General features: G+C 40.1%; 5 protein-coding genes across 9 annotated transcripts in view; 3 read left to right on the plus strand and 2 right to left on the minus strand.

Moving 5' to 3' along the window:
- LOC102232730 (kelch-like protein 9) overlaps positions 1–5,668 on the plus strand; it is an 18,061-nt gene extending 12,393 nt beyond the window's left edge. Inside the window, exon 11 of the mRNA XM_014471492.2 lies at positions 3,962–5,668. Coding sequence (XP_014326978.1) covers positions 3,962–4,461 — 500 coding nt within the window. The 3' untranslated portion in view covers positions 4,462–5,668. The remainder of the gene's footprint in view (positions 1–3,961) is intronic.
- Positions 5,669–10,136: 4,468 nt separating this feature from the next.
- Positions 10,137–20,484, plus strand: LOC102228303 (3 beta-hydroxysteroid dehydrogenase/Delta 5-->4-isomerase-like). Its single transcript, XM_005806238.3, has 3 exons — positions 10,137–11,221; positions 15,186–15,350; positions 18,533–20,484. Exons 1-3 carry the CDS (start codon positions 11,071–11,073, stop codon positions 19,339–19,341), a joined length of 1,125 nt encoding a protein of 374 aa, XP_005806295.1. The 5' UTR covers positions 10,137–11,070; the 3' UTR covers positions 19,342–20,484.
- A 773-nt stretch (positions 20,485–21,257) lies between these two features.
- Positions 21,258–41,108, plus strand: pla1a (phospholipase A1 member A). 4 transcript variants are annotated; one of them, XM_023337214.1, is made up of 11 exons: positions 21,258–21,657; positions 24,162–24,372; positions 25,716–25,893; positions 29,573–29,681; positions 32,075–32,176; positions 32,531–32,623; positions 32,789–32,971; positions 35,472–35,561; positions 35,652–35,757; positions 39,474–39,629; positions 40,657–41,108. In XM_023337214.1, exons 1-11 carry the CDS (start codon positions 21,591–21,593, stop codon positions 40,745–40,747), a joined length of 1,386 nt encoding a protein of 461 aa, XP_023192982.1. In that variant the 5' UTR covers positions 21,258–21,590; the 3' UTR covers positions 40,748–41,108. The 4 variants fall into 4 exon arrangements, with proteins under 4 accessions (XP_023192982.1, XP_023192981.1, XP_023192984.1 ...); XM_023337213.1 differs by having other exon boundaries at positions 21,259–21,657; positions 29,570–29,681; XM_023337216.1 differs by having other exon boundaries at positions 21,259–21,657; positions 32,807–32,971.
- On the minus strand, positions 40,833–54,493 carry popdc2 (popeye domain containing 2). 2 transcript variants are annotated; one of them, XM_023337218.1, is made up of 5 exons: positions 54,305–54,489; positions 53,239–54,074; positions 48,147–48,255; positions 47,606–48,020; positions 40,833–44,045 (listed from the first exon to the last, which is right to left on the minus strand). In XM_023337218.1, exons 2-5 carry the CDS (start codon positions 53,730–53,732, stop codon positions 43,963–43,965), a joined length of 1,101 nt encoding a protein of 366 aa, XP_023192986.1. In that variant the 5' UTR covers positions 53,733–54,074; positions 54,305–54,489; the 3' UTR covers positions 40,833–43,962. The 2 variants fall into 2 exon arrangements, with proteins under 2 accessions (XP_023192986.1, XP_005806310.1); XM_005806253.2 differs by having other exon boundaries at positions 43,956–44,045; positions 47,465–48,020; positions 54,305–54,493.
- Positions 54,494–56,045: 1,552 nt separating this feature from the next.
- LOC102228052 (cytochrome c oxidase copper chaperone) lies at positions 56,046–59,925 on the minus strand. The gene is made up of 4 exons (XM_005806237.2): positions 59,839–59,925; positions 58,573–58,701; positions 58,384–58,492; positions 56,046–56,257 (listed from the first exon to the last, which is right to left on the minus strand). The coding sequence occupies exons 2-3, from the start codon at positions 58,692–58,694 to the stop codon at positions 58,408–58,410; spliced, it is 207 nt and encodes a 68-aa protein (XP_005806294.1). The 5' UTR covers positions 58,695–58,701; positions 59,839–59,925; the 3' UTR covers positions 56,046–56,257; positions 58,384–58,407.
- Between the last annotated feature and the right edge of the window lie 1,023 nt (positions 59,926–60,948).

Consider the following 60,948-nt stretch of genomic DNA (forward strand, 5'->3'; position numbering starts at 1 on the left):
GTATGTGTAAAGCGTACAATGTGGAAAGTACCAGGCAAGCTCTGAACAGGGGTATTACTTATTTATTCACCATTTTTTTGGATTGAAGTTAAAAGAAATTAATCAAATTGTTATCACCTTCTGTAATAATGCAACCACAAATGTTAATGTATTTTTGGGGGGAGGAATTTAAAGGGGACCTATTATGCAAAATTAACTTTTTGCATGTTTTTATACTTCCCTTTGGGTCTCAACTGCTATTGTAGCAATAATTTATTTATTTTTTGGTGTCTGGAAAATGAATGGTTTCAAAAACCTCATGATTGTTGAGTCACGATTGAGGGGCACTGCGCCGTTGCCTAGCAACCCCAACCGAGTCAATCCATCTCCTAGCAACCCACCCGGTTTTACCGCTGTACGCACTGTACAAAAGGCTGCCGGAGAAGACAAGTGATTTTTTTGTTGCTGCATTCTTGTTGGTTGTGCAGAAGGCTCCACTTCTTCTTTTCAAAGATAAACGGTTATATAATTGAGCATCTGTTTGCAGCCATTTTCACGTACAATTGTTAACGTTGAGTAGGGTGTGAGTGGGCGTGGCCATCAGCAGCTTATAAAGTGACAGGAGGCCCTAAAACTTCTCATTCTGAAAGGAGCTCAAAGTAGGCAGAACTGACTAAAATCTTCTTGTCTAAGAATGATTTTGTGGAAAAAAATATATAACGAACAGGTTTTTTTTCAGCCTATAGGCCTGTCCTAACGTGTTCAAGGAAGCATAATAGGTCTCCTTTAATGCAATTGATAAACACGGATCAATGTGAAAACTTTTTGGGCTTTTTTACAAGTTTTACAGTTTCTCTACAAGTTAAAAAATCTGAGATGCTTCACAACACTATTATACTCAGCACCCTGATACTTCATAGAACCAGTTTACGCTGCAGCTCTTTTGGCTGTGTCTGCAAACTAGAAGCACATTTGGAGGCTTAATTATTTTGACCCAATATGTTTTGCAGGATTGCTCGCTGTTGTATAAAATCAGTAATCGTGCCTTTGAATGGACTCTAGTATGGTTTCTTCCTGTACTTGCTGATGTACTTTCTTTCCATCTTCACATAAACTCTGATAAGACTCCTAAAGAAAAGCATCCCCACAGCATCAGGCTTCCACCACCGTGTGTCGGAGCGGATGTGGCGTGTTCGACAAGTGTTAGTTTTCATCCGTGCAACATTTTTCATTTTGGCCTAAAATTTCAATGTTGGCCTCATAAAACCAGAACGCCCTGTTCCACAAGTTCTCTGTTTCCCTTTAATGGTTTGTGGCAGAGTGGCCTTCTTTTGTCTTTGTGTCAACAATGGCTTTTCTTCAAGCGGATTATCTCACCATAACTGTGGACCTTGGCGAGGCTATTGCACCTCCCCGCAGCAAACACACTTATTTTGACTAGCTTATCACAGTGTTAACATATAAGGAGCTTTCAAAAAGCTCCTTACACACTTCAGACGTACTACAACTGCACTGATACTGAAAATAGAAAGAACATAACAACTTTTGTATTATTGAGCTTTTCTGCTACCGTGCTGGAAACAACCTATTTTCGAGTCCCTGACTGACCAGTCGACGATTAAGACGGCAGAAATCTCCCGTCTAGCAGTTAGCCGGAGTCTCTAATCTAAATTTGAGGTCGTGTTTGAGTAATGCGAATAATAATAGTAATGCGAAAACACATCCTCGAAAGTCGATAAACGTTCAATTCTGAAGAAGATTCAAACACCGGAACTGGGAGACATTTTAACTGTCCAGAATAAATAAACCAAACAACAGAAACGACAAACAAAATGAATTATTGGAGTCTTTGTAAACAAAAAGAGGATAGCCGAGATCAAAAGCACCAGAATAAAGAGCAATTTTTGGTAGAACGAGAGAAAATAGAGCATAACGATAAACTGTTAAATGAATAACTGATCATTGTTAGCGCCGTCTGCCGTAAGCAAACCTGACATTAAAAAAATCTGAGCTTTCTCTTCAAAGAAACTAACTCCAATACAACCGAACATAGAAATTAAACTTTATTGCGGTAATAGAATAGAATAGAATTACTTTATTCATCCCAGCAGGGAAATTATTTCGCAGTTACAGCAGCATAGAGACAAGACACACAACAACCACCACTGAGTAGCAATTGTAGACAAGATAAAATAAAAATAAAATATAACATGCTGTCAATATAAAACGCAGCTTAGAGCAGTCCTTGCAAGGATTCAAAAATGCAGAAACAGTATGTATGCTAATGCTATCAGAATAAAAATTTTTAATAGTCAAATTAGTCAATGTGATTTGTTTTGTTTTTTTTGGCTCTACAAAAAATAAGAAATTGGGCAAATGATTTGTTTATCTTGTATCTAATTGCTAATCTGTTCATTGTCATGTCGTAGTGCAGTAGATGACAGCTTAGGAGAAGCAATCCGAGGAAATGCCGGCGGAGCTCGGTCACTGCGCCTTCACAGTCCAAACAGAAGCGATACGGCGGCCCGCTATCTGGTGTCTGGAAAGCACCAAATGATTAGCGCAAGCTGTCACCCCGCACAAATATTTTCAACTTCATTACAAACACACATTTTGGCACAATGTCAAAAGCGGTAACAATGGCGTCTACTCTTCAGGGAATTATTAGCCCAATTGATGCTGAAGGCTGATTTCAGCTCCTGCATAATCCTGTTTTTTTTTTTTGCTGTTTTGTAAGCAAATATTGTGGATGTAAAGTTTTCATCATCTGACACAGTAAATACATTGTCACTGTCTGATCCGTCCCTGAACCTGGTGCACTTTTAATCCAAACTAACTGGGGATGCACCCATCTACTTTTTTCACTTCCGATATCGATACCGATATCTGAGGTTTAGCATCGGCCAATGCCGATACAGAAAAACATGCTATGTTAACTAAAAATGTTTTTTTTTTAAAAAAAAAAAAAAAAGCAGGTATAAATTTACTGAATTACAAATTTATTTGATAACTCTGCACCAGTACAGCAAATTTAAATACACTAATAGCGTCAAAAGCTTGATCAAATATGGAAAAACTTTAATTTGTTCAGTCTTTGCAATTAGGAGCCAATGTAAAATAAATAATAAAGACACTGGCAAACACAACAGGCTGACTGCTTTCGTCAAAAAATAAACAAACCGTCTTTGAAATGGTTCAGAAATTATAGTAATTATTAAATTATAGCATTTTGAATATAATGTAAAATAAGTAATAAAGCATGAAGCCCCTCAGAGCACAAAGAGTAGACTTAGACTGATTAGATCTCCCCTTGTGAATTGGGCACATATACCCGAGCTGGGATTGCTTTCAATATCGGGATCGATACAGATATCAATATCAGATCAATATCAGAGGAAAGTCTTTCCTCTGCCTACATCTCCCAGAATGCTGTACGCTTCTGGGTCGGAGATCAGTGAAATGATTGAACATCAGACGTATCAGCTATTGGTATTGATCATGTTTATCGCAATAACTGTTGTTATTTATTTATTGCTCAGCCTTATTCTTACTTAAAATATTTTCTGCCATAAAGTGCTACAGCAAAAATAAATACCGCACCTCACTTGGCAGGAAGGTCATTCATCCAGCGGCCTGCCGTGTTTTTGAGATAACATTTTTTAAAAGTTGATGGGAAATTTTAAAATATCATTTGACAATCGTGTTGTTGTAAGATTAAAACCTGAACACCAACTATAAAGTCTTAAAATGCTAATATTTTAAAAAGACTTTAAAAAAATATGCAATGCTCAGCCTGGTGGGACACAAGTTAAGCCTGGTGGCCCGCCAGGCTTATAATACTCTGGGGGGGAAAACTGATTTCTTAGTTTACAACATTCCACTGGAAAAAAAACATATTTTCATTTTGAGTATTTAGAGCCTTTGGTAGGCTTTTGGCTACTTTTGCAGTGGTCACATGAATCTTATTCTTTCGGTCTCGCAGGTGGCATCACCCGTGACACCTTCCAGAAGGAGCTGTGGTGCTACGACCCGGTCTCTGACTCGTGGAGCCGCCGGGCCGACATGATGGAGCTCCGCGGCCTGCACTGCATGTGCACGGTGGGGGACCGGCTCTACGTGATGGGTGGCAACCACTTCCGGGGCAGCAGCGACTACGACGACGTTCTGGGCTGCGAGTACTACAGCCCGGACACGGACCAGTGGACGGTGGTGGCGCCGATGCCCCGCGGCCAGAGCGACGTCGGCGTCACGGTCTTCAACGGCCAGATCTACGTGGTCGGGGGTTACTCCTGGAACAGCAGGTGCATGGTGGACATCGTCCAGCGCTACGACCCGGAGCAGGACGCGTGGGACCGAGTGTTCAACGTGCTGGAGCCCCTGGGAGGGATCCGGGCCTGCACGATGACCGTCCACGTGCCGGAGGGGTCGGTGGACGAGGCCGAGATACAAGATTGCCCGTTACCCACGGCTAAGAGCTGCTAGCCACATACATCAGGCTGCTTTTGGGGGGTTTCCAGCTTACGCCACAGCAGTAAGAACCCAAAACAGGAAGCAGTGTGGGTTGTAACACGAAGGTTTCATGTGCAAGCAAAGCCAGCGAGTGCAGCTTGACACACATGTCGTATTTCAGTTATTTTCTGTCCTTTCCACAAGCTGTTAGCCACGTAGCATCTGCTTGTGCTCTCTCTGAAGACTCTGAATAAAAACATGGAGCTGCTTCGCCAGACACTCTCGACCTCTGCTTCGCAGGTGAACCTTCAGTCGAACCGATTCATCTATTTCCCGGCACAAAACCGTCAGATTAAAGATTAATAAATCGAGGGAGAGCTGTCTTTGTGGAACGCGGCTCTGTTTCTCTCTTCAAGCCGAGCTCGAAGGACTGTACGGAACTGCCAGACTTAAAATAGAGACGACTGTGTATGAGTGCGTGTGCTTAAATGCTGAAGAAAAAAGAAAAGCCACAGAGAGGTTCGCTTGTGTTTTTTTGTGAGTGGAACGTTTGTAGCTCAGTCATGAGACATCAGTCCCTGCCATGGCTACAAAGACCACACATCGTTATCATGTCGTAGCGTTGGAACTTCCTGTCCCCTCATTAATTAGGCCTGTGTGCAAAATCCCTGCTTTCACACTTTGGACCTGTTGAACCGCCAGCTTTTGGCAAACAATGTTCAGCTAAGAATGTGAGAAAATCCTGACTTGCCGTTGCTTGATGTGAACATGAGGAGAAGCGAACAAAGGGCTCAGCGGTCCTGCTGCATTAATCCCAGTAGATTACGCTCGGAGAGCGAGTCTTTCTATCTACTGTCAAAGGCGACGAGTTGAACTTAATGACGTGTGACGACACGAGATCGTCCTTATCTAAAACCATGCTAACACACACACACAAACACGCCGACACTCCTGGCTGTCTGACGACTCAAACTACCCTTGAATCTTTGTCCTTCACTTCCAGATGAGACAGCAGACAGCTGTGATTGTGGCTGCTATGCCAAGGCCTTCTAGCTGCAGTGTTGAAATCCAGACTTTCTACCTTGGAGCCGGAAATCCAAAAAAGAAAATGAAAAACAAAAGGGGTTGATTGCCATGGCAGAAGAAATGGCCAAGGCTAATTTGATGGAGAGAGAGAGAAAGGAAGGAATGAAAGAGTGAAAGTGCAGAAAGAAAGAAGGGAAGAAAGAATGGATGACATTAAAACAGAAAGGAAAGAAAGAATGGAAGAGGACAGAAAGAATAGAAATAAAGAGGGAAGGAAAAAAACAAACGAAAGAATGAAAGAAAGCTAAAATATGATCAATTTGAAAGAGCAGTTTATTTCTGTGACATGAAAAGTATGAAAAAATACAGGAATCAAAATGTTTCTTACTTCTAATCAAATAAATGAAAACTGTAACGTCGTTTCCTCGTGTCACTTAAAGCAGGAAAACAAATGTTTCATTGACGAGGCCGCGCCGTAAAACGTGACGTCATGCTCTTCACCTTTTCTACTTCCGTTCATTTGGCCTCATAAACAGCCACATCTCAACAAACTATAACCCTGAAATGAAAGTGAATTTATCTCAGCGATTCATTACAAACATGTATTCACATTAGAACGTGTTCCCACGAGACTCTCTTGCCAAACTGAAAGGACTTTTTCAAACTAACAACCTTCAGTGATAAACAAACTTTGCCATAAACCAATATTTATGTAATATAAATGGTTTTTTTATGAATTTGGTGAGATATTCTAATCTTAAATGTACATAGCAGAAATAAAGGCTGGAAAACATCCATCTGTGTGTAAATGATCTATGTAATGTGTTACAGTTGGTGATTTAAGCTGCGGAAATGAAGTTTTCAATAATTTATTGAATAGGATTATGTTTGTATATCATGGCTTAAAGCTGAAAAGATTAAAAATTCAGTTTGTATATTACATAAGACAAATATTTTTTTTAGAAAATCAGATCCTGTTATGGAGTTGGGCACGTTATCCAAGTGTTTTAATGGAAAGTTAAGTAGAAGGAAGACATGGTTAAAAAAAAAAAAAAGGTTGCCAAAACTGAAAGGATGACCAAAAGCCTTCAGAAAATTAGAAAGCACAACTCATCCCAAAAAACAAATGGGGGAGAGGAGAAGCACAACTGTGGCTGGAGTCGGTTCTTAAAGCGCCACAAAACACAGACTTATCTAAAGTATGTTTTGCATTTTATTTGTACGTCAGCAATCCAAAATCTGAAAAAGAAGAAGATTCACTATTAAGATGCTAATTTTATTTTCCTTTTTAGGGTTTCCCCCAGTTTTTTATAAGCCTGGCGGGCCACCAGGCTTTACTTGTGCCCCCACTAGTCTAAGCATTGCTTATTTAGGTCTTTTTAAAATGCTTTCATTTTTTAAGACTTTATAGTTGGTATTCAGGTGTTAATCTTCCGATCTTTTAATAACACACAATTATCAAGTGATATTTTCAAATATCCTGTCAACTTTAAACATTTTTTAACTCAAACACACGACGGGCTGCTGGATGAATGACTGCTCTAACACCCAACCACCAGGGTTGGCAAGTTTTCTGGGGGAAACCTTGTCCTTTAATCACCATGATGTATCAAGTAGCTTTTCCGTGATGTTCTAATTCACTGGGACACACCTGAGAACCACACAGGATTGGAATCTGAGGTCGAGGTTTGACCAGTAAAGGCTCACATCCTGCAAGATAACAAAAAAAGAAAAAGGCCCATAAACATTCTGACATCTTAAAGGTTTCAGCTTGTCCAAAACACAGGAAGTTGTGGGAGGATTAGTCTGTAAAAAGCCCAGCGGCTGTTAATTTATTGTAATTAACTGATATGTCCAGTAAAACAGTGCATCTATGTTTGGTAATAGTGGTCGGGAAAGGTAAAACCTGCCACGATGCTCACAGTTTCCATCAGTCAGCCACTCGACCTCCGAACTATAGTTTACAGAGCAAACAAGGGGCTAGCTACAACTAATCATGTGGTATAATAAAAATACGTCTGACCATGCGTCAGACGGATCTTACCTTGAGATAAATCTTTCATTAGGCTGATATAACCTTGCCCCTCGCCTCCCACACACACACACACACACACACACACACGCACCACAACACGCATACACAGACACACCAAGAGGAAATGAATTAGTTTCCTAATATAGTTCAGTAAAGATTGAATCAACTTGTATTTCCTCACCAAGGTTGCTAGTAAATTTGCCCTTATGAGGAAAGCAGAAAAAAAAGTTAACTTAACTATAAACTGAAAGAGAGGGAGAGAAAGTAATCACTTTGGCTAAGAAAAGAAGCTTAAAGGTATTAGGTTGTCTAGGCACATAGTGGCATTTTCATAGCACAATTAAGGAACTATATTACCTTCAGTTGTTATAAAAATGCTATATATATATATATATATATAAAATATGACTTAAAAGAAATTTTACTTTGTAATTTAATGCCTTGAAATTGGGTCCCTGTCTCTTTAAGAAGCTCTTCCTCTTTCTGAAACACCACCTTCAGAAAGTCATCACAGCATGGCTCCTCTTTAACAACGTTTTTACCAGTGTTGCTCTGAGAAGTAGCTCCTATAAAGAGCTCAGGAGACAGTTCCAGCAGGTGCTTGCTAATTGCTGCTGGCTAGTCTGAAGGAGTTGAGTGGGGGAGTTGTGTGGGAGCCTTGCTCTGTAACTTGGAAGCTCGGAAACTGCAGCTCCAAGGAGGACCTTCATCCTCGAAGGCGGAGCTAGGTCCAACCAGGTGCTTTGCACAGCTGAATGGTTGCCATGGAGATTAAAGGACTTGTCAAAAAATGCATGAAAGAATCAAAGCAATACTCCAGATATGTTTTTGATATAATATAATAATAAAACATGACGTTTTTTTAAAGCTAAAAAAAAAAAAGTTGATTTTACATAATACTGCCCCTCTAAAAATACACACAGGAGTTACATTTAATACATTTTATGCAGCAAAAAAGAACATTTCCAGAGATTGAAACCCAAACGTTAATAAGGGAGGAACAAAAGCATCTGAGCTTAAAAAGTCATATCTTTACCAGAAAAAAAAAAAAAAAAAGACTCAGCATGTCACAATTTCTGAAAGAAACAAATCACAGCCAGGCCCGGTGGCATGGGCAGGCATTGCCTGCCCACGGAGTCAGCCGTCCCCTCCCCACCCCCCTGTTCTGGAAGCTGTTTGTTGCTTTTACCTAGAAGTGGCCACCTCTCTGTTATTCCTATATCGATTTGATACAGTAAGGGCTTCTGCACTTCTCATATCGGTGCCCTCTGTCAAATTTTTAGCAGTTAAAACAGTTTAATCCGTTGTTAACACGTTGTAACCTGTTTTTCCGAGCCGCCTTTAAACGCAACATGAGCGCTAAGACGCTCGAGCTGGGCTTGCCTGTCCGGCAGCGAAGGAGACCTGCTGCTGCACACACACACACGCACACACACCCCCCCCCCCCCCCACACACACACACACACACAGGTGTGTGTTAGAATCATAGCAGCAAACCAGCAAAACGCAAAAACCTTTAGACAGCATTTTCCCCCAAACCAACCGGCAGAGTTGAGTAAAGCTGTTGGATGCAGGTAATGTTAGCTAAAAGATGGCTAGCTAAAACCAACACGGCACTTTAAGCTCGTTATCAGTAGCATATAAGCTACTGGTGTTGTGTATGTTCAGCTACCTAGATTGAAAGTAAGCCGATGTCCCCCCCTCTTAAACTCGTCTGGAGCCGGGGCTGGTTATAATGTAAACACCTGTGAATTAAATTGTGAAAATAAATCATTATTGGAGGCAGAGCGGCGACCTGCCGTCGATTCCTGATGTTCTCTGCGCGACTTCCGCCCGCTTCCAAAGCCGCCTTCAATTAGGTAAAAACTCACAATACTTTACAACCCCTGTACCACGCTTATAGCTGCCTATTTTAATACTTAAGACATCAGATACAAGTTAATTTGCGTTAATACAGACAGCAGCAGAAATCCTAGCACTATAGCAGCAGAAGTTATGAAGAGCGCTCCTCGTTTGTGAGCGGCAGCTAAAAGCGAGCTAAGTAGCATTGTGCTACTAATATTTCCTGTAGGTATGTCACTCGCTGCATTTTATTTCAAGTATTTTAGGGGGAAGATATTGGAAACTTTTCAGCAAATAGATCAGAGTTAAGCTCTACAAAACAAAAAGCCCAAGAATTGGTGAATTGCGAATATTAACCCTTTCATGCATAGTGGTCACTACAGTGGACAGCTATCTAAAAGCCATTTTCTTGTGCTTCCTGTGGATTTTTATGTTATAAATGCACACAGACCACTGAAGTGGACACTAATGCATCATAAAATATACCATCAACTACTGGCCATCAGCTGCAAATGCAAGAAATTATTTTTGTTAAATACAATATGGCCGACAGACAAAAAAGCATGAGAACCGACCCGGTCCCTCCTTCTACTGTAGACGAGTCTTGAAAGTAAAAAAAATATTGTGACATCAGATAACCCCTAAGGAACAACACTACTGATGTATTTTTCAAATAACAACATTGTATTTGGACAAAATTACAATTGATCACATAAAAAAAAAATTATTTTTACAAAAACATTTTTCTACCTTTTTTTATGCCTTAAGAAAAAAAAATTTAAATGGAAAAAAAATTCTGACACAAAGGATCATAATTCATGCATGAAAGGGTTAAAGTAGGAATACATTGAGATCCACTGTACTGTTAATAAAGAAGAAGTATGTGTATGCATGTGTTTACATGTATGGCTTTATGTATGTAAATACATGTATACACGTGTTTAGAATAGAAAAGACTGGTAAATGACCATCATTGTCTGACAAGACAAAATATTTGCAAATTTTTTTAAAGTGAGCCAGAAAATAGCAGAAATAGATGAAAAAACCCAGTACATATAGTTTATTTTGTTACTTCAGTTCTCCTACTTTAGTGAATTGAGAACATCAATAACATTTTTGGAGTATAAAGAAGTATAAATAACCTAAAATGCTAATATATTAATTGACTATTCAGAATGTTTATTCAAAAATACTTTCACTTTTTTCTCGCCACCTTATTTCACAGCTCAAGATGTTACGCGCAGCAGGTGTGTGTGTGTGTGTTGTGCACACACACATGTTGTCGGCCCATTTACCTTTTCCACAACTTCCTCCGGGCCTCGTTTTGCTCAGCACCAGAAAACATCACGTTCTACTCCTGGAGTAGCAGAGCCCATCCCCTTTTTTCCCACACTCCCTCGGAGCAAATAATACTTCTCTCTTTCTTTTTTTTTTTTTTTTTCTAGTAACTTTTCTTACAAAAAGTGGAGCACCGAGGCTGAGACAGCAGAAGGTGCTGCTGTTCTCCCACTGACAGAACACCAAAAAAAAAAAAGAAAAGAAAGAAAACCCCAAGAAGCCCTAAAAAATGTACACTCCTCTGCGGTCCAATTCCAGTGTCTCGTTTTGAGGAGGGTCCTCGGAAAGGAGAGACGGGAGAAAGAAAGAATATTGCCTTTTTTTTTCTTCTTCTTCTTTTTTTTTTTTTTTTAAATCATCATTGTTATCGTTTGTTTGCACTTTTCTGAGACTTTCCAGCGATGTCTCTGAGAGGTGATGTTTGCGTGGTGACGGGAGCCTGCGGATTCCTGGGGAAGAGGCTCGTCCGGCTGCTTCTGGAGGAGGAGAAAGCGTCCGAGATCCGGCTGCTGGACAGAGACGTGCAGGCGCAGGTTTTGGAGAGTCTGGAGGGTAAAAAGAAAAAGTTTCTCTTTTTTTTTTTTTTTTCCCCCCCAAATCACATACAGAATAACGGAAAAAGGTAGCTGCGGGATTACGACGCTGTTCAGTCAAGTGTTTGCAATTAAACCCAGCGAGAAAATGCTTGCTTAATTAGACAGATAATTCATTCAAATCAGGTACGTTTGAGCGTAAAGCAAGTCAAGTGGACCCGAGAGGGTGAAAAATAGAATGCAGCGATGGCGGATAAAGTTGTCAGATCGGTTTGAGTCCGGTGGGGGGGGATAGAATCGAAATAAAATATCAGAAAATCAGTCGAGCTGTAAAAGCCAACACAACAACAAACTCCCGACATGCAGTAAAAAAAGGTGCTAAGAGGCGACTCCACAGCGCTCGGAAAGAGCAAGGACTCCAAAAGAGAACCAGATTTGATGGGACTTTATTTCCCGCGGCGCGGTATCAATAACGGGGTTTTATAGAAAGTGGGGACAGATCACGTATGCAGGAATGAAGGAAGCAAAGGATTGAATGCTTGCAAACTTGAGGCTTTCAGACAGTTTTCTGGATTAACATCAGACATAATCCTAGCAGGATTTTCAGAATCACACCATAAATCCCCTGTAAAAGACTACAGTTACAGGCTCAACCAAACAGTGCGGCAGAACTGACAAATTAAGCATGAAAGGGTTTGTTTTGTTTTTTTCTCCCTTTCTCCTTTTTGGCACCCACAGCTGCTGTATCCTAGAATCCAAAGAGAGTCGGTACCATCCGGGTCATTGTCACTGCGCTCGTTTAAAACCGAGTCACGAATCATATGTTCGGAGGCCCTTTGAGCCGCATGCGCACTTTTGGCAGCGTCTGATAACATTTTTGATTTGTTTGTTTGTTTTTTCAAAGCGTCCTCGGTCGTCTTCGCTCCATTAAATTCAGAATTTGGTGTAAAAGCCGACCCCTATGTCCTCCTGGTGTGGAAAAAAAAACCCCAAAAAAACCCCCAAAAAACAAGTGCAGATACTTCATTAATTGAAAACACGCCTTGATTTATATACCGAAGCACATTCCAGCAAGAGGAGGCCCAGATTTACGAACCACCAAGTGGACAAGCCTCGCTGTATTTCTCAGAGATAAAACCACGGTTACGTAACAAGGATTTATACGTAATCAACATATCGAGCAGGTGCGGCTTCCTCCTCCACATTCAGTCCGGTAGGTTTAGTTCTGAGTTAGCCATACCTTAAAAGTAGATTTAAAAAGCAAATAAATGCTCACATTGGTTAAAGAGCACTAGAATAATTACTTTTAAAAGTTTTCTCCAAATTTTTAGGGCTGATTATGTCCGTGTTGTGAAGTTCACATTTACTACATGTAACTGTAAACCTCACCTTGCAAAAGTATTCATACCTCTTCAGTTTTGTTTTGTTATTTTTGCTCAAAGTTCACCCACAAACTTCAGGATGTTCTTCAAGGGTCAAAGTAGCACATCATAGTGATGTGGAAGGGAAATAGCAGAGTTAATTTTTATAAATATCTAAAAAAGAAAAAAGTAAAAGTGACATCCTTCTCTAGAAGTAAAAAAAAAAACAAATATGAATATGCCGTCATCTGATTAAGCTCCTTTCTTCTCCTAGCGAACTGTTTCTGGCTTGCCTGTTCTTGCCAAGGAAAGTAATTCCCACAGCATAATGTTTCTACCACTATGTTTCACAGTGAGGTTGTAGTTTTGCACTTTGACCAAAAGTTCTATTTCTTTCTTGTATCTTTTCCCACATCTTCAATACTTTTTGCTATATTAAAGGTGCAGAATTATGCGAAATTTACTTTTTTAAAGCTTTGCATCATGTTAGAATGTTATTCCTTCATCGAAAAACACACCTGGAGTGTTGCCTTGATTCTTTGATGCATGTTTGAGAAATCTTTTAATCTCCCGTGGCAACCATTCAGCTATAAAATATGCCTGGGTGGACCTGGCTCCGCCTTCTGGGATGGAGCTCCTCCCCTGAGCTGCATTTTCTAAGCCGGATCACAGAGCAGTCCTCCCCTGAGATTCCCCCACTCGGCTCCTTCAGACTAGCCAGCAGCAATTGGCAAACACCTGTTGGAGCTTCGCACTAGCTGATTATAGGAGCTACTTCTTAGAGAAATGCTGGTAAAAACGATGTTAAAGGGTTAATAGAGGAGCCATGTTGTAATGACTTCCTGAAGGCGGAGTTTCAGAAAGAGGAGGAGTTTCTTAAAGTGACAGAGGCCCAATTTCAAGCCATTAAGTATCAAAGTCAAATTTCTCTTAAGACATATTTGATATACTGTATGTAGCATTTTTATGGCAAATACAGCTAACGTTGCTACTTGACTGTGCTAAAAAATTTACCTGGAAAACACTAAATACTGTCTCTTTAAAAACAAAAGGGCTAGACCAGATCATTCCAACCGCACCCTGATTGCCTGACTACAAACACTGGTTCCCAAAACCAGATTGCTAATCCCAAATTAGCTGCCTTGCAGTCACCGACTGTTTCATGAAAGCTCTCTGCACAGAGGGAGAAACCACACACACCAGAGCGCCCGCAAAATCTCTCCTTTATTTACAGAAATCACAGCATATAGAGGCAAAACGTCCCTCCCTTTCCCAATGGGGAATCAGTTTGCAATCTGTTGGCAAATCACGAGCTTTCGTTCCGGGAAGATTCCACACGGCGTCACATGGGAGAGTCACATTTATTTAGGGAAACATATAAGACATAAGAAGACTTTTGCAAGGCATTTGCACATAAATAAGGTGAACAATGTTTAGATAAACCAAACCTTCAGAATGACACCATCGACGTTGCCTTCATCATCACTGCTGCATCTGTTCACTTCACGACTTTTAAACGCAGCTTACACTGAATAAGACAGACAATTAATGTTTAGAGTTCCCAACTTGAAGATTTTGCATCACATTAAACAAAAAAAGCAACACGTTTTCCCTGAATGTCTTTCTTTCTTCTAGGCCAAAGGCTCAAATTTGTCAATTGAAAATTAGCGATGCACCGATCTGCCTTTTTTTTTCCGATAACGATATTTGAGGCCAATACCGATCTGATACAGAAAAACAGCGTTGAATTGACTTGAAATGTTTCCTTTTTTAAAACACAGACATAAATGTACTAAATTACAAATTTGTTTGATAACTCTCCACCAGTACAGCACACTAACATACACCAATTGCTTCACAAGCCTGGTCAAACATGGAAAAACAACTTTAATTTGTTAAGTTGGTGCAATCCGCAAAATAACTAGTAAATTAACTGAAGCTGGCAAAAACAACAGGTTGACTACTTTGGTCAAACCTAAAAAAAATCATCTGCAACAAACCTTTCAAATCATTCAGAAAGTGCAATTAGGAATTCTGAATATAATGTATAATAAATAAAACATGACGTCGCTCAGAGCACGAAGCATAGAGTTAGACTGAATAGATCTGCCCTTTTGGATCGGGCACATTATCGCCGATATCTGATCTAGGATTTTTCAATACCTCGACCGATACTGATATTAAAATCATATTGATGCATCTCTGTTAAAAATGAAAACCATGTTCATTTCAAAGCACACAGAAAATATCAGCCGCAATCATAAATGTGTTGACTAAAACGAAAAATTGTGAAATCAATACCCTTCTAATAGTCTCTTGAGAGTTGATCAACCTATGTTCCTTCATCTGATAGAAAGAACATTTCTTGTCTTGTGGCATCTGGTAGTTGCATTGTGCAACCTCACCTTACAGTGTTAATAAATTGTACATGTTGCCCCTCTTAAAGTACTTAATTTTAAATAATTAAAGTGATTAAATTAAGAAAAACCTAAAGGAATCGATTAGATTAGACATTTGCTTTTAAGGGTTTTCAAGTCGTATTTTGTTTTCATGTTTGACTAAGAGGTCCAAGCTTCCATCTCAAGTTTGTGGAAAATGTCAACCTGAATGATTCCCTTTCAGACTGCAGAGGCGAGACAACACTGAGCGTCTTCGAGGGGGACATCAGAGACGGGGACTTCTTGAGAAAAGCCTTGCGTGGCGCATCGACCGTCTTCCACATCGCTTCCCTCATCGACGTTACCGAGTCCATGGAGTACAGCGAGATGTACGGAGTCAACGTCAAAGGTGAGACGTTCCAAACCGAGTGAAAGCTGACTTTATAAGTTAGCAATAAGTGAGAAAGCGTTGACCCCAAACGGATTTATTTTGTTTTTGATTCAAATCACTACACTAATTTAAAATTGAAGCTAAGACAACCTTGATGAAATTCAAATGGCAGCTTTAAAAGGTTGATATAATGACTTATTATCCCCTAGATGTAACATCAACTTGTGCCACCCTAGTGTCACTGACATCCGATTGATGAAAATTCAAAGCAGTCCAAAGTCGTCACGTTACCGCCACCATGTTACGACTTTTGATAAAACTATTCCTTTACTGAAATGCTTGTTGTTTTCCTCCCAAAATGGTCGACTTTGTCTGGCCAGTCCACTGAATATTTTACCCAAAGTCCTGAGGATCACCAAGATATTTGTTGGCTAACTTTGAGATGGATCTTTGTGTTTTTGGGAGAGTTTTGGCCTTGAAACTCATATTCATACAGTGGATCCGGAAAGAATTCGCAGCGCTTCACTTTTTCCACCCCATTCCACACGTTCCAATCTCTTTTCTCAAATTTTACTCACAAATACTCCATCATCATGATAACGTGGAAAAAAAAAATTATGTTTTGCAAATCAATTAAAATAGAAAAACCAAGAAATCACATTTATGCCGGTATTCTTTGTTTAGTACCTTGTTGATCCACCTTTGGCAGCAATTACAGCCTGAAGTCGACGATGCCACCGGCTCGCTTCACCCATCTTTGGTCACTATTGCCCATTCTTCTTGGCAGTTCCACTCAATCTTCATTGGATGAGAAATGTCTGTTCACTGCCATTTTCAGGTCTTTTTAGAGATGTTCAATTAGATTCAAGTCTGGACTCTGGCTTGGCCACCCCTGGACGTCCACAGAGCGGTTCAGTACTTTGGGTCGCTGTCCTGCCACCACCACGCTTCACCTTAGGGAGAGTATTGATCTGGTGATAAGCCATACCGATTTTCCTCCAAACATGAAGCCTGGCATTCACACCAAAGAGTTCAATCTTTGTCTCATCAGACCAGAGAATCTTGTTTCTCCTGATCCGAGTGTCCAGGTGTGTTTTGGACAGGCTGTTCCTTTCAGTAAAGAGTGGCTTTCGTTTGACCGCTCTACCAAGCAGACCTGATTGGTGAATTGTAGCAGAGATGGTTGTCCTTCTGGAAGGTTCTCCTCTCTCCACAGACGAATGCTGGAGCTCTGACAGAGTGAACCCATCAGGTTTTTGGTCACTTCCTTGACTAAAGCCCTTTCCAACCAATTGCTCGATTTAGCCGTCCAGCTCTAGGAAGAGTCCTGCTGGTTCCAAGCTTCTTCCATGGACCAATGATGGAGGCCGCTGAGCTCACTGGGAACTTCAATGCAGCAGAAATGTTTATGGATCTTTCTCCAAATGTGTGTTATGAGACAATCCTGTCTAAGAGGTCTGCTGACTTTGACTTCATGTTTGATGCAGGACCTCATATAAACCTGTGTGCTCCTTCCCCAATCAAGTACAATCAACTGAACTGACCGCAGACGGAGGCCATTTAAGCTGAAGAAACATCTCAAAGAGAATCAGTGTTTAACAGCTCAAATTTGAGGTTCCAGGCAAGGGCTGAGAATAGTTATGTAAATGTGATTTATTAGTTTTCTATTTTTAATCAATTTGAATAATCTTTTTTTTAAATATCGCATTGTCCTAATGGGGTATATAGAATTTTAAGGAAAGAGATTCATTTAACACAATTTGGAATAAGGCTGTAACATAAAATGTGGAAAAAGTGAAGCGTTGTTAATGCTGCACCACATGCCATTTTTGCTCAATCTTTTTTTTTTAATTGTTACATCTGGAACACTGAAGCCTGCACTATGTAAGGTGTTTTTCTTGGTTCTCTCGCGACATCCTGGATGATTTTCTTGAAATAATTTGGTAGGCCGGTCACTTCTGGGAAGATTTGCCATGGCTTCACGTATTCCTCTCCCTCTGTGGATAATTGCTCTGACTGTGGTTCACCAGAGACCCAGCTTGGTGAAAGCCAGTTCTACGCATCGTTCAAAGGGTCTGAGGCGTGGACTCTGCTGAAATTTTAATTTTAATTTTACCCAATCGCTAACATTTGTCCGGGAAGAATGTAACACACAAGTTTGACGCTATAATGTTTACCGAAAGTTGCCTGCGCTGTTAACAACCGTCCTCCACTGCGAAGAGAGAAGTGCCAATCGGAACAAGATGGCTGTTAATGTTAATTCAATATTTGGAACGTGGCCAACACCGACTGAACGTCTTTGTTCACATCCTCCGTTCTTTTTCTGACCAGTCAGTGACTTTTATTATCAGACTTGACTCTACCAGACTGGCAGAAATCAAGCCTGGATATATAGCTGGTAGTGCAGAAACAAAAAGATGTAAATAATCACAGATAGCTCATTATTTAATCGGGGGAAATTATATTTTGATATTGTGGCAGATTGGTTTGCATAGAGCCAGCCATCACCTTCCTACACAATTCTGCTCGATTCTCATCTGACTTCACTGCTCTGTCTGGGATTTCTCCCAATGACTTGTATTTCTCCGGCAGAATTTCGCCAATTCACACAGCAGAAGATTTTTTCAGCAGAAGATCAATTTTCTGTGCTGTTTTAGAATCGTAGTTTGCCTTTAGTTTTAGCAATGGCAGCAGAGGAAGTGAACGAAGCGTTCAGTCCGAGTTGGCCACACCTCCAAATATTGAATTAACATCAACAGCCGCCTCGTTCGGCTTGGCTCTTCTCTTTTCAGAGTGGAGGATGGCTGTTTATAGCGCAGGCAATTTCCAGTAAGCTTTGTAAGTAATTGGGTGAAGATTAAAACGTCCAACACAGTCCACGCCTCCAGAAAGCAATCGCTTCTCAACAACCGAGAGTCCAGACCTTCTGAATGAAGCGAAGCGTAGAACAAGGATCTGGTTTTTACCAGGCTAGCTTGTTTGGATGAAATCATAATTGAAAACTGTTTCTTTAGGATTGTTTTGACTAAGAATCAATTGACTCCTTAAGAGTAGTTTGTACAAGTCACCATGTATGTTCCCTTTTTTCAACAGCAACAAGAAAATTTGCAAATGAAGAAAGGGGGAGTCTGTCCTCTCAGATTAAACTAATTAGTCAGTGATATAGTTACCAGCTTAACTTGTGATCTTTTGCGTTGCAGGAACTCAGCTGCTTTTGGAGGCGTGTATCCAAGAGAACGTGGCCTCTTTCATCTACACCAGCACGATGGAAGTGATGGGCCCGAACCCCCGAGGAGAGCCAATAATCAACGGCACCGAGGACACGGTTTACGACACCACCCTGAAGTTCAACTACAGCAAGACCAAAAAGGAGGCGGAGGACAGAACCCTTCAGGCCAACGGCGAGACGCTCCAGAACGGAGGCCGCCTCTCCACCTGCGCCCTCAGGCCCACGTACATCTACGGGGACGGCTGCCGCTTCCTGCTGTACCACATGGGCGACGGCATACGAAACAAGAATGTTCTCTTTCGCATGTCCGTGCCGGAGGCTCACGTGAACCCGGTCTACGTGGGCAACGCGGCCTTCGCTCACCTCCAGGCAGCCCGTAGCCTTAAAGATCCACAAAAAAGAAACGCGGTCGGAGGGAGGTTTTACTACCTCTCCGACGACACCCCGCCTATGAGTTACTCGGACTTCAATCATGTTTTGATGTCTCCCCTCGGCTTCGGCATTCAGGACAAACTCGTGCTGCCGCTCCGCCTCTTCTACATCCTGTGTTTTCTCCTGGAAGCGCTCTGCACGATCCTGCGACCGTTTGTCCGCATCGTGCCGCCGATGAACCGGCAGCTGCTCACCTTGTTGAACACTTCGTTTACCTTCTCCTACGAGAAAGCCAAGAAGGACCTGGGCTACGTCCCCAGGTACAGCTGGGTGGAAGCGCGCAGACGCACCACCGAATGGCTCGCCTCGCAGCTGCCAGCGGAGAGGGAAAAAATCATGTCCGGTTAATAAATTACAGTCTTAAAACTGGGAAATACGTTCCATAATAACACACATTTCATTCAGTGGCTGAAGCCGCAGTGTGAAGGAGCTGCTCAGAAATAAATGAATGACATCTGGCTCATTTTAAAGACGCAGTCACTCAAATTAACTCACGCAAGGTCCTTCGCCGTTATTGGTACCCCTTGCAAAGGGGAAACCGAAAGCTTTAAAATAGATTGTGAAGGAGATTTGCTGACCCTAAAAAGCCACACGCTTGATTTCTTTTCTTCTCTTCGCTCTTTCTTTTGGTTCCTCTCTTTAGTACTTTCTCTAAAATAAATCAGTTCCATTTGTTTTAGCCATTAGATTGGTACCAATCATTGTGAAAAAGCAATTAATGTATTTTTGCTGTTAAATAATGCTAGCTTCAGTTAAATCTAATTTACAGTAATAGTTTTGAGGAGATTCATCACCAATTATCAGAAGTATTTATTTCCTAATATGCCCTGGCTCTACTGTATAAAATTAACCAAATTAAAATTAACCAAATTAAAAATGTGACATTTTCAGGGTAAATTATCTTTCTGCAACAAGAAGGACGTCACACGCCGTCTCTCACTATGTATACGTATCAATAAATACATAGTGTGCTGTTTAAGTTGGGTGATGAACATCTATGAGAAATCATGCAATTAAAAACAGAGTTTTATTCCAGCTGTCATTCTAATAAAACTAACAGGGAAAATTTGTTTTTCTCATGGCGCATTTTCTGTTTTCCTCACCAATTTGGTGTCAGCGGTGTTCTAAAAGTCGGTCTTTGATGGATTTATTGATTGATGCCACAATGGAGTAAATGAATTTTCTCGTCAAAATGTGATTTTTTTTTTTTTTTTTTTTTTTGCTATATTGAGTTTATTCAGACATGTAAACTCGTGTTAATTGTGCTACACTGATACTGGAAAATATATACAGGGAAGCAATAACACATCACACCATGAAGTTATGATTATTATTAATCAATAAAATGAACCATTTCAATCATAAGTAAAACACAAACGGACAGACGAATCCAAATAATAAGCTTTTAGTTTTACGAGTTGTGATTGGTTGATTTTTGACTGTATTGTTTAAATGAGAAAATCAGAAATAACTTTAAGATTATAGTTTGTATTTGTGTAGATTCCAAAAAATATATATATAAAATAAAATTTCTTTAAAAGAAAATAAACAAAAAGACCCAGTGTGGTTTTTTTTCTTTTCTTTCAAGAAAGCAAAATATATCAGAACAAAAGCTATCCAGATTTCCATTTCAGATCATAATTTCTCCTCTTGTGTTTTTCATGTTTCTCCGAGAAACTTTAGATTTTTGGGAAAATGGCCCCCCGTATTTTCGCGGACGGCTGCCAAAGTTAGCTTTTATTGCACGTTTGTCCCATTTCCCACTAAGGTCTTCGTTACTATTGAGCTCTGAACCCCATTAACACAACAAGACTGGCAGCTGCAGCTGCAGCTCAGACCCTTGACCTCTTTCCAGGGAATTACATCTGTGCGTGTGTTTGTGTGACTGTGTGAAGGGGGGGCTACGTATGTGAGTTTGATTTATTTATTTATTTTAAAAAGAAGAAGAAAGGGTGAATTATATAAGGGAGTTAGAAATTGAAAGACAAGTAAACCGATCGACCTTTTCCTCCCCGTCTCTCTGTGAGCTTGACCCCGGCTCACTTTCTCAGACGCTCCTCCTCCGCTTTCTTCCAAACCGCAGAAACCACACAAAGCAGTGGGCAGCTAGGCCAGAGTCCAGCATTTTTAAACAAACAGCCATTGAACACAAATGAGGTCATGGATTCACCACCAGGCAAAGACCTCCAACTAGTCGGTGCCTCACCACAAAACACAGGGTTGGCGGGGGGCGGAGGGGTGGATGAAAGACGGGAAAACAAACCGGCCACCAGTAAATGTGAAGGCTGGGATTAGCATAAAGGAGGGGGGGGGGTAAAAAAGACAGGCAGAGAGTTGTTGTGGAGACACAAGTGCTTTAACTGGATCTTCACGAGAAAAGAAACCTAGTTGACCAAAATCCCCAACTTGTTTCTCTTGCCTCATACCTGCTGGCTCCCAGTTAAAAGCCTGGAGTTTTGTTCCAGGGCTTCAGAGCTGGGATTTCCTCCCTCCGTCCACCAAGCAGCTGAGGCTCGCTAAGCTCTAACTAAAGCTCTTTGGCAGCCACTGGCCTGATTCAGCGCTCACTTACCAAAAAGAAAAGAAGAAGAAAAAACATGCTTTGGGAGGACAAAGCCATTCTCTTCAGCATTCTGCTGGTCTACAGCTCATCACAGGTGCTGGGTAAGTCGTCTCTTTAGGCTAGAAACTTCCTCAGTGAGGCACTGTTTGGATGTCGTCTTGCGTTTGGGCAAATTGCATGTCTGCAGGATTTAAATGGGAAAATACCAATGAGCTTTCTCAGCTTAGACATGTTGTACTTGCTTAAAAAAGCCTAATCTTAGAAAACAGGCAGTCGGTGCCTGTTATGTAAATAGGTAGTCATGTCTGCAGCCATGAAGAGCGCACCTCTTCTTTTAAATACGGTTTTATGTACTGTATTTCATGCATGTCTGGTGTTTTTTTTTGTTTTTTTTTTAGTTTTTCCAAATGATTTAATTGTGACTTCTTCTTTATGCTGTATTAACAGTGGAGTTTGTTGCGTATGTGCTACACATACAAGCAAAGTTAAATTACACATAACTGTGATAACTGAGATTTTGTTTTACTGTCGGCTGCTCTGCAACAGCCCCTCTGCTCTGGTCTCCCATACAGAGCTGTCAGCTGGTGGTAACGTTCAGCCGCTCCTGGCTAAAACTCTCAAAAGTTAGAGAGACAAATATGACTGGAATATTGGCTACCTTCGACAGGGGAAAAAAGCTACGTTTATCAAAGCAATGTAGCCAGTTTTGCTCATTTTGAGTAATGAAACAACGAACTGTAGTTTGATTTTATTGTTGATGTGTTTCTTCCTATTGAGCAGTGAAAGTAAATAAAAGGTGTTGCGTGTCTTTTGCTTTAAGTATTTACTGATTGGAGAGTTTTTTGTTAGCGCTTCAGAGCCACAGCTAACAGCTAGCTCCTCACTTCAGCGGCTCTTTCGGGGCCTGGTTCAGAGCTGCTGTTGCTCCGCCTACAAGTTGGACTGAACCATTGTTCCAACAACGGTGGGGGTGGATCTAAAAATTCATCCTTATTTCTTTTTTGGATGAAAAGGCAGATTTATTTCATTCTTTGTTTCTTTTGCCTTTTCATATTGATATTATTTAAATACAAAGATTTCTTTTATGATTTCCTTGGGTGGGGGGGGGGGACAATTCTAGACTCTTCCAAGATTGGGGGGGTCCAGACTCCCCCAGCGCCCCCCCAGGATTTCCGCCCATGCATACAACTGGTGCTTGCTGGATTTATTTATTTTTTTATTTCTACCCATTATTTGAAATTAAAAAAAAATCTGAGTTGGGTTGTGTACAAATCCTAGTAGATTCAGAAATATTCTGACCAGCATCCTGCGCCAAGAGCCACATTCAAAGTTAATGGGGTCAACAGGTGTACCTAATAGACTAGGCAGCAGAAGTATATCAAGAGCCCTAAAACTGAAAGATGGTCAGCTCTCTTTTCGCCAGAGAAAAATAAATTCAGCAATAAAAGCGTACTGGCTATAATTCTGTCACAGCCGTGACACATTGCACCATTATCTGGTCCCTATGAAGTCTGTGGAAAGATGTAACGGACATAACAGAGAGATCTCACCGGTGCAAACTGGAGGAGAGGAGGCACAGCTGTGGTCGGAATTACAATCCGGTGTTGTGTCCGTACACGTGCGTGTTTCCCAGCATTTACACCAAAGCTGAATCCTAATCACGTTGAGTTCCTTGTTGCTCATTGTTTCTGCAAAAAATCTGCTCATTATCCAGGGAGGCTGTGGTTGATTTTTATTTGTCCCTCAGAACATGAACTGCTTAAAACCCTTAAATTTTACTTCAAAGAATTTACTCCCTCTTTGACACAGATGTCTTTCATGACCTACTTTTCACTGTAAAATGCATTACCTATTCTGTTGAAGAGACTTGGTAGAACTAGTAAATGCTAATTAAATGCAAATGCATTTGGTGGTGGTACAAATGTTGACATGGATACAAATAGATCCCACATGCTACTTGCAGTCGGACGCGTTTGCCAAGAAAACAAAACCGAAGACGTGGAAGAAAAAACATTTTAAAAATGTAAAGATCCGATTCTTTACGTGGGAAGGAGCCCTGCTTCTGACTGAAACCATCAGAATGAATATAAGGTTATCCGGTCTGCAGTTAAATAAATCACTTAGTGGTTTGGGGGTCGATGGCCAAGAGGTGTGTGTTGGTGTTAGCACAAGGGCGACGTTGCCCATGGCGATCTCTGGGTTGGTGTGAGTTGATGGTCCGATACAAATGCAATGCATTTTTCTGCTTTGGCCTGTCAACTTTCATGCCAAATACAGTCTTGATTAATTATGTTTAATCACACATTTAGGACACCGTCTAAGGATTTTATTCTCGTAGCTCAAAACTGCTATTTTTGTAGCATTTTTAAAAGGTCAAGACAGCTGGAAAGGAAGAAATGTAATTGGGAACTATGATAAATATTTTTAAGAACTTTAAATAAAATGTTACAAAGTATTTCAAATCAAACTAAATCAGGTGGGAAAATACATACGTTCGAGCAGTTCCTGCCAAATTTAGGCTTTTTCAGCAAAAACGTCTATAAATACTCGAACCTACAGTAAGTGGCTAAAGCAGCAAGGCATTTTTTTGTGTTTGTCCATCAAGCTTCAGGTGAGAGTCAGGAGGACGGTCAGTGTGCTGAGCTCAACAACACCAGATGGCAGGAGTACCGGCAGCAGAGGGTGGAAGTCCAGTATCTGTTGCTGACCAGGAAAAACCCGGACTGCGCGCAAAGGTTTGACCAGGACTCCGTCAGCAAGCCCACGTCTTACTTTAACACGTCCCGTCCGACGAAGGTCATCATCCATGGATTCAGGTGAGTCGAAGGTTCAGAAGGAAAAATATTTTCTGAGTTGGAAAACAGAACGACGTACAGTATGTGCAGTTTGGCTTAATGTGATCGTATGAATGGGTTTTATTTTATGGTTGAAGAGCCAAAGGAAAATTTCCATTAAAGTCTTTATTTTATTTTATCTGTCTCAAGGATTACAAGGATCTAAATATGAAGATGGTTATTATTCACTCAAATCCCAACAACCACATGGTGGAGTAAAATGGTTAATCAGTTCCTTTTTATAACTTTAAAGGGCCAGTACTATCTGTTTTCCAGACACATAGTTCCATTTTATAGCACAATCAAGTAACTATGATACCTTCAGTTATAAAAATGCTCTATATCAAATGTGACTTAAAAGAAAATTTACTTCCTAATTTAACGCCTTGAATTTGGGCTACTGTCTCTTTAAGAAACTCAAACTCTGTCAGAAACTCCACCTCCAGGAAGTCATCACAACATGGCTCCTCTATTAACCCTCTAGCGACATTTTTTCACTGAGAAGTAGCTCCTATATTGAGCTCAGCAGATGCTCAGTCCCACCGGGTGTTTGCTAATTGCTGCTGGCTAGTCTGCAGGAGCTGAGTGGAGGAGTAGTGGGAGATGCTCTGTGAGGCGGGAGCTTTTAAACTGCAGCTCAGAGGAAGAGCTGCGCCTTGAGGGCGGGGCTAAGTCCACCCAGGTGTTTTGCAAAGCTCAACAGTTGCCATGGAGATTAAAGGATTTCTCAAATACGAATGAAAGAATCAAGGCAACACTCCAGGTATGTTTTTGATGAGGGAATAAAATCCAGAAAGTGGATTTTACATAGTATTGTCCTTTTAATTGAAATTAAGAAGAAGAAAATGGTTAAAAGCTTGGAAAACATCCAGAGGCTAAACCAAACTTTTGACCCACAAGACTCATAAAAGCTGCGGTGACACACTTTTGAACGGCTGTCCTGTTCTTCGATTACAGCACTCAGGCAAAGAGGGAGACTGTTTATACATCTTCCCGCAGACTGACTCGAAGGTCTCTTTGTGTTTATTTTTTTGTATTTTGTTTTAAACTCTTGTAAACATGGCAGAGAAACTAAAGTTCTCAAATCAACGGAACAAAACTTCTGACAAACTTAACACCGCTCAACTCACGCCCTTATCGAAGCAATCTGGCAAATCTAAACCCACATTTTGTTGATTTATTTATTCCTTTTATTTTTTTATGTAGTTTCTGCTTTCATGCACCGCGGTTGACCCGCTGCCTCGGTTCCAACAACAACTCCACTCTTTTCCTTGTCTGTTTTTGCTGCTCCAAACCCGACCGGACTCCACCCCACAAACCGGCAGCGCCCTGGGAAGGAGGCCGTCCTGGGTTACGGACCTGGCCCAGGCCCTGCTCGGGGCTCAGGATGCCAACGTGGTGGTGGTGGACTGGATTTACGGCGCCTCCTTCGCCTACAACCTGGTGGTGGAGAACTACAAGGAGGTGGCCCTGCAGATCTCGGTTCTCGTCAACCAGCTACAGGTGAGAGGGATTACAGATGCTGGTGCTAGACGGATGAAAAGAAACGAAGCAGAGAATGTGGCCAGGTTTTTCTTGTTTCCTTTTTTTTCTTCCCCCCACACACAAATCAGTTTCAGAAATTCAAAGGGCTTCAAAGAATCTCGTATCGGCACAAAGTAATTCCAACCAGGTTTGACTGACATGGTTTATAGTGCTGGTTTTTTAGTGCTTGTCTCAACTTAAAGTCATCTGTCCGTCTGTCCATCCATCTTTTGCAGTAGCTTATTAATAAAACACCAAATTCGAATCTTGAATTAGATACAACATACATTTGGCAATGTTTGGTCATATTTCCCTGTAATGTAATTTGTTTGTTTCGGACAGCGCACCTCAATCAGCGTTACCCACAATTCATAGGAGTGTAAATATGCAGGAATTAGCACAATAGCTACATTTCATCCTTGGTTCTAAGACAAGTAAGCAGAAGAAACAAAACGCCTCACTATGTAAAGTTCACGGGACGTAAGTCGGCACACGCAGTTCTATTAAAGGAACTATGTGTACTTTTAATAGAAAAAAATAACATTTTGACAGAAGAAAACATTTACACAAGAAATAACTAACCAGAAATGGTGTAAAAATAGGTTCCAAGATCCTCTGCCATAAGCTGTGGAAGAAGTTTTGAACTGGTTTGCTTTCCACCAGTGCCTGAGGAATGCCTTTTCTGTTTCCATCTGTGCACATTTTGAAATATCGCATTAGAAAAGGCTCTAGGAAAGAGCAAAATTCAAAATAACTTCCTCAATTTTGCAAAAAAAAATAAATTTTATTTTATTTTATTTTTTAGCATTTATGAGAAGGAGTTAATGCAAAGATGGAAACACATTTGCCGAATGCGTTCTGACGTAGCAATCTTTCCCGGCCAGTGGTCAGTCTGTGCCTCACTACAGGCACAGAAATCTGAACATTTCAAAGTCCAAACCTCCAGCTCAGAGGGGAGGCGTCTCTTCATTGTACTGACATGTGTGGTCTGTGATAGTTTGCGTAATTCCTTCAATATCTGGCTTCGCCAGTAGATGGAAAAATGCCTAATTTGCATTTTCCTTTCTTTTTTCTTTGTTTGTTTTATGCAACATTTTAAATGTTGGCTCAAAATTTGCATGACAAGTCAAGTCAAGTAAACTTTATTAGGAGCAATTTGCTGCACAGACAGCAGCAAAGACATCAAAACAATCGCACAAGAAAATCAAAGATGAGTTCATATCAGCCTGTCGCGATAATTAATTAATTGCAGGATAAATTAAAACAAGCTCAATAATTTCCGCTTGCATGATTTATCGTTTTTCTCTTTCTACAAACAGCTGCATGATAGAAGTTTTCAGCCTCTAGCTTTAGTCTCAACTAGTCCCTTTTCTTGACGAATAACTTTGTTTACAGAATGTAAAGTTTATTGAAATTTGAGAATGTGGTCTCAAAAACAACAATGTTATCGTTTATCGCGATACGTTCTGGAGGGAATTTGTCGTCCAGGGGAGTCGGTTATCGTGACGGGCATAAGTCCATATGAGTCCTGACTGTGTGGACCTGGACTTGACCAGACTTGACAGCAGCAGGGATAAATAGTTTTTTTTCAGCCTGTTGGTTTTGCAGCGCAGCGTTCTGTATCTCCGTCCAGACGGGGAAATTCTGCCCATACAGGAAAACTGGGATAAGCTGAAAATGACCCAACTGGGTAGAAACACAGCCTGTGTCGTACGGAAATGACAACAAGTTATATATATAAAAAAAAAAAAAAAGTGAGATAACTTGTACTCCTTCTGTTTTTTGCCCTTGACACAATTACGCCCTGGGCAGTGAGCCATACCGCTGATACCAAAAATTGCCACTGATGGCTTGTGTGAAAAAAAAAAAACACACACGCACGCCTTTAAGTAAAAGCTCTGACTTCTGCCTCCTCTTCTTGCTATGCATCGTGGAGCTACTGCCAGATCTCCAACTAAGGCAGGCTGCCTCGGCCAAATATCTCAGATTTTTTGAGTAAATTCTGTGGCACGAGTCCTAATTCAGAGATATCACATCTAAATACTGTACGCTTCTCTGCTTACAACGTCATGCAGATGCTATGCCATGAATCATATAGGAGATACATCGACTTATGAGGTTGTAAAGGGGTTGAATGGAATCAAGCTCAAGGGTGCGAATACTTTTGCGCCGCTCCGAGGAAGAGCTTTTGTTTTACACACACACACAAAAACATGACCGTGAGAAGAGAAGCGAGGAGATTTATATAGGTAGAGATAGTGGAAGCGAGTCTCCTGGGTTCACGCCTTGCAGCAGCCAAAACAAGAATCCGGCTGGAGCCAAAACGCGTCGGCAGCCAGAGATTTCCAGGAAAGTAAATCCGAGTAGTATGGGAGTCAGGCTGACCTTCCCAGCTCCACAGAGTGATGCAAACATGACCTTGAGTGCCTGCCTTCCCTTTCCCCGGCTGTGTTTTAAACGCTCACAGCAAAGGCTATCAATAATACCGGAGAGAGCGGCTCAACATATTTACTACCAAATTTAAGTACCAAAGCAGGCGCACGTGTTATTGTTTTAAGACATTCCTGCGATTTTTGATTGTGTGTCGCTGGTTTGTCGTAAATAATGCAAGACAGATGGAAAAAAAGAGAGAGAGAGAGGAGGGAATTTTATTTTGTCAAGTTTATCATGTTTTCTTTGAAATTCTGCAGAACAGTCATAACCTTTTAGATGGGGTTTAAACTTTATGGCTTTGTAAGTAAAAAAAAATTTTATGAAGCAAACGGAAGAAGATGAAGGCCACTAACCAAAGAAAGAAGAAATCTGACTTTAAACTCAGCTTTCTAATTCTGTGTACATCTATGTCAAAAGCCAAGTAAATAACCAAACATGCTTTGAAACATGTCAATTATGGTGTTAGCAAAAACGTCACAACTCAAATATTCTCCTCCTTATTGGACCTGCATTTTATTCATACTGAAAGCGTTTGATAGATCTGAGTTTTAAGACTTGGTTTGGCTGACGGTGCATAAATAATTTAAACAATTCTGGGTCTGAGAAAAAAAAAGTCCGAAATTTGAGATTGGAGTCGGAGTCCTACAGCGTCGAATTCAGGCCATTGGAAAAAAGAGAATAGGAGGAAACATTTTTCTGGAAAAATCAAGGAAATTTCTGAGTTTGAAAAGTTGGAACGTTTTCTAGAAAAAGCACTGACATTTTTAAATTAACCTAAAAAGTTTTTGAGGAAAAAATGTGGGAATTTCTGAGTTAGAAAAGTGGAACTTTTGCTAGGAATAAAAAAAATGCAGATTTCCAGAAAATTTCCAAATGACGAAAATGTTCAACTCACCACGTTTTTTTTCTCTCTAAAATTTCTGAGACCAATCTCACAATGTCAGTGTCTTTCTAGCATATTTTTTATTTTTCAAACTCAGAAATTTCCTTGTTTTTTTTTTTTTTTCTATAAAATTTCTGGGCTTCATCTCAATTTCTGAGTTTTTTGATAGAAATTTTCTCCATTTTTCTTTCTATCTACAATGACAGAAACGCGCCATCATAGAATTCTGGGGAAAAAGGCCAGAATATTTTCCTCTTTTTTAAGTGATTTTTTTTCAGTGACTCTAATCCTCTTCCGTAGCTTATAGTGATAACTTGGCAGTAAAAATCTTGTTTTCAGCAGAGACACGGCTGCAGACTGGAATCCTTCCACTTGATCGGGGTCAGTCTCGGAGCCCATGTGGCCGGCTTCGTGGGGACCGTGTTCGAGGGGAAGATTGGAAGAATCACAGGTGAATCCGCAGGGCCCACTCCTGACTGATGAGCTCAGGAAGTGACCAGTCTGCAGTTCTTCTCCTCTGATTTATAAAAACCACGGAGAAGCAACCTGCAGAGCTGCTGTTTGGAGTGTCTGGTGTCCTCCAGCTGCCTCCACAGTCAGAGTCTCGCTTTCAGCCTGGGGATGACATTAGGAGATTAGCAGAGCTCTTCAGATGATCCCACAGCACAATGCGCCGCTGTTGACCTGAGCATGAGAGGCCCTGCTCGCTGTCTGGGGAGGATTTGCTTCAGTTTGAATGTTTCAGAGGCATCACTGAAAATATTTATGCTGGGATAAAAAAAAAAAAGGTGACAATGTCATCAAAAATTAGCACTTAAAGTTGAAATGTGTTCTGTATGTCAGCTGTAAAAAGACTAATCTCAGACATTTTCAGAGAAAAAAAAAAACAAGGAAATGTTGGAGTGCCAAAAGTTGAATATTTGCAATAAAAAATTCTGAACTTTTTATACATCTCAGAAAATGTAAAAAAAAAAAAAAAAGAAATTTTGTATCTCCAAAAGTCAAAAAGGTGCAAGGAAAAACTCCTACATTTTGAGATTAATCCCAGGAATTTTCCGTAAAAAAAAAAAAAAACAACCCAAAAAACAAGAACATTTCTGAGCTCCAAAAGTTGAAAATTTCAGAGAAAAAAACTCAGAAATTTTGAGATACATCTCAGAAATTCTCCAGGAAAAAGACATGGAAATTTTGGATCTCCAAAAGTTGAAGATTTTCAAGAAAACGTCTCAGAAATGTTTAATTAAATCTCAGAAAATTTCTAGAAAAACCAAGAGAATTTCAGATCTCCGTAAGTCAAACATTTTCATCTCCCGAAGCTCAGAAAATGTCCAAGTTTCCTCCAGAAAATGTCTGAGGTTAATCTCTAAATTTCTGAGTTTTTTGGCAAAAATTTACTCCGTCTTTTGTATGTTCTACTTACAATTGTTCCGCTTCAAAATCAGAAATGCTCGTTAAAATTAAATTTTGGGGGGAAAAAAAAAAGAAAATCTTTCAAAATTCAAAACACTTTCCTCTGGATCATTTCATGAGGATCCAGCCTTCATGTTTAAAAGCAGGTTTCATCTGAGTTATCATGGTTAATTTAGCTGTGAAAGGCAGATAGAAAAGTTTCTAAATATTTTAATTCCCATTAAAGACGTGTTAGAGCCTCAGCATAGCATACTGCTAATATGATAACAAAAAAAGTTGAAATCACTGATTGAAAGTTGGAGGTTTTTAAACCTCTCCTCCTCATTGTTTGTGGTGGAAAGATAAACTTCTTCCAGTTGTTTTAGACATTTTTAATTGTTGCTATGACTACTGATACACGTTTAGACGAGTAGCTGTTTCCTTGTAGGCGTTTCCTGCTTGATGCCTGACTTTACTTCTATGTCTTTCCTGTTATTAAAGTTGCTCAGAGAAGTGAGACTTGACATCATGTCATATTTATACCGAGGTGAAATGGAGTCATACATTTATAACATAAAAGTTTCCCAGCACTCAGAAGTAGCGTGATCTCTGAAAGCAACATCACTGACCAAAACACAGGCAGCTTGTGCTTGAACTCTCTCGTGTTGCTGACTTCAAACCAACCAAAGGCTCTTCTAGTCTAGAGCAAATTAAGAGACTCGTCATCAGTTATAACAGTAACAGAGGGTTGGTGTCGATATGGCTTGAAAAACATATCATGATATAAGTGTTTCATATCGGTAGATATTGATGATTATTGATTCATTTCTTTGTTTTAAATACTTGAAGCGCAGCCAAACTGGTGTCATGACCTTTCCTGTTTCATCCACAGTTTTCACTTCACATGATTTTTGTTTTTTATTATTTTCAAGCGGTTATGAGTCACGGTGGCGAAACCTGAAACTGTTGCTGCGCTAAGTGACTGAATAGGTTGTTGCTAGGTAACCAAAGAGTGAGTGAGTTGCTAGGTAACCAGAAAGTGAGTGAGTTAGTTGACGCGACCAACCTGGGTGAGAGATTGAGCAGCTAAAGACTTTCCTCCGCCTACAGCCCCCAGAATGCCGTGTGGTTCCAGATGGGAGTTCAGTGAATATTCTTTTTATTGAACATTGAATATTCTATCAGATGTATTTTCTATTGGCATAGAAATGCATCTATAGTTGCATGTGTCGCGCTACATCTTGTTATTGATTTATTGTTCAACTTGTTGCTTGGCAGGAAGTTGCTCTTCTACACACAGTCTGACGAGTTTGGGTTGCTTTATTCTGTTACTAAAAAGACCTTCACTGCATCTAAAACTTCTCAATCTCTCAGATATAAGAGCTCAGCGGTCAGCCATGTGCAGGAACAAATTCCGGACTTTCCCGACCGTTCTTTGTCCCTCTGGTCCCGCAGGTCTCGACCCCGCCGGCCCCATGTTTAAGGGGGCCGACACCTACGACCGGCTGGACCCCACCGACGCTCTGTTTGTGGACGCCATCCACACCGACTCTGATCGTGAGTCCACCTTCCACTCGCGTTTCCTTACAGTTGGATCGGGATGCAACGAGCCTTCGTCCGAAGACTTAAACTACGCGCTTCATATGTAAAACCTCCTGATTCCTGTTACGTTTAATGTCTCTCTGAATGCCATAATTTAGTTTGGTTTATTACCTTAGCTCTCCATGAGAAATTTTGCTGGAAGGAAGACATGGAAACTATAACGTCTTAAGTATTTGTTTCAGTCTTTTCTGCTTCCTCCCAAGTAAAAAATCTCGCCAGTATTTCTCTTCCCCCCCCTCCCCCCCCTCCCCCTCCCCCTCCCCCCCCCCTCTCTCTCTCTCTCTCTCTTTTTTTTGTTTTTATTGCCAGATTTTGGCATCTCCATTCCTGTTGGACATGTGGACTTCTTCCTGAACGGTGGGATGGACCAGACTGGATGTGCTCGTTCCAGATTTGCCTCAAGTGGGTTTTTGAACAGCCCTTTTTGTTAACTCTGGTTTTTCATCAGTATGTTGTAGTAAAAGTCAACAGCCTCTCACCTGAGGGGGGAGATTTTATATACATTTTTTTCCTCCCCTCCCATTTTGATCTAGTGTCTGTCAAAATCCGGCTCCTGTGTGTTGTCAGTTTTCCTACTATTTCCAGTGTACGGCTATGTGATTTGTGACCACATGAGGGCGCTGCACGTCTACATGAGCGCGCTTAACGGCACGTGCCAGCTGATGGGGATCCCGTGCGCCTCTTATGAGGACTTCCTGAAGGGAAGCTGCGTGGACTGCGGGGTCTTCAAGGGCAGATGTCCAGCTATAGGTAAGGACTCTCAGTTGGTCTTATTAGAAAGCATAAAAGTAAAAAATAAAATGCAGAAACCCATCTTAGAAGCTTTCAATTTGTAGCACATTTCAGCAACAAGACAGCTCGAAGTGCTTTACATCATAAAACATCACACAGTCACCAATTATGTAACAAGGAATAAACATTATATTTTGTCAAATACCATAATCAAAATCATCATTACTCATCAAATATGTTGATCAATGTCCCGGTTACTTCTAATAAAAACAGGTGCCTTGATTTAAAGAAAATCAGTGTTTCAGCTGTTTTGCCGTTTTCTGGATGTTTGAGATGTATAAAAACGTAATGCTGCTTCTCCATGTTTAGTTCTGGTTCCTGCTGGGAACTTTAGTCATTCAATCCTGGAAACGTTCTTCAGGTGATAGAAGGCCGACTTTGTAACTGTCTTTATGTCTCTCTGAAGGTTCAGGTCAGAGTTCATCACTACTCCCAGGTTTCAGGCCTGATTTGTGTAACTGTAATAACTGAAGCTGTGCGTTGACTCCAGATCGCTCCTCTGTAGGTCCAAAGATAATAACTTCAGTTTTGTTTCTGTTCAGCTGGAGACAGTTGTGGCAAATAAACACATTGATCTGTTCTGGGAATCTGTGCAGTGATTGGATGGATCCACAGTCACATAGTGACATTGTAATGAAGAGCTGTGTATCATCATATCTTAACTAATGTTATTTCTTGTTATGACCTGAGATGGAGAGAGCATGTAGATGTTAAATGGAAGGGGTCCCAGGATTGAACCTTGGGGCATCCCGCATTTGACTTCTGTCCGCTCCTACTGAGCACGCTACGTTTAAATCGTTGGAGGCACTTTTATATTTATGCATTATGACACTTTTAACCCCAACTCTCATTCTGCCAGTGTTTCATCTCCGCTCTTTATGCTATTTTATTTTGGAGAACACAGATGTATGTGATTACCAGGGCCGGATTTACAAAGATGTGAGCCCTCGGGCTGGAGCCAGTTATGGTGCCATATCCACTACAAAATAATTCTTCTAGTAATGCAAATACATTAATATGTTGTTTTATACATAAATTGATCCATGGTACGTTCAATTTATGTATAAATAGCCCCATTTTATTCCACCAAAAATTTCAATGTTCAAATATTTGAATAGTGTTTTTTCATAAAAGTCACAACATTTTGTTACAATTCATATAAGTTAAGTCCACAGGCAGAAAATATAACATCTTGTGTCTTCTTCCTGCTCGGTTTTGAACAGATAATGTAAAGTTGGGCATGATAATGTGTTTTCATTTTTATTATTTTTCTTCTTTCTTGCTTTTACTTTTGTCCTTTTGAAATAAATAAAAACTAAATAAAGTACAATCCAAAAGAGGCATTTATTAAAAAGAAAAAAAGCATAGTAATAAAAATGTTTATCCCCCCATTGAGCTGAAGCCCTGGGCTACTGCCCTACAAGCCCTTTGTAAAGTCTGATGACTTTATCAACACTATTAGTTTCTGTAAATAAATTTAATTTGCAACCTTGATCAGAACTGTTGGTCTTGAGGTTTTACCCAGACGTTACACACTACATGTACAATCACAACACAGAAATGGAAAACCGTACGGCCTGTTTGAGGAATATTGTAATTTATGTCATAAAATAACAGCAACAACTAAATATATCCTTTAACACCAGCGGATTCGGTCTGTCGGTCTGGTTTTACCACATTGCAGCTTCCATCAGCACCTTTATTTTATTTCTTTTGTAACTTTCCAACCCAGTTGCACATTCCTTTGGCCTGGAGTACATTATTTTTTATAACGTCACAATATTTATGTTGAAATTGTGCCCTTACTAGAAAATATCTTAATGTTTTATTCTGTTTTTAGAAATATTTTATGTTCAATGTTTGCTGTGATCGTCTGCCATTTTGCAGCACAGAAATTTCCCCATTTTCTGATAATGAATTATCAATCAATCAACCAATCAATCACATTTTATTTGTATAGCACATTTCAGCAACAAGGCATTTCAAAGTGCTTTACATCATAACAAACACAGAAACACAAAGCAACATAGAATCAACAATCAAAACACGACATTAGGTCAGGTTCCATCAATAAATTTGTAATTGATTACGTTTCAAATACAATCCTAAACAGGTGGGTTTTTAGTCGAGTTTGCATCCATAGAAGGTTTTACCTGTTACACTCCTACTGTGTTATATGGAACAAAATACCTGTTGCTACTTTTGTTCCCACTCACAATCACACAGTTTAAAACGATGTAGACAGAATTTTAATGGGCTTCTGGCACAAGGCTCCGTTCACCTCTTTCACGGAATTTCGAGCAGGGACTCCGTCGTCCCTCACGGACTTTTGTGCAATTCTATGGTACCTGTTAGTGTCTAGAATTTACAGGGTTTATTATGTTTCTATTCTCTATTCTGTTATTTTTTCTGAATTATGTCCAACTATAGTAAGTAGTGCTGGTGGTGTGTGTTTCAGGTTTACAGGAAAAGAGCGGGATAGCCATGTCACCCATTCCCGAACAGCAGAAGGTCTTCCTCCTCACGACTTCTTCGGCACCGTTTTGTGGTACGTTCAGAACTTTTCCAAACATTCTGCAGCTCTTCAGTCAACCAGATGAAGTGTTTGATGAAATGAAATCAAACTTTTCTCACCTAGCGCATCATATTCTGCTGACGCTGGAAGTTTCCCCCTTGGATAAGAGTGCAGAGGTGGAGGTGACGCTGACGAATTGGAGCCATGGAACGGAGCACCGCTTCAGACTGTAGGTGCAACCTAACTATCCTTCAATTCAGATCATCAGAGGCTCATATCACTTATGGACGTTATTGTGGCCCAGAGGTTTAATCTTTCTTCTTTCTGACTCTTTTGGTGAATTACAGATTCCTTTGTTTTTCCTTTGTGTCAAAAATATCAGCGTGTAGGCCTGTGGCGCCCAAACCTTCTGCCACATTGGCCAAAATTGACAAAATGAAAACACTAGAAGGGAACAAAAATGTTACTTTTTCTTTCAATAGAAAATTTTCAAAAATATTTTGTCGGATTTTTTTTTTTTTTTTTTTTTTTTCCTACATACTCACCAGGAACTGTCCAATATTTTTAATAAAATGAACAAAGTAGTCAAATATTTGGAGAAATGGATCGCAAAGTGGAAAAAAACCACTCAAAACATAAAAAGGAAAAATACAAGAAGAGCAGAATGTGGGTCAGTCTTAAAAAAAAAAATACTTGATGTATTCAGTTCACTTTAAAAAGGCGGTGTTGTGAAAAATTGACTTTTAAAAACTGGTAAAAACATTGTTAAATGGTTAATAGAGGATCCATGTAATGATGACTTCCTGAAGGCGGAGTGTCAGAGAGACCAGGAGCTTCTTAAAGAGACAGGGGCCCAATTCAAGGTGTTAAATTACAAGATCAAAAGCTTTTAAGTCATGTTTAATATATATATAGCATTTTTATAACAACTGATGGTACTTGATTATGCTACAAAATGATACTATATCCCTGGAAAATACATGATGAATGTGTGCATCAAAGTCTGCTATTGAGTAAAAGCTCCTCCATGTATATATTTCTGCTTACGATGAAACTAGGATGAAAGAAAAACAAAGTTAAAAGTTAATAAAAGGCATATCTTAAGTTACTTGTTTCCTTTTTAAGAAGATTTTAATGTGCCATAAAAAAAAGTGTCCTTATACATCAGCCACACATGAGATTTAAGACACCCTTCATCCTACTAGACGCTCAATATTCCAAACGGGGACGCATTGTTAGAATCGTCCACACGTCACAGATGTATCTTCATTTGAAACGTTACACATTCTGTCTCATTTCTTCATGATTGGACCAAAGTGAATCCCGTTCACGGATAAGCTAGCATAAAAAGTCCTCAAAGTTGCTGTAGCGATTACTAAAATACCGATTCAGTTTTCACTTTGAGAGAATCTAAATGTGTGGAACTGGAATATTTTTCCAGCTTTGATCGATTTTCTTTTTCCTGAGTCGGTGTTTGCTGCAGCCTCAGGCTGTTGGTTTATTAGCGCTAACCCGGTGAGATTATCACTCTGCTGTGGACGCCTTTCATCTTGCAGACGCTAATCCCTTTAATTCAGATGCTCAGCCTATAAACGCCCTCCCCCTTCTCTACGAGATTCCAGCTGTTCCGCTTGGAGGACAGAACCGCTGGGAACCAGCATCCAAGTCGCTGAGGTCTCGTTTCCCTCCTGTTAGCATTTCCTGAAGCTCCTGACCTGTATCCACACCACTTTCATTCTTCAGGCAAATATAACAACAAGCAGGCCCACCTGTGTTCCCTCTAAAAACTGAGCGTAACACCTCAGGTACCACAAATAACGCAAACATAAAGAAACACGTTTGTTTTTTTTTTTAGACTGATGCACGCTGGAACAAAACTGATCCCCACGCCCCTTGTGCTTGCAGTTAAATCTAAACACATTAATTTAGGATAAAGTAGTCCAAATATCAGTGTGACTTTTTTTCCCCCCAGATTCCCCCTTTATTTAGCCTGGGGTGATGGATAGTAATGCAGCTGCCTTACCAATGTGCTCGTAAGCAGATTCTTTGCATGCATTTCCGCCCTGAAGGGTGAGCTTCTATTCTGAGCCGAGAGGTGCTCAGCTCCGGCCAGGTGCGGCAAACCCAGGCAGGAACGCTGAGAAAGCACAAGCAGCTCTGAACGAGTTTGCTGGAGTTCACCGGGGGGATTTTCTTTTTCCACTTTTCGGCTTTTCTTTTAACACGACAGACAAAGCTCGGGACCTTAAGATGTCTGTAGTGGGTGGCCGATTGTAAATTGTGGGATTTGTTAGGTTTCTTTTAATATTTTGGGCACAGAAAATGCATTTTGTGTACAAAAAAAAGCCATACATGCATGGAAAAGAATAAGTGACAACATGAATGAAAAATAATTAGAATTTTAACGTTCAGTTAAAGTTGATGATGATGATGATGATAGTGATGATGAAGAAACCGGTTGTATATTGTAATATTGTGCCTTATATTAGAGTAGAAAGTGAATCGGTTTTTAGTAATCGCTACAGCAACTTTGAGGACTTTTTATGCTATCTTATCCGTGAACGGGATTCACTTTGGTCCAATCATGAAGGATGTGCTGCCTGGTTGTGAGGTTTTGTTTAAAGGGGATAAGCAGCTAACTTTAACTTGTAACTTTTATTTAAAACATTTTTTTTGTTCTTTTACATATTTATTGAAATTGTCACAATCTGGTGATTATCTGGTATGAGAAAGATAATCTGTGAAAATATTGAGCTCCTCTGCCTCCTCCCATTGTGAATTAGAAACAACCAATTTACATTTAGCAACGTGTGCATGAGATTGATTGACAGCGCCAAGACCCGCCTCCTGGCTCTGGTTGGTTGTTTGTGGTGCATTTCTTCAGACAGCAATAGCAGCTCAGGGAGGAGGTGGAGGAGATTGATCTTTTCGCAGATTATCTGTCTAATATTATACCGTCATGACATGGTGACAGTATCAACAAACATGTAAAAAACATATTCTGTATAAAAATTACATACTGCAGCTTTAAGTTGGTCATACGTTTTATTTTTAAAGAGACAGTATAGAACTCAAGTGTGTCACCGTTTGGTGTGTCGTACCATTTTAGAGCTTTCTTGGCACATCAAGATTGGATAAGAAAGCATATTAAGAATAGTGCCTTGCTATTTTGTTGTCTCCGTTCAGCATAAATCCTCATTAGTTGGTCCCAGAGGCTAAAGCTGCCTTAGCACATTAGCCGTTAGTGTGCTAAACCCTCTACAGACAAAATGGCTCCGATTCCCAGAAATGATACAAAGTAGTTTTTCCAAACACTGATTTATGAAGCTTCTAACTGTTGTCATGTTTTCAGTGGGAGGTTGTTTAACGAAGATGTTGATGATTATTTACATGTGAATTAGAGGTACGATGCAGCGTCCCAATGACAGGTCAACTCAAACTGAAAAATGGATCAGTTCAGAGTAATGATCTAAAAGAAGAGTGTAAAATTCAATAAAACTGTTAAGTTTAACTTATGTAAATTATTTTCTTTTGAGTAAAAACATTACATAAGTCACTGTGAACAGAACATCCTTAACACCACGCTTTCATAATGTGTTTCCTCTTATGAAGATGATTGGTGGTGCAACGCCCCCTACCTCCATTTCCCATGTTTGCAATCATCAGCTTCTCTGTAAATAAGCACCCAATACAAACATAATGGTTTCATAGTTCATAAAATTATTTTTTAAATTACTGCTGTGACTCTTTTAGGAGTTGTTTCAAGAACCTAAATGTTCTTAAAACGAGGTCTTTACCCTCTTGGTCTAACGTTTGACTTCAGCCTGCAGTTCATCTGAATTTATGCAAAGTAAAGACACACAAGCGACGATGTCTATGATTGTTCAAAAGCTTTTTAACAACGACGTTTAGTGGTGTTATCTTCACACTCTGCGTTTCCTGCAGTAAGCCTGAAGCGACGGTGTACAGGAGGGTGTTGGCTCACCCTGCGGCCCTGTGCCAGATCGACTCCATCAGGCTGAAAAACACGGGCGCTCGCCTCTACAGGCAGGGAGACGTCCACGTCAAGTCTGTGTGCGTCTCGGAGCTGCCGCTCCACAGGTTGGTGCGCGTTCAGCAAGCTGGCTTTTCAGCTTTCCCTGCCGTCCCATGAACAGAGACAATGTACGGCTCTTTGTACTGACTGTAGGTTATTCTAATAATGAAGGTCACACACTTTTAGTAGATTGTTTCTTATTCCAAGTTCTGCAGAGCAAACATAAAATGTTATCATTAATTTTTGTCTCGTTTCTAGTTCAGATATTTTAGTAGACTTAAAACAAAGGAAAAACTAACTTGTAAGTAATTTTTCAGCAAGAAACATGGGCTTGTTTTAAGGGAATAAGTCCCTAATATTGATGAAAAAGTACAAGTACATTGGCAGATTATTTCACTTAGAACATGGAAAAAATGCCTTGTTATAAGTGAAATAATCTGCCAGCGGAACTAGTCGTTTTTAAAATGATTATTAAGGGATTATTGATTAAAACAAGTTCCTGAAAAGTGAATCAGAAGCTAGTTTTGTCTTATTTCAGGTATATTCGCACAAGAAACTAAACCAGAAATACTTGATCTTGTGTTTTTGCAGTGTGTGACTAAAACTGAGAGGACTCTGATGGGTGTTTTAAACGTCAATATACATAATTACGTCCAACTTGTTGGGGGAAATGTGGAGATGCTCCAAATATGTTAAATATTTGTCACTGAAATAAGAAGAGATGCATTTAAGATGGATTTAAGAACAGAATATGGCAATTGTCCAGGGCGCCACTCTATCAAAGGGTGGCAAAAAGTTATCAGTTGTGCTTATGAGTTTTTTTTATGGCTTTTTTTTGTGCCTGTTTAGTCAATAGAAAGTGTGTGTACTTATTTTCACTGGTGAATAGAGAGAGGCTCACATCCAGCAGTATTAATGTAAAATTCTCCATGTTTCCCATGGAAGTGTAAAAGCCTCTCCACAAAACATTTGAATAATTTCTGACCTGGTTTAGCAGAGCGAGAAAATTCTTTTTACAAGTGTTAATCTGCAAACATTTTCAGTAATGTTTTTCAGATTGTGTTTTTTTTTATTACATTTTATTTCCGCCAGGCACGAGGCGCCGCTGTGTGTGAACGACATCGACATCAGGCGGGGTGTTCCCTGGTCGCACGACTTCGTGCAGGTGTGTGGCACTTCGTGACGGGCGAGTCCACGCCGAGGACAGCGAATAGAAATAACAGCGGAGCTACATCAAAAATTAGACATAGGCGTGTTACCCTGGAGGCCGTTTTGCATCGTCGTCGTCTTGTTTGGGTCAGAGAAAAAAGGCCAGTGAGTTTTGAGGTAATGAAACATTTTGGTAACTTAGATACTTAATCCATCTGATTTTCCATCAACGTGACCTAAACGGTGACCTGTTGGGTTTTGTTTTCATTTCATTTCTGAATGAAACGATTTTCGGAGACGAGTTGTGTCTCCGAAAAATGTTTACAAGAGAAAACTTATTGTATAACTCTTATTCTTGTAGATCCACCTTCAATAATAAACAAGGCATCACTGTCTCTTTTTTTGTTGTTGTTTTACAAGGCAGCAACATTTCCAAAAGAGGAGCAAAAACAGACCAAGAGGAAGTGTTTTTCTTTTCTTACAGTCAATAATTATGGAAACATTTTTAGCTGTGGAGAAAAAAAACAACACAACACAAAATAGTTCTTCAGGCGAAGTTGCAGTTTGAAGGTATTTTAAGGCCCTCGTAGTGATTTACAGTCAGTGAGCGCCAGAAGTCTGGATTGTACAATCATCACGGTCTGTATAATCCTGTCAAAATAGAAAACATAAAACATATGCACAGGAGACATTTGGAAAACATTCACTGCACACACATACAACAGCTTTATGGAGAAATGTTGGCCCCATGATTGTTTTATTCTTTTCTTTCATTATGAATAATAGAAACGGCTCAATTTATCGTTTTAATTTGCATACTACATCGCCTGTTGTTATAAAACTCAACAGGTGAGCTGCAGGCACGTATTGAGTCATCTGGGAACGAAGGGAAAAAGGACATCTGCTAGAGAAATTCACCATCAGAACCGCAAGCTTTCACACGTTTATGAAATTAGAGCAAGACATCGCGCATTCAGATCGAAGAAAAACGAAACCATTAACTTCGACAAAATACGAGGGGACAAAAAAAACAAATGGATGAATTCATCGAAAGCGTCCTCCGTCCTCCAGGAGGATCAGGATTCAGAGAAATGGAAAGAAGTACATTTCCTCATTACTGAAACGAGGAGAAAAATGCAACTCTCATGAAAGGTTTTCCTCACTTGTTCTCCCAGATCCCAGTTAGTGCTGGGATTGGTTTCCCATCTAGTTCCAGTGAATCAGATCCAGAGGATCCGTGCGAGACTCATTAGGATAAACAGTTTCATTCGTGAGACAAAACAGTGATTAAGTGGAGTAGAAGCGAGTCTTAAATCGATACGTGGAAAATTAATGTTTTGAAAATGGAAAGTATGATAAATCCCTCCATGAAGGTCTTAACTAATTGAGTTTATTACCATTAGTGGGATGCATTATCTACAAAGTGAAGAAATTCATCATCGTCAGTAGAAGAGCTTGTGACGATAATTCTGATGTTTTGTTTTGCTTTTCTTTTGATTCACCCAGTCCCTTTAAAAACTCTGTTGAAGGTGAACAGCTTCTGGCAAAAACGTCTATCAGTGTCAAAAGTTGGATTCAAAATACAGTTAAGGAGGCTAACTACGGTTTTCTACTAGATTTCTACACATAATCTAACAACATTTTCCCCTAAATGTTTTGGCACATCTGACTAAAAGGTTCCTGCTGAAGATCAGTCAGGATTACGTGATGTATTTCTGTTTGCTAAATGCAAGAATGAGCTAATTCCTTTGTATTTTCTTTCATTTCTGAGATTCATAGAGATCTGCTTAACGTATGATCTTTAAGCTGGATAGCTTGTGTCAGAGGTTTTGGGTTTCCTTCCACAAGCTCCTCAAAATAGTTAGCTAGAAATTAGCATTAGCATTCCTCTTGACAAAACGGGTTTTGCTACGTTTATATACCACCTCTTTTTTTTCCGCATTTTTTACGGTTTGGTGATGGTCACTTCAAAAAAATCGACTTGTTTTCCTCAAGCCCCCTTCTCAACTTAAATTTGGTGACATTCTGGTCGTCCAATCAGAAGATCCGTTTGTGACCAAGCTTTACTCGACATGATGCTGCCAACACTGTAACTTATTGCTGGCGTGTTGCTCTCATGCTAGCAGTGTTCGTTATATTTTTAACTAAATTCAATTGTAGTTATTGTAGCCAAAACTCTTAATATTTGTAGAGATGCACCGATCAAATATTAATATCGGTATCGGTCCCAATATATATATTTTTTTTAAATTATAGATTGGGTATCTGTGACAATGTGCCCAATCTGTAAGGGTAGATCTATTAAATCTAATTCTATGCTTTGTACTCTGAGCGACATCATGTTGTTGCACCTCCATGTTTGACCAAGGTAGATAGCCTGTTGTTTTGGTCATTTTCAGTTTATTATTTATTTCACATCGGCTCTTATACTGAACAAATTAAAGTCGTGGTGTTTTTACATGTTAGCATGTGAAGCTACTGGTGCATTTAAATGTGCAGAATTATCAAAGAAAGTTGTAATTTGGTACTTTTAGGTCTGTGTTTTTAAAAAAAAGAAACATTTCAAGTCAATTCAGCACTGTTTTTCTGTATCGGCTGGTTCTAAACCTCAAATATCGGTAGCGGTATCGGAAGTGAAAATAGTTTCTGTTTCATCAAACCACAGAACCTGTCTCCATGATTAAGGTTTTTATCTGCCCTGGAAGACTGTTATACGTCCTTATGGGTAATAGCTTCTTCCTCCGAATGTCCTTTCGTCTCTACTAGGTATTTTGTTCATGTTCTGGGTTTCATTTAACACCAAAACCCTTCTCTCGGCTGGCACAGAAAACCGCTCTCTTTTATAAACCGTATGATAGCTGGATATTTCTACAGCGTTTTTAACAGAGAAGTGCGGCAGAAAAAAAATTAACTCATTCAGAGTGAGGAAACCATTTTTTTATGCAGTGTGTAAATAAATGGTTTTCACTGAACCTAAATCCACTTAAAAATCCTTGTGTACCAATAAAGAAATAGTTCGCTAGCATCATTTGAAAATAAAATAATCTAAATAGCGCATCAGTTAGTTCAAATGTTCTTTAAAATGTGACACGAGAAACTAATGTGGCGTGGTTAGGGTGAGGGGAACGTGTGTGTTATCAGCATCATTCAGCAAAACGATGCAGGGAAAAATAACAAAGACGAAATGTTCCACATGTTTGCTTCGTTCTGCTGCACTGAAGACAGAAGAAGAAGAAGAAGAAGCTGGCTTCACAGCTTGGGCGTGTCGGTGGGAGCCAGCGGAGCTCTGCGTCTCTGGAACCGAGGAGGTAAATTCCCATCACCGGCACCTCCTGCAACGGTGAATATCAGAGGGTTTTTTTTAGATTCAGATCTCATTGAAAAATGTCCTTAATTCACTCATTTCATAGTTTCCTATGAAATAAATGATTAAATTCAAAAATCTGTTTTTTCCCTCAGTTCAGCTAAATAAAACGGGTATAGAGTCAAAAATAAAAAAATTTTTTGATAAATATCTACAACTGGAAATCTGCCATAATTTTTTAAAAAAACAACCTTTCTGTTACTATTTTTCTTTTTTTTTTCCCCTACATTTTCTTTTATGGAATGTTGATATTTGCACATCGTCTCCAGCCTGTTAAGAAAAAGAAATTAACCCAAATAAAGATTATTGGTACTTTTACAGTCATAATGTTGTGGAAATTAAATACAAGTGTTATACAAAAAAAAAAAAAAAAAAAAGACAATGAAAAATAGATCAAATATGCAGTCACTGAAAAAAAAGACAATGGAGCTCCAACTTTTAAACTGAAGTAGTTAATTTGTTAGATGTAACAACAACAATGCAACACAAGCCTTTTTCTGGCATCGGCCACAAACTTGGCAACGAAAGCAGCAAATAAAACAAGTATGGTAGTAAAATTACTCACATCCGCTCAACTTTCACATTTTGTCATGCTACAACCAATAAATTTTCTCTGGGTTTTATTTGACCAAAAATAAGTAACACTTCTCAGATTATGTATAAACCATTCATCGCTTGCTTTCATCTCACAGTTATCCGATTCCTTGCGTTGAATTTGTTTTATGTGATTGTCATGTGACAGAAAATGAAAAGGTTGAAGAGGTCTGTCACAATAAGACATTTTGCTGGACGCTAAATTGTCCCACAAGTTATTGCGATAAACGATAATATAATCGTTTTGAGACCATTTTAAAGTAATATAATGGTGACGGCATAGTAATAATGCACACATTCTCAAAGATCAATAAACTTTAAATTCTAATAAACATTTAACACTGGAACTGGTAAAAAAAAAAAGAACAAAAAATGTTACATCCAAAAAGGGCTTAGTTGAGACCAAAACACCAGATCGAAGACTTTTGTCGTCCTGTTTTTGGGAGAAAGAGAGAAAAGAGAAAAACCATAAATCATGAAAATGGAAATTATTGAGCTCGTGTTAATTTATCACGCGATTAAGTGATTGGTTGCTTATTGGGACAGGGCTAGGTGTGGATACTTTTGTAACTCTTCGTTTCTGGGATGTTTCCAAGAATGAACTGCGTTCTTGTAAAAAAAAATTTTTTTAATTAAATTGTGACATAAAATTGTCAAATATCTAAACCTAAACTAACCCGCAGGTGCAACACGACTGCTGTCCGTATTGAGAACAGGAATGACGTATTTTGGTTTGATGGACCAAAATGCTTTTTAGCTGCTCCCCAGCTGTCCTGCAACCCAAGCCGAACTCTGACCTCCTCCACCCCTCCGTGAAATGTGATCCTCCACCTGTGATTGGATTGGACCAGCGCTGCCACCGCGACGGGAGGGGCGGCATGCCAGGGCTGAAGAGGGCAGCGGGAACAGATGAGCAGGCTGAAAGCTGAACGGTGGGCAGGCCAGATTAATAGCATGGCACTGGATTTTTTTTTTTTTTTTTTTTTTTTACATCCCCTGAATTTCCAAGCTGTAATCCCTAAAAAGAACACAGCTGCTTTGAGCCGGACATCACAGCCGCTCTGCAACCAGTCGCTGCGTCCAGACCCGCTACAGACCATCCAGCAGAACGGTTGGCACTGACAGCACAATGTGGTTGTAACTGTAAAAACAGTTTTCACTAACAAGTCTGAACCAGTTTCACTCTGTCGTTGCTCCAAAACATGACTGTGCTCTTTATTTATGGCAGCTAAAAGAAACCGACTGATACGGAGGAAAGTTTAGTCTTAAAATTTGATTTGAAAATAGGAGAATAATTCAGACAGCCCCGCAGCTGAGAAGGCAAGCAGCATTTTTTATGTATCTCTAAGTTACTCATTTAAGACATGAGCACCAACTACAGCTGGAGTTACACGGACTGAGTAAAAAAATAAAAATAAAAAACAACACCTTATTTATGTTGTGTATGTTTGAATTATCTGTTTTTTGGGGGTAAAAAATAAACATTTGAGACATTGCATATATTTTTTACAACTCTTTCCTTCTATGTTTGCAATTTTTTATTAACCTTGAAGATTTTGTTTTGCAATTGTAACTATATCTGTATTCCACTCAACACAGATTTGCAGGATTTTAATTTTTTTAATTTTGCAGAGCTCATTCTGTTTTGTGCATTGAACGTTCTGGAGAAACAGGAACAAACAAGGCAAATTTGTGTTTGTTTGTTTTTTAACTGCATGTGAGGTCATTTTTTAAATTAAATATAACAAAAAGGTTGCTGCTAGCCTGCTACACAATCATGAATGCTGTGATTGATCTTGTTTCCTGTTTTTATGTTTTTTGTAACTCTTGTATTTTTTTTTTGCATTTGACACAATGGTTTCAAACGCGAGTTTAAATGTTAGGATCTTGCGTAACAAACCAACGCAAAATATCAAAATGTGGTTTTAGTACCATGTGTTTGTGTAGTCCCTTTAACTCCAATGCCTCAAAATAAACCGATCAGGATAAAAGTGCATCCAGAGTTCTGCTATGTGTAATCTAATCTCAATATAAACAAATCTAGATTTTATTGACAAAAAGAAATTTACTGTTGAGAGAAAAAAGAATCTCCTGCAAGTTGTCAGAGATAGTAAGCGTGGGAAGGGGAAAAAAGCTCATCTCTAGATTACATCCTAAAAACACCAATACTAGAAGAAAATATGTTGGAGCTGCTAATGACTTCAGACGGAAGGGAAGCCGGAGGACAACAGCCTTAAAGAGACTTGAAAGTTCATGTTTACGCAAATTATTTGTGCTATTTTGCAAAGAAGAATGGCCGAAAACGTAGAGTCTCCGGTTTGAAACCCTGCTAGAGACATTTTCTGCGGCTAATGTAGCAGTGAAGGTTGCTTCAAGGCGTCTCAGTGGGCTGAACGCTTCTGTATCTACCATTTCCACCCCCTTTCATAAATGCTTGCTGTTGGTCTATCACAATAAAATTCCAATACAGTACATTGAAGTTTGTCTCTACAATGGGACAAAATGCTTTTTAAAAAATCCATATCTTACTTAAGAGTCTATCTACATGTATTGACAAGGTTTTTCTTAACATTAGACGTGTTTGTGACTAATTGCTGATATTAATTCAACCACATTAAGCCTTAAATTGTCAATTAATGCCAGATGAATATGTATGATTATGAGTTATCACATGAGGCTGTGATTTTCTGTCCCTTTTTTCACTATTGTCATGTTAGTAAGAACTGTGCACTGCAAGTCATCCCTTCACAAGAGGCCCCCATGCGCCCCAATCCAGCCAAGTGAGGTACTTACATGTAGCTTACGTGGTGACCCAGTGTGTTAGCTCCAGCACCCTGCCTCTCTACCTTAAATAATCTTTCTCACTGCCATAGTCCATTAAGGAGCCCGCCACATCAGCAAAGTCCTCCAGGACCAGGCTAGTGGAATCCTCACCAGATGGCATCTCCGTGGCCCAGGGGCAGTGATGGGGACCGTCCTCAGTGGACACATTGCTTGTCCTTGGTCCCTGTTGGTCAGGTTTGAGGACCTGAGATGGTCCGGGGTGAGACGACTGGTAGGCTGGTTCCAGGTCTTGGCTGTGTTGTTCTTTGCCGTCGCTGCCGCTGCCGCCGTCGCTGCCCTGCGAGGAGGGCGCCAGGACGTGGTAGAGGCTCGGCAGGCGGATGTCCAGTAGCACGCCGCTCTTTATGTAGAGCTTGTTGTTGAGGTTGTAGAGCTTTTCGGAAATGTCGTAGCCGAGCATGACGGAGAAGAGGTTGTCAATGTAGCGGTCCTTTGATATCAGCATGTAGAGACGGCGGCGACTCCACGAGACGTAGCGGGAGTCTTCTTCTGCCGTCAGCGTCACCTGCGAAAAATTCAAAGAACTCTTGAATTATATTCCTAAAAATAAAAATTAAATCAGGTTTGTGCCTTGTTGGCAATATTATCTCCCTGAAATGAGCGATAGTGTAAATATGAAGTGATCTCATACCTGGAACTTTCCTTCTTCATTTGGTCTGAGAGACTCCCACTCAGGGGAGTCAAGGAACTGGTGCCGGTGAATGTAATGCAGGAACTGACCCTCCAAAGACACATTGATCCTGTAAGTGAGAATAAGAGAGATAAAAATGGTGAATGGCCTGTACTTATATAGTGCTTTATCAATCCAGAGGACCCCCAAAGCACTTTACAGTACATTCAGTCATTCCCCCATTCACACGCTAATGGTGGTAAGCTACTTGATGGTAGCAAGGCAACCTGACAGAAGGCTGCCTTGCTACCATCATCACTGGGTTCTTTGACCACCACCAGTGGGCAAGACATCTTGTCTGTCTTGTCGTCAAGAACACGACAGAGGCAGACAGAGTGGCAATCGAACTGACAACAAAGAATCGAATGCAGGACAAACTACCACCACCATTGCCAAAGTCATCAGGTGAAAAACGGGGCAGAGGATAAATATGATATTGAAAACAGAGGGAGGTGGAGGTTTCTCCAGTCCCACTGAGCCTTGTGAGAACAAATGTTACAGTATCCATCCGACTATTAATTGTGATTCCCCTCGCCGAGGTCTAGTCCTGGAGGTTGCTGGTTCAGAGAGAACACACAGTAGACTCCCACCTATTTGCAGACGTCTCTATGGAGAGCTACTCTGAACCATTTGCAAAAAATATGTCTATCCACAAACTTTTTTTACACCACATATTCTATTGGAAGCTGGAATACCTAAGAGCAGTGCCACACGACATGCTTTGACTGGCATTTGCAAAGCAACCAATACAGGGGCACCATTCATGTTCATTGCCAATGACTGGCTGTAATCTCAAGAGCAGAGACAAGGAAGACGGTGGCAGTTACTTACTGCAATAGTGCCAAGATGGTTTCCACTGTATGTATTAATTCATATTAAGGTCTATTTGATGTTTGAACTCTTTAAATAAGCTGCTGTAAGGGTTTTTAGAAGAAGCCTTCACAGATTTAAACTATTTGCAGCCAGTTGTGGTACCTAGCCCCTGTGAATACCAGTGGTCCACTACAAACATCCCTCTGCATTGAGACACTTGGGGAGACCAAGATATTTCCTAGCAGGAAGAGTAGGTTTAGTCAATTTAGCCACTCCTGGTTCTGCTTTGGGACGTCCAAGGACCTCCAAACGTCGGTCTTTATAGGCACCTTTATCAGATCGCCTTCTTCTGATGTGGAGGAGCACAGCGTCTTCTCTAAGTGGGCCAAATGTATTGCCAACAAACAAATAGTTTGTTATTTAAGGTTATTTCAGATGTTTGCCATTTTACAGCCCCAGAATTGCAAGAAACTCACACCCAACCCAGGTTGGAGGGAGTATGCTACCATTTCCTGGTTGACTCTTCACACTCAGCTTCAACTGGCTCCAGTGAATGCTAAAGGCCATAGGTTGAACATACCAGCAGAACCACACCACTTGCCAAAACTGAAGAAGGGACTCTGAGGTTCCCAAAAAAGGTCACTTGCCTCAACACAACTAACAACCACAACAAACAGAATCATGAATGGAGATTAAAACGTGTGTGATGATCCAGTTTAATTAACTGAGTATGATCAAGAGAAGATAACCTTGATAAAATATTCTTTGTCTTGTGGCTTTGTCTGGAACATGTTCCCTGTTTTAGGTTTTATTGGCTCTAGTGGCCTTTATTTGATAGAGAATTGACAGGAAAGGGGGGAAGACATGCGGCGAGGGTCACCAAGCCGGGAATCAAACCTGCTACACCTGTGTTGAGGACTAAGGCTTCCATATGTGGGTTGTGTTTAACCCCTGTGCCTCCACTGCACCCCCGGGACATGCTCCTTTGTATAATCCAAGAAATATGCTGTATAACGATGTTCAACGTTTGGGAGACTGCGTGATAGATGTTGCCGTTTTCTTAATTTGCTAAACGTTTAAACTGAATCTCATCCGACTGTGCCTCTCTACTCACAGTCTCCCACTCACAATCACCTCTCATTCCTCTAACTACTCTGGGAAGCAAAGAGGAGGTGCCAAGATGGCTTAATAAAGGATGAGTAAAAAGAAGAATAGATCGGCAAATTTGAGAGAGATTTGCTTCGTTCATCATATTAAACGATTGTTCAAACGTTTAAAGGAAAAGTATTTTACTCCTTTAGAAGGGTCCAATAAATGCAGACCACAACCAGGTTGATGCTAATGTGGGAATTGTAGGTTGTTCAAAGAATGAGGAGCAAAGTGTTTATGGCAAATGACAAATATTCCAACTTCTAGATCACTTCTGATATACGTAATAGATATTAGCCCCATTGGCTTTGCATGTATGATGAAATTATACCAATCACTAAACACGTTCTTTAACTCCAGGTAAAAACTACAAGAGATTTATTTAAAATAATGTAAGATGTCGTTCCCCTTGGCCTGCACTTGGTGTGTTGTGGGCAAATTAGTTTTTCCTCAAAGGGTCACAAATTATCTGCAGATGATTATTAATTGTTTTGAAATAATTAAAAAAAAACATGTCAATGCCTGCATTCCTTGTTTGATATTGCAGTTAAATCAACTACGAGACTGATGCTTAACAAAGACTATCAGAACAACACAAAACAATTGCCAGCAGTAATACTTTCACGTTGAAAAGCAACTTGTGTAACATTTCACCACTTTCCGTGAAAGGAGCTCTTCAGATATTTGTTTGTTGTTCCAAAGCTGTCTCAGACTCTCGGCGCTCTCAGTTTCACGGACGAGATTTAATTCAAGGTAAGGAGAGCTGTCTGCCTCCGCTCTCCTGTTGCACATAGAAAAGATATCACTGGAACACTGTCAGATTGCACTGGGACCCACACTGATGAGTCACGGACAGAAATAATCTGTTTACGACATTTCTCTTCTGTAGCTCCCACAGATCCGACGCAGCTCCACTTTGAGGATGTTTGGATGAAGAGAACACATTTCCTGTGAGGGTCAAAAGCTGCCAAGAGTCAGAACTTTGACGTCTAATTTTAGCAAAGCTGCTGATAGTAGCCTAATATTAGACTTTGTTGTTTAAACATGTAGGGGGGAAAAAACGGAGAGAACCCTCTCTGGCAACTTGACTTCATATATGGAGAAAAAGATTATCTTTAAAAAAAGGGATAAACTTAAAAATAAAGTTCATTTAAAATTTTCAAGAGAAATACAAAATCATCATTTTGAAAGTTGAGGAGGGCCTTCAGCAAAAATGAATAACCTAGACTTTTAAAGCACACAGTCCATTTCAAAACCAATTCTTTATGACTAAGAAAGTTGTCGATATGGACCGAATAGAAAAACACAAAGTATATTTGTGGTTTTCATAGCCAAAAATAGCTAATTTTTTAAATTAAATTCATCAAAGTGATTTTAAACCATTTTCTTGTGTGAAATTTTTCTCTAAAGTGTCAGTACACCATATGAATGGAGACAAAAATCTCCGTTCTGGGAAAAAACTAAGAGCCTAAAACAAATACAGCACTTTGAAAGTCAGATAATGGAAGACACACTATAAAATAGATACATGGAATGGAAATAGTAGTAGCTCCTCCCGAACCGCCGTTTTATATTTATGTCCAAGGTCATTTTCTTTTGATAAACTACGATATTTACAAGTGTCATATGAGTTTTGCCAGCAGAGGGCGCTCGGCGTCGTACGCAACAGTTGCTTAAGCTCTGGCCGCCAGAAGAAGTTCGCCAGCGCTTGATGTTGAAGTGTAGAGGACGCACCTAGTAGCAGCTCCTATAACTTGCTATTTTGTAGGTAAGCGGGGCGGTAAATTATATATAGATGATAGGTAATAGTAGTAATGTCTCATAAGTACCTCGCCACAGAACAGAGCTAAAGCTAACGAGTGAAATCACACGTTGTAGCACTTGCTTTGATTGCAGTGTGGCTAAAATGGCGGACTCGTGGTCCGCGGCGGTGGCAGAGCTTTTTCAAGTTTGTGTGAGCTGAAATATACGAGTATGACCTGGCTTAACGGAGTAAATGTCATGTCCTGAGGTGTTTGTGTAAAACCGAACTGAGGATATGCAGCTTGGTCATGTTCCTGTGGTAGTTTAGTTATCCGGCTGCCATTAAAGCCTGTATTCTCCGTGCAGCTATTTTTGGTTTATAGCTGCACTATATATATTTACTATATTTGTTTTTTTCTGGTTATCAGAGCAAGTATAAAATACTTTGTGTTAATTTCATCAATATGGAGTATAACCAGAAAATGTTTGACATTTATTTAAAATTGGGAAAATTTAAAAACAGAATTAATAAAATGATTTTTTTTTTTTTTTAAATACAGGATAAGAAAAATTGTTAAAATCTCTATAAAACTAATCAGAACTCTTATTTTTTCATGCAGTAAAATGCATTTTGGTGATTTAGTCCGTTAAATGAACGTGATGTATGTAGACATGTAGATGGAGACAGTAATGGAAGTGGTTATAAGAAGAGCTGTTTGATGATTGGGGTTTACAGTACACTTTTATTGTGTTACTGTAAAGCAGAAGAAGCTGGCCAATGATTGACGGAGCAAACTGCTGTTTTCTTTGGTTTGCAGTTTATGCAAAAACTAAATATGCTGCACTAGAAATTAGTTGGCCCATCATTGTCAGCAGTGTAACTAACACAAACTGCGATTCCGCTTATGGTAATAATTACGCAGTTTGACATTTTGAAAATAAATTAGCTTAATGGAAACATGGGGTATATTTGAAAACACTCATGTTTTGGTGCTAGGATTAGTCTTGCTGTTGTTTTCGGCCGTATCGAATTTGGTTTATTTTGCAAAAATGCAATGGAAATCCTTTTTTTTTTTTGCATCACACAATCACCAACTAGGGCAACATCCGCTGCTGCTGCTGCTGTGGATGTTGACGACAGAAAGTAGCTGGAGAACGATGGTGTGGCATGTTTTTTTTAACGGTGTGAAAAAGCTTATCCACGTGTGGATTTTAACGCCGCGACTGCGAAATTGTGCCTTTTTTGACATTAGCTGAAAATCGACAAAGTCTTGCGCGCACTTGTAATGGAGACGCAGCTACGCCAGCTGTGTTGTTAAGGTTAGCGACCTCAAAACGCATTCCCCACCTCCCAGACAGCAGAAAGGAGAGCTGGTCGATGTACGTCTTGCCCTCCAGGGCGTACGTCTCTCCGGCCTTCAGCTCCACCGCCTTGTTTTTGAACGCCTTGGCGATGTCCTTGAACGCCTGGACTGGCACGCCCAGCGGCAGGTAGACGGCCTGGTAGAGGGAGGTCAGCTCCTCGCCGCGGAGGCCCTCCTGGTGGAGCCGGTAGAGGAGGTGGCAGATCTGCAGCAGGGCGGCCGCCAGCAGCAGCAGGCTCCAGGAGACGACGTCCGGGCCACACACGGTCAGCCAGCCCCACAGGGCGAGGCACAGGAAGGCGGGCGACAGGAAGCCGAAGATGAAGAGGGCGCCGAAGGCCCCACTGCCACCCATGTAGCCCAGAAACAGGATGGTGTTGCCCAGGTGATAGATGGCCCCCTCGGTGTTGTTGCTCCAGCCGCCGCACACCGGCGGAGAAAACAAGCCGTCCCACAAGGTCGAGTTGTCCGCGTTCATGTTTGCAGTTTGGTTGGACACTCAAAACAAATAAAACGGCGGCTGAAATAACTTCCTAGATACTCAGAGTCTGGAGAGCTACAAGCTGCAGTGTTTGGGTACGAAAATAAACAGCTGAATCTGAGTATAAATATACATATATGTATATATATATAAAAGTTTGCTCCCTTGCCGTGCAGTGGAAAAATTCTTCAATGTGAAGAAGTTCTCACGGCTCTGTTTGCTCCAGAAACACAGCTGGAATGGGTCTGTCCTCCTCCTACTCTCATCGCGAGTCCCCTTCCTCTGTCCTCTGCCCTCGTCTTCGCTTCCCCGCCTGTTGCTCAGCGCCGCCGGCCCGCACTGAGGAGCCAACAGATGGAGAAGAAGGGATAAGGGAGGAGACCCCGATAGAGCCCTAAAAGGATAACCATGTTTGGAATTGAAACCCAAGGAGGAGAGTGAAGGGACAGAAAGCAGGCCCGCCACTTGACATAACACACAGAGAGAGAGAGAGACGGGAACAGGAAGCATGGGGTGAGAGATGGGCTACATGACAAGAAACAGGCAGAAAGAAAAGAAATGTAACACACCTAAAGTTCAGAGTTTTCTCCGAGTCCAGTCCCAGGTCTGTGTCTTCATGGGGGGAGCAATGAGTATTTAAAGGCACAGAAATTAACAGAGCCGCAGAGGTCAGGTTTCAGATGTAAACAGTCGCTAACGCCACCGCCGCTCTGATTGGGAAAGTCTCCGCTCACAACTCCGTCACGTCATCTCAGCAACGACGGCTCAGTGGAGGGACGTTCTGCCAAGAAACTCAGAAATGTTCTAGAAAAACAAGGACATTTCTGTGCTGCAAGTCAAAGATTTTCAAGAAAAATACTCTGAAATCTTCTGGGGAAAAAAAACTTGGGAATTTCAGAGTTTAAAAAAGTTGAAATGTTTTACTTTTGGAACTGAATTTTCATAAGTCCAAAAAATTATTTCTAGAAAATTTCTCGGATTGATAAAAAAAAAAAAAAAATCTCGAGTTTTTTTTTCTTGCAACTTTTGGAGCTTAGAAATTTTCCCGCTTTTTCTAGAAAATTTCTGCACTTGATGAAAAAAAGTTTGAGTTTTCCAGCAGAAATGTACACTTTTTTTTATCTACAACTCTTCAATACACCGTTGAACTAAGCTGATATTAAATCATGCGGTGTCATAACATAAAATAATTTTATTCAAAATAAATATGTGAATCAAACTCATATAAAATGAAAACGGACTGTAACCGAAGAATACTTTGAGGTGGTTTTACAATGACCAGTCCATGCTCTACACTGGGTGCTGGATGAGTAACTGATTCGCTATAAGACCAATTTTAGTGACTCATTACATATTTTTGAATAGTGTGATTTTTTTTAATAAGGATTAATCATCTGTTATTGTAATGTAGCATGTCTTGGGAATACAGTTTCTCTGCTTATAAAACAAACAGAAAACAACCACGCTACTGAAACCATAACTTTTTAAATACTAATATTAATAATTTACTCGTCCTTACTCGGACCAAACTTGAGGGGGAAAATGCCTTAATCTGTGTGTTACATTTAGAAAGATGCAACCTGTTTTCACTGACAAATCTCTCCTGTTTTACTGCAGGTCATTTACTGTACTATCATTTTCAGTCGTCACATTGAACTTTTCAAATCACAAGTTTCCTCAAAATGCGTTTGTGACTCCATTTCATAAATCCTTAACAGAAGCCAGGCGTGATAAAATATGAACTGTCCCTTTAAGAATGTGGCGCTGCAGAAGGAGCTGTTGGGTTACAACTGAGAGTCGTCCCCTCATCGTTCCCACGAGAGCTAAATAACAGAGGAGCTTCCAGTGGGAAACATTTCATTCTGCGTTCTGTTCCAAGCTCCAGTTTTGCATAAAATTACATCAGAAGTTTAAGCTCAAAATTTGAGCTTTTGTCGATTTTAATAGCCGCTTTAAGCAAGGTCTAAACTGCCTGATATGAAACAATAGCTCTGATCAATTCCAACATTTTGTTAATGAAGTAATATCTTCAAAAGTGAAAGGTCAACTAGTGTGTAAAAGACAAACCTGTGTATCGCTAGTAGCTGTTTTCTAGCAGTGTGAGGACGCATGTCCACAATCAGACACACTTCAGTGACACGCTGTAAAGAATGCAGATATGCCAAGTATTGACTTTGCAGGGTCAAGAGTTATTTTTAAGCATAAGTGCATACCAGGGGCAGCAACTGTGGGCCAGCCACCCTTTTCAACAGGCATGAGAGGGACACCTATTTAGATAAATATATGACTGATAAAAGAGACTAAAGGGAATCTTGTTGCATAGGGCTTTTATTCATAATCACACAGCCTTTAAGATATTCACACAGCAGATTTTACAGAGTTTAAAAAAAATATTCCACTCATAAATCCATCAGTTCGAGTGCTTCTGTATCACATTTCCCTTCCAGAGGAGGTATAAATAAGGAGGTGGAAAAAAAAAAAGAAATGAATATCCAGGGTCGTCTTCCACTCGCACCATCACACTGCAGGAGAGAAAAGACGAAATAAATCAGCTTTTGAATTTATCAGTTCATTGTTACGAATTGATTTGACAAAGTGCAAATTAACGTTGAGAATAAAGTGAGCTGGGGCTGCAACTAATGATTATTCTGACGATTAATCGGACAAATTACAATTTTCACATGTTTCCAATTCAACCACTTGAGCCTTTTTTTTTTTTTTTACACGATATTAGAAATGCAATAAAATATGCAGATAATTCAAACCCTTTTATAAGTAGGAAAATAATCTAACCTTATGTAAATCTAAACTGGGTGAAGTAAAAACTAAGCCACTCGAGGAGTTTTCATAGACAAAGGTGTTTTTATCTTAAATGCAAAATGTACAGTATATATTTTTTAACAGTTGTGACTTAATTACTGCTTTGAATAAGATTTCTTTGTACCAAATGACCTTTTTTTCCTCTCTCTTTTTTGAGTTTACATACTCCAGTTAATTAATTGATTAACTAAATTATTTATTTCAATAATTAATCATGATTAATCGTTTCAGCCCTGAAGTCAACATGTAAGGTTCAGATTTTCCTACATATTTAGGAAGACGGTCAGCAAACCCCCGGATGAAATGCAAGAGCCAATAGTGTTAGAGTATGAGAAAATGTTTTGTTTCGACAACACCGACCACACAACTAAAGCTGCTGAGTCAAACAGCTTCAGGCTTATTTCCATATAAAGAAGCAGGATCCCTCCTCAGGCTGCATTTCATCCGTTCTTACACACTTTGAACTGATTCTGCCGTTTGTGCATAAAATCTGTGGCGACTAACGCAACCTAAAGTGACCGTATCTGGACCAGATCAAAGATGGGCATTTTCACGGTTCACAGAAAGGGCAGATGGCAATTTACACACCACACTGGCTCAGCTCAGCTGGGATTTAGTCTGTCAGAACGCATCTACAACAGGCAAGTAAAGTTCATAAACAATGATAATGTCAACAAGGGAGGTGTGGGGGTGAAGATATGTTCCTGTACTGGTAGTAGAAAGATGCCATGTCATTGTTAGTCTGCAGAAAAGTGAAATCAGCTGACAGAGAGCCAGATGGATCCTGTTTTACCAGCTTTTAGCTGTTTGCAACAACTCAAGCTAAAAATGCTCTCGGGATATTAACCATCTAAAATCTCTCAAAAGAAGTTTCTGACATTTTCTCAGCAGAAAAACTTGTGTTGCTAAGCTAATCTAGCTATATCGGTTAAAGCTGAGACATGCTAGTCCTCTTTAAATCTACCCAAAGTGGAGGAATAAAAAGATTGTATTTTGTCACATTTTCAGGGTTTTGTGATGGTACAGTTAGTTTCCCAGCATAGCGACAAACCGCAACAAACCAATGTCCCGTCCGCAACGAGTTATAGTTTAGGCTGTGCGTCCACACGGATTCGTCATTTTGGGAGACCACAAACCTTCGCGTTCACCCAAATGATCCGTTTTTGAATCCAGGGTCCAGAGTGGTTAAATAAAACGCTTGTTTCCTTGTTGATGTGAGGTGTGTCTTTACAATGACGTTGTAGCTCCATTTGTCTATACTACATACTCCACACTTCCAAAAAAAATGTGCCGCCTTCAAGTGGTTTTTGCAGTGATCTGTGGCAGTGGCATAGCGCCACCATTTGACCCAGAATACTTACTACAGGCTTATCAGTGGTGCTGACCGTGTTCGTCAGCAATTTGAGTTTCAATAAAGAGCAAACAAGGGGCTCCATCTGACACTGACCCTTGAAAATGTCTTCATTTTTCTACAGTCACTGTTTTTACTGAGAGAACAACATGAGTTTTCAACACGCTGCCCTCCATTTTCCTCTCAAGCTTCAACTTGGTTGTGAGAAATGATATTAAACCCAAACTGAGGCAGCCATATTGGATTTCAAGGTCAGAGTTGGTGAGAAATTAATTGGACATTCCCAATTAGATTTTCTACTTTCAGGCCCTTTCTCCAAAATTTCTCCAATATTAAACTTAAGTTTTATTTTCAGCATGAAAACACAATACAGAATTATACTAAACTAAAAACAAGCAATGTATGAAAGCGTGTGAGCACATGATGGGACCACAGAACCAGAAGTCACAAGTGCTGTTACAGGAACCAAATACTTACCACACACACAAGCACAAAATGGAGTTAGATCTTAAATCCAAGCGACCTCATGCAATCTTTATGCGCCTCGATCAGGTCTCTGCAGTTCTCCTCTCCCTTTTCGATGATGCTAGCAGAGACAAACGTGACATAAAGGTTTTCCCACAAACAGAAAGGGAAACATTTCAGTATTTCTGGCCTGGTGCTTACCAAGCATCTCTGACTTTTTTGGTCTCTGGACAAGCACAGCATGGCTTCAGAGGCTTCTTCTTCTCCTCCGTGCCACCAGTCACAGCAGGAATCTCCACGCTGGCAGCCGAAAGGGACGACATCTTGGAGCTACAATACAGAAATGAGGACACGGGGTTCCTTAGCCAGGGTTCCAACCATTTCAAAAACATATCCAGACCCAGTTCTCTACATTTTTTTGCACGTTAAATGTGCCACATTGCAGGCATTGGAGGACCAAACATTTACCTAGATGGGGTTTATAACGTCTATAATTCATGAAACAAAAGTAAGCAACCAAAAAAATTAATAGAAATCTCAATAAAGCAAAGCCTTTAAAAAAAAGGTCTAAATTTAATATTGGGATTATAAGTTGACATTCACACCACACAAGGTTATATATTATAGATTAGTGTAAAAACCCTGACCTAACGGGGTCAAAGATGGTAAAATGGTCCATTTAGATTTTTGAATGACAAAGTAAAAACATGACATTTTTCTCAGTCAGATTTATCTACATAATTCATCAATAACGTTTATTTGTATAGCACATTTCAGCAACAAGGCAGTTTAACAAAGTGTTTCACAATGTTAAAAAAAAAAAAGGAAAGTCAAAAAAAATAGTCAACTATTGAGCAAGCTGCTTTTGTAATCAAATGATCAAAAGCTAAACCCAGAAATGCAGCTTCCGGAACCTGTCCGACTTTATATAATTTGAGGGTTTTTAAGGTTCTTTCAGCTTTTAAGGCTCTTTCAGCATGCCTACTGAAATGGAAATAGAAAGCACAGAACTGTCCAAATTACCAATCATTTCATTTCAAACACAATGCAAGAATATTTTAAACGTCGTTGCTTTCTAGTGTTTTCCTCACAGTGACAGATGTGCTGATAAAATCGAGAAAGCTGAAGAGGAACCAAAAAGCAACACATACACTAGAGGAAGTTTAACAAACGCAAAAAGATTTGGCAGAATAAGAATAGTTCTTTGTCACGTTTGATTAAACTGCTGGCCTTTCTCTGCTTCCATGTGTTGTAGTTACCGCCGTTGGGTAACTTTCAGGCGCGTTACAAAACCGATTACATAAAGTTAGCTAACATTAGCTAGCATACAACGCTGATAAACATTAGCAGTGGTGCGCGCCGTGCCGCGCAAACGCCACAGTCTAATTAAAACCACTTGAACTACAATATCTAAAACTGTCGCTGATTAGAAACAAGACTAAACTGTGTCAAGTAACGCAAACTTACTTGTAGCAGAGCCCAGCACTCGCGCTAGCGGACACTTCACCTTCAAACAGCAACTACCATGCGGGGAGAAAGGTCACGTGTTTAACGTTGCTTACTCACATGACTACAAGCGTCAACTGGGGATTCTGGGAAATGTAGTTAATTAGTTCAAACGGCGTTAAAACCTACACAAAATTCAAATATTTTATATTAGCATGACAGGGTAGCTTATTTAGAGTCCCTACAGATAAAGTTAAGCCACCCACCAAAACCAAAATTCATTACTGCATTACTTTTATTATTTATAAGCGACATTGGTTTCGGTGGAAATGGATGCGCACCATTGCTCATCCGGTGAAGCAATAGGCGCCCCGGGTAGCTGTAGGCTTGCCATTTCAGACGGTGTTCCACTGGACACAAATGCAGAGTAAAAGTATACACTATACTTTTATAATGTAGTACAAGCTATACTTTTGCTCTGTCATTGGTAATGACGTAGCTATTTCAAATCGCTCAGAGGTCGCCTGTTTCCTCCCACACTTTCATCACATTCAGCCAATTCAAGCGCCGGCTGACTGCAAAGGAGTGCGTCCTGTATCTCCTTCTCCCACCGTACGGTACACAACGGCACGAGAGAGGTTTTGGCCCTCTTGCTGCACGCACGAGATAAATATGATCCAGCTTTTTTTTAAAAAAACACTTTTACTAATAAATCCAACATTTTAATACTTTGTCGTGCTGGATTTAATATTACCTTCTTTAAACTGTCGATACTTCTCTTTTAATTTGCTGAGTCATCCTGTTTTGTTAATGTTCTGGATATTTATATCACCTTTGTTATGTAAATTATTGGGGTTGAGGGGAGTTATAGCTAGATGAGCCTCCTCTTCATACCATATTGTGATTACTATTACACCATAACGGTTATAATTGTTTTATTACCAATGTTGTGACTGTTCAGTGAGCACAAGAATAGATTTTATTTGTCATTTATTAAAACTAGGTAAAGAAAAAATAATAATAAATAACATACTGACTAAGGTTGAAATTTAAATCCAATATCTTCGTATTATTTCCATTAGTCTTTCCTACGTATGGAGATTAGAAGATGACAAACAGTGAAAATATTTC

This window comes from Xiphophorus maculatus, chromosome 7 (assembly GCF_002775205.1).
Source record: "Xiphophorus maculatus strain JP 163 A chromosome 7, X_maculatus-5.0-male, whole genome shotgun sequence".
NCBI lineage: Eukaryota > Metazoa > Chordata > Actinopteri > Cyprinodontiformes > Poeciliidae > Xiphophorus > Xiphophorus maculatus.

Excerpts from the sequence above, each read along its gene's own strand:
- popdc2 (XM_005806253.2), bottom strand. The coding sequence starts at position 53,732 with ATGAACGCGGACAACTCGACCTTGTGGGACGGCTTGTTTTCTCCGCCG. Across the intron at positions 48,256-53,238 it reads TCCTTTCTGCTGTCTGGGAG|GATCAATGTGTCTTTGGAGG; the intron begins GTGGGGAATGCG and ends TCTCACTTACAG. Across the intron at positions 48,021-48,146 it reads ATGAAGAAGGAAAGTTCCAG|GTGACGCTGACGGCAGAAGA; the intron begins GTATGAGATCAC and ends AATTTTTCGCAG.
- LOC102228303 (XM_005806238.3), top strand. The coding sequence starts at position 11,071 with ATGTCTCTGAGAGGTGATGTTTGCGTGGTGACGGGAGCCTGCGGATTC. Across the intron at positions 11,222-15,185 it reads GGTTTTGGAGAGTCTGGAGG|ACTGCAGAGGCGAGACAACA; the intron begins GTAAAAAGAAAA and ends ATTCCCTTTCAG. Across the intron at positions 15,351-18,532 it reads GTACGGAGTCAACGTCAAAG|GAACTCAGCTGCTTTTGGAG; the intron begins GTGAGACGTTCC and ends TTTGCGTTGCAG.
- pla1a (XM_023337213.1), top strand. The coding sequence starts at position 21,591 with ATGCTTTGGGAGGACAAAGCCATTCTCTTCAGCATTCTGCTGGTCTAC. Across the intron at positions 21,658-24,161 it reads CAGCTCATCACAGGTGCTGG|CTTCAGGTGAGAGTCAGGAG; the intron begins GTAAGTCGTCTC and ends TTGTCCATCAAG. Across the intron at positions 32,972-35,471 it reads GGGCAGATGTCCAGCTATAG|GTTTACAGGAAAAGAGCGGG; the intron begins GTAAGGACTCTC and ends TGTGTGTTTCAG.
- LOC102228052 (XM_005806237.2), bottom strand. The coding sequence starts at position 58,694 with ATGTCGTCCCTTTCGGCTGCCAGCGTGGAGATTCCTGCTGTGACTGGT. Across the intron at positions 58,493-58,572 it reads AAAAAAGTCAGAGATGCTTG|CATCATCGAAAAGGGAGAGG; the intron begins GTAAGCACCAGG and ends TGTCTCTGCTAG.